Source organism: Hemiscyllium ocellatum, chromosome 20 (assembly GCF_020745735.1).
Source record: "Hemiscyllium ocellatum isolate sHemOce1 chromosome 20, sHemOce1.pat.X.cur, whole genome shotgun sequence".
NCBI classification, from domain to species: Eukaryota; Metazoa; Chordata; class Chondrichthyes; order Orectolobiformes; family Hemiscylliidae; genus Hemiscyllium; species Hemiscyllium ocellatum.
The window spans coordinates 75,497,431-75,569,519 of record NC_083420.1 but is presented as its reverse complement, the minus strand read 5'-3'; positions in this window follow the sequence as shown (position 1 = coordinate 75,569,519).

Below are 72,089 nucleotides of genomic sequence, written 5' to 3'. Positions count from 1 at the left end.
CCATGCCACTAGGATTTCACTGGCTGTTCTCTGTTCAGCTGGTCCTATCATAATCGTGATGTCCCAGTCGAACTCATGCTCCTTGTCATCTGTGTGTGTGGCTACTAAGGATAGCTGGTCATGTCGTTTCGTGGCTAGTTGGTATTCATGGATACGGATCGTTAGCTGTCTTCCTATTTGTCCTATGTAGTGTTTTGTGCAGTCCTTGCATGGGATTTTGTACTCTACATTGGTTTTGCTCATGCTGGGTATCCGATCCTTCGTTCTGGTGAGTTGTTGCCTGAGTGTGGCTGTTGGTTTGTGTGATGTTATGAGTTCTGTTGGTCACAGTAGTCTGGCTGTCAGTTCAGAAATGTTTTTGATGTATGGTAGTGTAGCTAGTCCTTTGGGTTGTGGCATGCCCTCATTCCCTTGTCTTTCCCTTAAGCATCTGTTGATGAAATTGCAAGGGTATCCGTTTTTGGCGAATACATTGTATAGGTGTTGTTCTTCCTCTTTTTGCAGATCTGGTGTCCTGCAGTGTGTTGTGGCCCTTTTGAACAGGTTCTTGATGCAACTTCTTTTGTGTGTTTTGGGGTGATTGCTTTCGTAGTTTAGGTCTCTGTGTGTGGCTTTCCTGAATGGTAGCGGAGGCTTGAAGGGCCCGATGACATCCTCCTGCTTCTAGTTTGTACGTTCTTATGTAATGAGTCAACATGAAATGAAAATCATATTTGAGAAACTGACTGATAGACGCATACAGAGAAGAAATAAATGCAATGCATTTAGATTTTCCGAAAGAGCTTGATAAAGACTATGGTCGAGCGTGCAAACTCAAATGTCACGGCATTGGAACTAAAATATGAACATGATTTTAGAATAGGAGAACTGACACGAAAGAGTGAACAGGAATAAAATAATCTGTTTTGAAGTTGAAGGATCATGGCGTGTCGTAGGAATTATTGATTGGGCTCCAGCTATTCTCAATACATGTCAAACATTTAGTTGAGGGAATCAAATGCAATATTTCTCAGTCTGCTGACAGCACTAAATGATGTCGGATTGTTAGTGGGCGAGGAGGGTATAAAAAAAAGCTCCAAAGTGATTGAGACAAGTGGAGTGAATGGGCAAATACATGGCAAATGAAGATCAATGGGGGTGGATGTGACGGTGTGTACTGTGATAAGTACAATAGAACAGCAACCTATCACTTGAGAAAGGATTCGATGTAACATGTTGGTCTTTAAAGGGATTTATGGTTTTTTTTCTTTTCCTGCTGCGCAGCCCTCCAAGTCCATGCAGGGCAGTGAGTTCTGAACCCAGGAGTCAATACAGGGAATGGCTTTGGCACGCTGACCAGTGTACACAAACCCACCAAGTGGGGAGCTGTAACATTGAAAAGGATCTGTACCTCCATGTACACCAGTCACTGAAAACAATATTGCAAGAGCAGAAAGCAGGCGGGAAGGTAAATGATGTGTTGACCTTTATTTCTAGGGGATTGATGACTAGAGTAAGGGTGTCTTACTGCAGCTGTACAGGGCCTAGGTGAGAGCCCATCTCGAACATTGTGCAATATTGTGTGCAGTATTGGTCTCCGTACCTAATAAGAGACAAACCTGACATTGAGGGAGTGCAGTGAAGGATGACCAGACTGATCTCTGGGATGACAGGCTTGTTGTGAGAGCAGAGTTTGGGGCGATTGGGCCTGTATTCCATGGGATTTAGGAAAATGAGTGGAGATCTCAGTGAACCATATAAAACTCTGACAGGGTGAGACAGATTGGAAGTAGGGATGATTATTCCCCTGATTGGGAGGTCTAAAACAAGGGGCCACAGTATTAGGTACAGACAGGCTACTCTGCATTGAGATGAGAATAAATGTCTGCACTCATTGACTAGTGACTCTGGGGATTTCTCTCCCACATAAGCTGTGGAACACAAGGCACTGAGTATGAGTAAGGATTTCACGACACGAGAGGGAGGGGAGGCATCTGGAGTATGGCTGCCACAAGCTCTCAGATGTTAGGAAGTAGGACTGTGTTTCCCATTCCCTTTTCCGATCCTGAGGCTGGTGCTGGAAGTCCTGTCAGTTTTATCCTTCCAAACCTCGGAGCAGTTTGAAACAATTTCGTGTCTTGCTCTACTGTTTTAGAGATCATTGAGAAGTTTATCACATGCGTGTGTGTGTAGAATATCGTTCAGGCCAGATTAGGAATTCATGGAATTCACCAGGCCAGAATTCCATTCCTGAAAGTACATTGATGAAGCAAATTGATGTTTGCAATCGATATTGATATCAGCATCACCTTACTGATACCAGATTTTAGATCTCAATATTTTAATAATTGTTATTAACTTCTACCAGCTGCCAGAGCATTAGCCTGGTCTGGATTAGTAATCCAGTGACATTTCCACAACAGCACCATCTCCACATGGGACCTATTGAAAACCACACTGAGCTGGTTATTTCTGTGCTGTTTGATAGATCTGTTAAAAAGAACTTCTACCAGTTTAACTGTCGTGATGGGACTGACGGGGTAAATGGTCAGATTGTAAATATTCTCCTTAGGGGATTGGACATAGTTGAGTAATTTGCCACATTGCCAAGAAGATGTCAGAGTTGGAACTGGAATGGAACAGCTTCCCCAGGGGCCTGGCTTGCTGTGCAGTACAGGTCTTCAGTCCTATTGCAGGAATGGTGAACGGGCCCAATGCCTTTGTCGTATCCACTTTGTTCACCTTTTTTCTCATGTCATTCGCAGCAAATCAAATTGATTGAAGACTGGCATCTGTGATTCTGTGGGCATCATGGCGAGGGTGAGGTGGATCATCCACTCAACACGTCTGGCGGAGTATCTTGCCAAAACTACATCCTTATCTTTTGCACGGATGTAGAGGACTGTTCCACTATTTATTATTGGGATAATAGTGGAGACCTCTCCTCCATGAAATTGTTTAACTGTCCATCACCATTTATGGCTGGATGAGACAGTACTGTTGGTTTGTTGGTATTATTACACCCTCTCTATCAGATGTCATTGCTGCTGTTTGGAATGCAGGCAGTCAATTATGGTAGATTTAACGGGTTGTCATCAGGTTTAGGTACACACGATTGGGACACTGGCACGTTCACCTATACATCACTGAACCATAGATCAACTTAGTTGGAATGGTAGATTGAGGGATTATCCAAGGAAAAACGTTACAGATTGTGCTTGATTTTAATTCTGATTCTGCTGCTGCTGTGGTCAGCTGAACAACATCAATGTCAGGAATACTCTATTTAAGAAAGTTTGGAGAATTAGATCATTTAAAGTATTTGCAGATGAGTTTTGACTTGGAAATGAATTGAGTGCAATGAAGGACGAGTGGAAGAGCCATAGACCTTTAGGAGCTTACAAAATTTCCAACAGATCTTTTTGTCCAACTTGTCCCTGCTCACCTGGTTTCCTAAACTGAACTATTACTATTTTTCTTCTTTTGGCACAGCCCCCTCCAAACATTTCATATTCATGTATACATCCAATTGTCTTTCAAATGTTGTAATTGTACTCCCCAATGCCACTTCCTCTGACAGCTCGCTACATTTACATACTACCCTCTGTGAGAAACAACGGTCCCTTAGATCTCTTTAAAATGTCTTCCCTCTCACCTCAAACCTATCCTCTCTGTTTCTGGACACACCCTCCCGGAGGACATGATCTTGTCTATTCATCCTATCCATGCCTCTCACGATGGAGTAAATTTGGTATCAGTAACGGTGATGCTGAAATCGATCTCAGCCTCCAACACAGAAGGAACAAAATCCCAGCCTATCATTATATTTCAAAACCTCCCTTCTCCGTCACATCATTTTAAACACTTTTTCCCCTTCCCAGTTTATAACATCCTTCCTATAGCAGGGTGACAAGAATTGCTCCAGATGTGGCCTTACCATTCTCTTGTAGAGCCACTACATGATGTGCCAATTCCTGTAATCAATGCTCTGACCGATGGAAGCCAGCTTGCCTTAAGCCTTATTCACTGCCCTGTCAATCTGCGACTCCACTTTCACGGAACTATGTACCTGGAATCTCTGTTTGGCAACCCTCCCCAGCGCGCAACCATTTTCTGAATAAATCCTACACTCGTTTATCTAACAAAATGCAACATCTCACATTTATCTGCATGAACCTCCATTTGCCAATCCTCAGCCCACTTGTCAAGTAGATCAAGATATCTTTGTTCGCTTAGATAGCCTTCTTCACTGTACACCATAACTCCAATTTTGGGCGTTTTATCTCCAAATTATTATCCACGGTTCCAAAGTTCTCATCCAAACTATTTACAAAAACAATGAACAACAGCAGCCTGGTCCTTGTGGCACAACGCTGGGGACAGGCCTCCAATTGGAACAGCAAATCTCTCCCGTACCCTCTGTCTCCTACGGTCAAACCAGTTTTGCATCTAATTGGATAGCTCTCCCTGATCTCCTGTGATCTAACCTTATTAAACAGACTACCATGTGGAACATTGTTGGGCCTCACTAAGGTCCACGTAGACAACGTATGCTGCTTTACATTCATCTATCTTCCCGATCACCTCTTCAAAAACTGCAACCTAGTTTGTGAGACATAGATTCCCAGACATAAAGCCGTGCTGAATATCCCTAATCAGTCCTTGCCTTTCCAAATGCATGTAAATCCTGCCTCTCAGAATCTCTTACAAACACTTATCCAACCTTGACATTAAACCCACTGGTCTGTAGTTCCCTGGGTTTTCCTTGCAGCTAAATTACAAATAATGTAACGATGTTAGCTGTCTTCCTGTCCTCCAGGATCTCAACTGTAGCTGTCAATGATACACATAAGAAAGTCAAGAGAACTGCAGATTTCGTAATCCAGAAACTAAGACAGTAATTTTCTGGAAAACCCTGCAGGTCTGGCAGCATCTGTGCAGAGAGATCCGAGTTAATATGTTACAACACGCGGGAAAAAAACCCACACCCCACTCTACGCTAATTTAAACTTACAACACAGAAAAGATTTAATCCGTGCTGTAATCTGTAAAAATTCAGAAGGCCAATAAACATCCTAAAGGTCACTATTTAAAATAAAAATTAACAACATTTTTAAAAAAAGTCTAACAGAGAATAATTAACTAACAGCTATTTGCAACTCCTTTTCCTGACCTATCTTTTACTTTCCCTTCTACAATACTGGTCCGATAATTAGCCCCATTAAGATATACCAAAACATACAAATTTCAGAACCAGGCAGCTGTCGAATCTTCTCTTTGTATCTTCCTCTGTCTTCTTTTGTTCTCCTTAGAGTTTCTGTTTCACAGGTCATTGATAAGTAAAGGTACATTTCGGAGAGCTATTCTCCGGGCAGTCTGCAGATGGTGGTGGCATGGCAGTTCTCCCCCAACTTTTCTTTTTTTTGTCTTTATTCCCCAAAGCATCGGGTCATTTCATTCTTTTTAATATTCTTTTAAAATGCAAAATTCAAACTCGTGTGTAGTTTAGTTTCTTGGGAGATAATTTAAACAGATTGATCAAATTTGATTTTTTTTTGTCTCATAGCATCCCAGGTACTGCCAGCTGCTGGATTACATGCTACATTGTAAAATTTCCAGAATTCACTGTGCTTGTAAATCCTTCAACTCTCTTAAAGGTACAGTACCCTTTACATGTTCATAACACCTTCTATCTCAAAAAGAACCATCATAATTAAAACACAATCTCATTTGTTTTTTACCTATTCTTTAAACACATTACCATAACATTCAGATGACTTAAATCTAAGTTCACTTAACTTCTTATCATATACCTACATTTAACATTGGATAAATACAAATCTCGTCTAAACTTTATCCGTTTAATCTGTGAGAACACATCTGCAATTACATTCTTACGACACGCTAGATGTACATTTTTTAAATTAAAATTCTGTAACATAAGGCTCCAATAAAATAGCCTTTAAAATGTTAAAAATAATATAATCAGATTGGGATTCATGCACATAACCGTCTCCAACACGCTGTTTGTGAGTACACATTAAAATGTTATAAGGCTAGTTCCAAACTCAATAGTTCTTTCTCAATCATGGAATATTTTCTCTGTTGGATGTTGAGTTTCTTTTAAAAGTACAATCCCATTTCATTATCTTGTAGCCGTATAGCTGCAACTCCTATGTCACTAGCGTCGATGGCAACTTTGAAAGGTTTTGAAACGTTTGGTGTATCAAAAACTGGTTTAGTGGTCAATATTTCTTTCTAATGGTCGAATGTCTACTGGCGTTGTTTTGTCCACCAAAACTTTGTGTTCTTCTTCAGCGAGTCAGTTAACGGTGTCACTACACTGCTGACGGTTGGAACAAACTTCTGATAGAATCCGCTGACTCCTAAGAAGCGAAGCACCTTTTTCTTCAAGGTTGGTCATGGAAATTCCTGGGTAAATTTTATCTCTGTGTTCCATGGGGTCAACTTTTCATGACCGATGTTATGTCCCAAGGAAATCACGTCTGCTTTCGCGATTTCAGTTTTGTTTAATTTTATCACCAGTTTTGTTTCTCGTATTCATTCAAAGAGTTCTGCCAACTGTACCAAGTGATCTTTCCAGGGCTTAGTAAAGACCACTACATCGACTAAACGGATTGCGCAGTTTATTGATTAGGCCACAACTCTGTTCATGCGTCTTTGGAATGTGTTGGGTGTGCTCTTCATTCCAAAGGACATCACTTTGAACTGATAAAGTCCATTTGGCGTTATAATCCAGAAATTTATTTTACCGTCTCTGAAAAATGTTCCTGCTAGAAACTTGACATTAAGTCCAACTTTGTGATGTAACTGACTTGGCCAACTTTCTCGATACTGTCTTCAAATGTCAGCATTGGATATAAGTCTGATTTTGTGACAGTGTTGACCTTCCAATACTACAACCAAAATCATTGAGTCCCATCGGTTTGGGAACTAAAATGATTGGCGAGCTCCACTCACCCTGGCATGGTTCGATGATGACCTCATTGAGCATGACCTCCACCTCCTTCAGGACCTGTCTGTCTTTGAGAGGATTAAGCTGATAGGGGTGTTGATTTATTAGAATAGTATTCCATACGTCTACTTCAGGTACAATGACATTAGTATCCCCAATATAATTCTTACATATGTCCTCATATTGCAATAACAAACTTTTCAACTGCGTTCTATGCTCCTGAGGCAGATTGTTTACGAACCAATCCCACTGCTCAAGAACTTTTACATTTTTAACATATTTTGAGGCATATCAAAATCCACAACATTTGGAATTGATTCCTCACTCTGGGGGGCAGAAACGAGCATCTGTTTCTCCAATTCTTTCTCTCCTCTACTTTTCCAGAGCACACACTCATTTATAAGCCACATGAAGGGGTTTCTGAATGTGGGAATTGGTGACAGAGGTGTTAATTTCATTACTGCCTGTGGCCTACCTATTATTTGGCATATATGACATGTATGCCAGAAGCTAACCATATCTTTGTGCATTCCAGTTCAAGAAAAATGTTTTTATCCCTTAGCCTGAGTCTTTCGTACCCTTCAGTGACCTCCCACAGGTAGTTCATGTGCTGCCCGTAACACTTCCTGTCTCTATGCTGCTGGCAACACAATCTGGTGCACTTCAGCACACTACTCCTTTGCACTAACCTACCATTCCATTTTAGGATTCTATATTTCTGATAATAATCCTCAGGAATACCTCTGCCTCAATTTCCGCGTCCGCATCGATATATATATCTTTTATCATCTTGCATGTCTGTTGCAAATGCCTTCGGGACTAAACACCTTTGTCTGACCCTCTGTTTGCTCATGTTTTCCCTGCACCATTACGTCAAACAGGATGTCAGCTAACTGAACCTTAACTCCTACTTCTTGTCTTTAGTTTGTGCTTCGTGCTGGGATCTGGTTCCTGTACAGTCTGGAAAAATACCAGTATATTTCTGTTTTAAAACCTCAGTTTTTTTGGTCTTCTTGGGGTTTCAGCACAACTAGGGGTATCGCTCCCAACTTGGACAATGCTAAATCATTCTCGAGAACAAACTGGATTCCTGGAACTCATACTCTGTCAGTCACTCCCACGGTTACTTCCCCAGACTTGAGTAGGCACTCCAACCTGATCTTATGAAGAGCAAAGGTAACTTTCTGTCCATCTATCCCACAAATTATGATACTTTCGGGTAACAGAACAGAAATACTGTAAATTTGCTCATCTCTTACGACGAGAAACTGGTTAGATCTTACATCTCTCCACATTATAACTTATTCTCCTTCTCCTCCTGTTGTTTCTGAGTAAATTTTCCTCACAGAGGCGAATTCTTTTTAGAGATCAGTTACTAAGTCCATACCCAGCCTGTACCTAGGCTGTGCACTTTCCTGCAGCTCTTCGGTTCTTGTTGATGTTTCCTTTACCTTCTTTTACCACATCTTTTCCCACAGTCCCTTTCTTAACGATCAGCACTGTGACCATACATACTCCTTCTTATGGCAGTGAAAGCATCTTTTCCCAATGCCCTTCTGAAAATATGGGCACTGTAGTTTTCAGTGTCCCAGTCTATTACAGTGAAATCACCTGAGGCCTTTCACCACGTTTATATACTCTGGGACATCTTCTTTAACCTGTGGTAAACTATTATTCTCTACTATTTCTTTTACAATGTAGCATCTCCACATCTCTCAAATGCGATCATTCACAGGACGAAATTCTGGTTGGAAACTTATGTTATGCAGCAATATGTATTTATCCGCTAATTCTACGACCCTTCTCAATTGCTAAACTTTGTTTCTCCACATTAATTCTTATCATCTCTGGAAGTGAGTTTTTTCAATTCCTTCAGCAGAGGCTCTCCATTCGAGCCTCATAGATCATATCTATCTTTGAAGCAAGCATCCATCTATCAAAATGCCTATGTTTAATTATTTCAAACTCAATATAAAGTCTGACTTGATTACTTGTTTATGTTTCTGTACCGCTGTCTATATGATTCTGATACCAATTCGTGAGCACTTAAAAGAGCTTGTTTGACGTCTTGAGAATCTCCTGACCCATCATCTGACAGCAGGTGAAATAGCTCCCTCGCCCTGCCTATCACTTTAGGCTGAACTAGCATTACCTGTAAATCCTTGACCCACTCCAAATGCCAAGCCAATTTTTCAAATGAGATAAAGAAGGCATCAACATCTTTCTCATCAAAATGTTGCAGAGTATTGACATAGTTGCATATAACACTACCATCTCTTTTAATCTCTATCTTTTTATTATGACTTTGCTGACTAAATCGCAACTTCTCAAGTTCAAATTCCCTCTCTTTTTGGTCAGCTAAGAACCTTCTCCTCTTTTTCTCTCTCTCCGTTCTGTCTTGCTTTCTGTTTCTTCTTCTGTCTCTCTTTTTCCCTCCCTTTGTTTATCTTTAAACTTCATTTTCCTTGATTTTTTTTCTCACTCTACTGCAGATTTCTGTGTTTCTGACACACTTTAGTATGTGAGAAATTCCCGGACAATTTCAGCTTTACTTTTGTCCTTGTTTAAATCCAAATTTAACTTCCTTGTTAATTCTAAAAGTTTGGCCTTTATCTTTCCTTCTAAGATTTCGTAGCAAATTTGAGAATCATCTTCAAACCCCTCAACTTTTTTAACAGCCATTTCTCTCACTTTTAATTTAAACAAACACAAGTCATCGGAATTAAGCACATTGTCTCACTAATGTTTTACTTAAAGGTCTCAGACATGAACATGCAAATATTTAAATATACTTTGTTTTCTTTTCATCCCTAAAATCTTCTCAAATTTGCTCGAATCTTAGACTGGATCTGTCTAAACCTGATCATATCGTGGATGAAAGACCCCAAGCTGTTACGACACAGGGTTAACCGCTCTCCTAATTTAAACCAGCCACACAGGAAAAGTTCACCTCATGCCATAAACTGTTAAATTTCGAGAGGCAAAGATCCATTTACAGAGGTCACTAGTTAAAGTAAAATTAACAATTTTGCTATTTAAGTATAGCAGAGAATAATAAAACACGCAGCTATTTAGAACTCCCTTCGGTTAAACGTATCTTTTATCTCCCACTCTACAATACTGATCTGATAAAACCAAAAAAATAAAGTTTACAAAAAATTATCACGCATCAAAACCAGTCCGCTTTGCCAATTCTCCTTTGTAGACTTTCCTCTGTAGATTTTTCTCTCAGTTGGCTTCGTAGTTCTGCTGTACAATCCTCTTATAGACAGGCACCTTTCAGAAAGTCCTTCAGCTCGCACTCTATCTTTCTGGATGCCCTTGGCAGTTCTCCCCCTAAATGTTCAAAATATCCAGTTTTACACCTCTAAACATCAGACCATTTCATTGATTTTGATGTCACCAAGTATTTCAAATTCAATTTGATTTCAGTGTGTTGGGGCAAATTTTAAACTGGCCGAGTTTGAATTGGTTTTTGTGTCGTGGCAACTCAGCTATTGATTTCACAGTCAAATGTTGCGTTTACCTTCTTTCAGAACACTTTGTGCCAGCTTCCAGTCTCTCTTAAATGTAACATATATCTCTACACCTTCATAACAATACCTTTTATCTGCCCTGCTTATCTTTCCATAAATTTGATCAACTTAGTAATTTCACATATTAGACTTCTTTGTTCCAAAAAGACCCATTTTCTCGCTTCCTTCCTTTACCTAAATCCTTCTTTCCAGATATCATTCCAATGACTTACAAGGTTACTAGTATTCTTTGACAAATAATTGCATTGTGTGTGTGTGTGCGTGTGTGCTTGCATGTGGTTGTCTATGTGTGTATGCATGTGCGTCCGCTTGTGTGTGTATGTGTGTATATGTGTGCATGTGTGTGTTTTTTGTGAATAATTCTCTGTAATTGGACTGACATGAAAGAATGAGATATTATCACATTCCCAAATGAAAGAGTAAATGTGCAACGTTTCCAAGCTTTCTCATATCAAAAAAGATGTAAAAACCTCCGTTATTCATGATTGGAAAAGTGAACAAATGATGTTCACGGACTAGCAGTAATGTAATGAACCTTTATTGGAATCATTAAACTACCAAATATTTAGTTTTCTCTTGAGAGTTTAAATTCAGCTATTATTTTTCAATTGTGTGATGCATGCATTTTTATCAATATGCAATCAACATCGGTGACAAAACCAGAGGTTTCTGGAAATGCTCAGTAGTTCTGTTAGTATCTCTTGTGAGAAAGCTGATTCAACATAACGTAGAGAATGGGTCTGGGTTGTTTGTGTTTTGCCAATAGTGTTCAGGGATGTGTCGCTTAGGTGTATTAGTCAGGGGTAGATGTAGAGTAATAGACTAGGGGAATGGTTCGGAATGAGTTACTCTTCAAAGGGTCAGCGTGGACGTGCTGTTTGAGCTGGCATGTCTTCCCACCATAGGCATTATATGATTCTATGATTTCTTCATAAAAAGGCCGGTTCGTGCCAGGATCAAGAATGTCTCCGAGCATGCTCAGGGCGTATTGAAGTGAGAAGGTAAACAGCCAGAGGTCATGGTTCACATTGACACCAATGACATCGGTAGGAAGAGTGAAAGGTTGAAAGGTCCTGCTAAGAAAGTTCAGGGAGTTAGGAGTTAGTTTAAAAGCAGGATCTCCAGGATTGTATTCTTGGGATTACTCCCCGGGCATCTGGAAGTGAGTCAAGGAAGAGGAAGATAATCGAGTTGAATATGTGGCCAAGAACTAGTTTGGAATGAGGTTTTCTGATTTTTGGATGATTCCAATTGCGTCCAGGGCAGGTGGGAACTGTACAAAAAGGAAAGTGTGCACTTTAATTTGATGGTCCCCAACATCCTGGAAGAGAGGTGTGATCACGCAGATTTAAGCTAATGATACAGGTGGATGGGAACCAAATCAGCAGGTCAGAAACTGAGCAGGAAGTAAAGGTTTGTCAAATAAACATGCAGAGCCATTTTAATGACAATGCTGAGGGAACTAATCACAACAATGTTAAAAATGTAGGTTGAAAGTTGGAGTAAGTGATAGGCTCACTTTTATCAGGGATCAATAAATAAGCATGGAGCGCCTGTGCACAAAAGTCTTAAAATAGAAAGATAAATCGAAAGAACTTACGTTAAAACGTTTTCTAACTAAATGTGTGCAGTATTTGGCATAAAATGAATGAGCAAATAGCACAAACAGGTATAAATAGGAACGGCATGTGGGCATGACTGAAATGTGGTTACATGAAGGTCAGGACTGGGGTGTTAAATGTCCAGGCTACTCAATATCAGACAAGAAGGAACAGTAGGTGGGGTGCCTGTATTCGTTAAGGATTATGCCAAGGCTGTTTTAAGAAATAATATTTGCACGTGGGGCAAAACTGATGAATCAATCTGGTTTGAAATAAAACACATTGAAACAAACACATTGGTCGGAGCATTTCCAGCCCACAAACTACTCCCACCCCACCCAGGCAAATTACTTTCAAAGTCGGGAATATCATGAACCAGGAAATAACGATGGCTTGAGACAAGAGCACAAGAGGGATTATGGGAATATGAGCATGCAAATTGATTGGATTAATCAATTTGGCAAGGGGAGCCTCAAAGAACGATTCATCGAATATATGATGGATTATTTCTTTGATTAACATGTAATGGAACCAGCCTGAGAATGGCTTTGGTATGAGGAAGGAGTGATAAATCATATTGTGTACAGGATCATCTTAGAAAGAGTGACCATAACATGCTGGAGTTTCACATTCAGACTGTAACAGTGAAGACACAGTCACACAGGAGAGGTTTAGTGTTGGACAATGATAATTTTACTGGCCTGAGGAAGGGCTTGGCCTGAGTGGACATGTCAAAAAGATTAAAGTGCAAGACATTTGAAGAACAGTGGCAACTACTTAGGGAGACAGTCAAAAGTCCCCAAATAAAGTGTAATCCTGAGTGGAAGAGGAATTGTAAAAAGGTGAAAAGCAATCCATGTATAACAAGGAAGTCAACAATAACATGAAGGTTCTGTGTCTGGTGGTATTATCGCTGACTGCTAATCCAGATAATGTTCTGGGGACATGGGTTCAAATGCCACCACAGCAGATGGTGGAATTTAAATCCAATATGAACCTGGAATTAAGAGTCTATTAGTGGTCATGAATCCATTGCTCATTGTTGGAAACACCAATATGTTTCATCAATGTCCTTTAGTACCTGAAAACACCGTTCTTACCTGGTCTGACCTACATGTGACTTCCAACCCATACAAATTTCGTTGACGCTTAACCGCACTCTGGAAATTTAGGGACCTTCAATGAGTGCTGTCCAATCAGCGACACGCTCATCCTTTAATGAATGACAGAAAAATACTTTACCCGTCAGCAAACGGCTACTAAAAACAAAATCAAAATGGCTTCGAAGGAAAAAAAATAGAAAACTTAAGAAATAATAAAGACCACTTCTCCAAGTTGCAAAAAAGTAACAGAATGCTGAAAGTAAATGTTGGCCTTTGAGAGGATGAAAATGGCGAGGTAATAATGGGAAACTCAGAAATGGTAGAGGTAAAACCAACACTTTCTGTTTTCACAGTGCAAGATAATTTATTCCCAAAATTTAAAGCAGCAAAGGATCATGTTGGAAGTTCGATGACGAGGAAGAAGATATTAAATACATTGATGGTATTATAGGCAGGTCCGACCCTCGGCCTGCAGTACATCATATTAAAGGAGGTAACAGCAGAGATAGTGGATGTGTTAGGATATTCAAAACATCCTTGGATTCTGGAACGGTATGAAGTATTGGAAAAGTAATAGACAAAATTTCACAAACTATAGACCAGTAAGTTTAACCTCTGTAGTGGGGAAGTTTCTTCAGTCAACCATAAAAGTAGGAAATAACTGAACACTTGGAAAAACAAAGATGAATTCACCATGTCAGCACGGTTTCCTGGTGGGCAGGTTGTGCCTGACATACCTGCTGGAGTTCTTTGAGAATGTAACCAACAAGCTGGATAATGGGGATGCAGCACCTGCTGTACATCTGAACTTCAGAAGGCATTTGATAAGGTGCTGCGTAAAGGACTGATCTAGCAGGTTAGATCGGAGGGATTAAGGGTAGAGTATTGAATTGGATGAAGGATTTGCTGACTAACAAAAAGCAGAGCATTAGGATAAATGGTGTTTCTCTGGCGAACAGAAACTAGTGAGGATTCAGTTCTCAAACCTCAATTATTTGCAATCTGCCCAAATGACCTGGAAGGAGAGACAAAGTGTAGTAACTAAATTCACGAATGGTATTCAACTTGGTTTTCAAACAGGCTGAAATGAGGAGCTAAAAAGCTTACAGATGAATACTGATCGGCTTAGAAAATGGGGCAGAATGCTATACGTGGCAGACGGTGTTTAATGTGGAAAATTGCACAGTAGAATTTCCTCCCACCACTCCTAATTTCTATTTTCTTGTTTGGTCCATCTACAATTCTTTGGATTTTATTCACCGTTGGTGGCTGGCGTAACAGCTGTCGAGGGGTTGGGTTGTGGGAGATGCAGTTTGCTCTGTGTGTCGGGAACATGACGTCAGTGTGGAGAAAATACCGCAGTCAGGCCTTGTTGATTACGACAGCAGGCCTGGCAACCAAATGGCCTATCCCTGTTCTTCCTGCCTGATGTTTAACTGCCTGGAATCAACTGCATCAAAATGTTGCAGTCAGGCAGACAGTCAGTAATTAACATGACCATTTTCGTAATAAAGGAACAGATGACCATTTAGATCAGAAGTAAAGGCTTGGCAATTCTTTTGAGATGTAATGACTATTTGGTGCAATTGCAGGCTGGAGCTGGGTGATGGACAACAAAACATGTCAGCATTGTTGCAACTTTATAGTTTAAGTATTGAGTAAAAATATTACATTATCAATTCTGTTTGAAAGTGTCCACAATCTATGTATTATGGAAAGTGTTTTGAATGTATCGTAGGAGAATGCAAACATTGAAAAGGTTAGAATATGAAAATGTGAAGCAGATATAAGTCCTTAAGAAGGTTTAGGAATCTCAAGGGAACGGTCAAATGTTGACTTGTGGATCATAGTTGGGAAAATGTGTCTGTGTTTGATCACAATGGCGAGTTGAATGGCAAGACAGTGTATTATTTCAATGAATCGATTGCAAAACTGAGGCACAAGGAAGAGGGAACCTAGATCTCAAAACAAAACCTCTGCTTCAACATCACATTTTTCAGGAGGAAATATAAATCTTGAAATGTTTTAAAACCAAATGCATTTAGAAATAGGAACGTTTTTCGACACTTCACAGATTAATGGTGAGGCCACTTTCACTTTAAAAGTGTGCCTCCTAATTATTGAGCCTTAGAGTAAGGGCAAGAGCTGCTCTTTGTTAACCCTGTCTCGACCCCTAATGCTGTTAAACATCTGTCGGGAGCACCTCTCAGCTTTCTTTGCTTAATAGTGAAATCAAATAAATCTGGCCTTCCTTCAGTTTGAGTACACTCTTGTTTGTTACTTCAGAAAGGTATCGCATTTATCAGGGTTAAATTTCATCAGCGATTGATCTGTGCACCTGAACAATCGGTTTATTCCCTCCTGTAGTATCATACGTTCCTCCTCACTGTGAACCACCAGCTCATCTTTGAGTCATCCACAACATTATTTATCATTTTCCCCAAACTCCATTCCTCCCATTCTCATTATCATCGTTTATGAAGTTCACAACTAAGCCTTAATTTTATCTAGTTCTTCAGATGTTATTCATAGGGAAAGCATTGAGAATTCCATTCTCTTGCTTTTGCTATTTTGGTGAATTTGCAGAATGATGCAGTCGGGTTTTATTTTACGAGGGAGCCACGATTTTTATTTTGGACATGGAGCTGAATTCTCCTTTTATACTATGCTCCTCTGAATGTTTTATTAATTAAGCTTGTACGCAATTAGTATTGAATTAGATTTTGGTAGGTTTCACTGCAAAATTTGTGTTCTACGTGGTCCTGGATAATTTGCATTGTGTCATTCCCTGCAATAGGCAGAGCTGAAGAAACTTTCCGTCTACTACAGGCACAAATTCATAATTTTGTTTGAAAGAGCTGGAGTGATGCGATTCAAACAAATTCTAAAAAAAAGACTCACAGCAGGAGTTCAAATCATAACAGCAAGTTCACCTTGAGTTGGAAAAACTTTATTAAAACATACGCCCAGTTTTCTTCATATTGTTAAAACAGTTTCAAAAAATGTTCTCAGAGCAGCATGGATCTTACAGTTGCTCCTGGGATTGCAGGCAGTTAAATATTTACTGTAGCCCTTTTTGCAGTAGATATTATAGTTTATTATTTTAACTTGTTTTTCTATTTTGTTTTATTTACATTCAAAACCAATCAAAAAAGCATAACAAACTCACAATTTTCTTTCAAACGAATATTTTTTAAAAATAGCTTTTAAGGCTGGTTTACAAAAAAAATGAAATAGTCGATCTATGTTTTAAATGGTTTCTTTTATTACACTGTGAACCTTTCTTTGTTTTGTAAAATTAATCAGTTTCTTTTTTTAAAAAAAAGGAGCTAAAACTTCCTTCCGAAAAGTCCTACACATTTTCAGCTCAGGAGAAGACTACTTTCTTCTCGGAGTTTATTGAAGAGGAATATTTTTACTCATTTAATTAGCTAAATGGTTGATTTTGTATTTTTTTTCTATGTTTGATACGTATATGCATATATTTTTTCAATTTTAACATTACTGTCCGTAGGTAATGAAAGTAAACATAAGGTGTCATAAAAAAGTCCTGCTTTCGGCGTAATATTATTGAGGTCAGAAATAAGGGACAGAGAAGATGGCTAGAAGATTTAGAAAAAAATCTTATCCAGCAAATCAGTCATTTAGATGTGTGTCTGCCAGGAAAGATAAGAAAGTAGTTCAAAATTCTCCGGTGGCTATCCCTCTAGCAAAATGTTTTCAACTTTTAGAACAGCAGAAGAGGGTTGTCTTTATGAGGAAAATTGAAGAGGAATCAATTATTAGACAGTTGTTATGTTTCGCAGCGTTTGAGAAGATTTTGTAGAATTGTTGCATCAGTGGATGTTTCTATTGTAGCATCAGCAGGAGATTCTGTGGCAGTGACCGTTAATTTAGGATGGTTTGTTGCTTTCCCTGTGCTAGGTTTAAGAACGTTTCAAAACATTCCAAGTACGTTGTTAAGAGGGGAGATTGAGTAGCCAAACATTACTGTAGATAATGACAGGAACGACATTTTTTAGGGAAAAATTAAAGCAGTACAGTGTGAACCTAAGAGGTAAGGTAGAATATTTAAAAAAAAACTTTAAAGCAATACTTTCTGATTTACTCCCAATGCCAAACTCAGCTGGGAAGGACAAAGGGCTAAAGGAGAAAAATTAACGGCTGAAGAGCTACTGAGTTGTTGAGGGATTTAGATTTTTTGGGAAATTGGAATCTATTTTAGAATAGAAATGAAATGTTGAGAATGGATTGGTCTAACCTAAACTGTAAAGCAACGAACATCTTAGCAGGGAGATTAGTTCATTCTATGTAGTGAGACATTATATTGATAAAGACGGCAAGGGGGATATTCCAAGTAGCTGTACAAATGGTAGGATGGTTAGAGAAGTTTATGAATATGAGAACAGCACGTCAATTAGAAAAGAAAAACGAGAGAGTCAAGAGTATATTGTAATTCTGAAGCACAAAATTGCATTTATTTCAATGTAAGGAAGGGTTGGATGATGAAGAATTTGTCAAATATGTTCATGGAAACATACTTCACCAATATGCGGATAATTTTAACAGAGAAGGAGCAAAACCATGCCTTCTTCTGTGCAAGAGGCAGGGCAAGTGACTGAAGTAAACGAGGGAATACTTTGGGTATTGCAATCATAACTCTATTAGTTTCATAACGGTTATGGAAAAGAATAAGGCTTTCATTATTTTTTTATTTAATTGGTGTACCATAAATGTTAATGGCATGGGACAAGGACTTATCAAGTTTGATTGGAGTAGACTGTTAGCAGGTAAAATGATGTTTGACAAGTGGGAGGCGTTCAACAGTCTGACGACTGGAGTTGAGAGGCACTGTGTTCCAGTTAGAGTGAAGGGTAATGCTTTAAACATTAAGGAGCAATGGTCAAGTATATTTATTGAACTTTTATTCCGGAATCAAAGAAAACCTTACTTTAGATATGGACAACTTAATTCAATTTAATCTCTTAGTCAATATAAAGAGTGTGGGGCATTATTTCGAGAGAAATCAAGAAAGTAAGAAGGAGATATGAGATAGTATGGGCAGATTAGGTTGAGGATAATCCGAAGACATTGTGCAACTACATTAACAGCAAAAGGGTAAGGTCTCTCAAAGATCATGAAGGATATCGATGTTTTGAACCCAGGAGATGGGGATTAAAATCATCCCATTCCTAGTGCACCAGACATCAACAAACACACACTATTGCCTGTGCCTCACATTCATCCAGCTTGAACTCTATCTGCTATCTGTCAGTCGTTTGACCCATTTCATCAAGATTCCTTTGTATTCTTAGAAACCCTTCTTCACTGTCCACTATGCCACCAGTTTTGGTGTCATCCACAAACTTACGAACCATGCCTTCGATATTCTCACACAAATCATTTACATAAATGGCAATGAAAATCTAGAACCAACCTCTGTGGAACACTGCTGGGCACAAGCATCCAGTCCAAAAAGCAAGTGCCCAACATTACTCTCTGTCTCCTGCCATTGCAACAATTGAAAGTGCTGGAGAGAAACCCAGCAGCTCAAGTAGTATCGGAACAAAGAAAAATGAAATTAACCCGTTCAGAACAGATTCATCTAAGACTTGATACGTTAACTCTGAGTCTCTGCCCAGATCCTACGTCATCTGTTGCATTTCCCCATCATTTTGTATTTGTGTTTCAGATTTCCACTATCTCTAATATTTTGCTTTTTCTTGATTGGTCTGGATGTTGACCCCGGTTATATTTGGACAATATGCTCCATTCCTGTTCCCATCACTTGTGCCAGTGACACATGTATTCGACTGGAGTCTGTTTCTTCTCTAAGTTCTGAAACTAAATGCTCAGATCTCACCAAAGTGATTTTGATGTAAAGGCCCTTTAGAGACAGCTACACTTGATGTAAAAATAGGAATAGTTTATTAATTATGACATTGTCTGTGCGTTTTATGTCTAAAATGTCTCAGAAGACTTGTCTCCTCAGTCTCTGAACATTTTCAATACATTTCTCTGAATAATTTCAGCAAAGATGGTTGCCATGCAGCCCATCATCTCTGTACCAGCTCGGTATGAGATGGATCATCATTGTTACTCTGCTGTAACTCACAGTAACACAACACATGCTGTTATCAGGGTCTGTTTTTATTTCTGAATATCCATCCATATCTAAACAATCTTAACAACCTCTATAACCGGAGATTAAACAGTCCGAATATATGATATAATTCTGCACATTATATTTAAAATTGTCCTCTTCTATTCACACTGTTGTTCAGCATTCCATGTAACAAAGTTCATCTGTTCGCTTGCTCAGCATTGCATTTCATTCCATTTGTCAGAAACAGTGATGGCTGAATACTCGTGCCTGGGAGATATTACTGTACTCCCCTCAGGTCTCCTCAGTCACTGGCCGCAGCCCTTTCTGTCTCACAGCCATTATCATATTCATTTGAAAACCTTCTTTCCCAGGCATTATCTGTGAGGTAAAAGAAAAAAAAACAAAGGACCCTAATGAAGCATTCAAAATTGAAACATGTTGGAGCCTTGGGTCGTTTAGAACCTCGCTGATAACAATTCAAGGAAAACATAAACCTGTAAAGAGACCGCCTGGGCGACAGCTCCCCAAATATATAATTGAATCATCAATATCCAAAGATGGCTTCGGTTTTCAAAACTCCCCAAAATCGTGGTTCGTACTTTAAAATGCGCATGTACATTCGTTTACTATAAATATGCAAATGTGCACAACTACATCCGAATTCAGTGTGTGGTACTCCCATTAGTGAGTGCCTCCATTTGTGACACAAATCTTAACAATGCATTGGCAATCATGTTTTCAAGACCTGCCCCGTGCACAATTTTCTAATTGAATGGCAGTAACAACAGGCTCCAGCTTAACAGTTCAGCATTTTTGTCCTTAAATTTCTCCAAAAAATTCTCAGATACGTTGCCAGGAATCGCCTTCTGAATCTGTGCCAACTTTAGAGAATTGTCCCTGTAAGAATGCTGCTTAAACGTAACTGCACCTCCTACAGCTACATTGTGCACAATTAGGTTAGTACTTTCAAGTTAATATCTGCATATATCCCCAACGTATACTAATAACTCTTTCTGGTCATTTCAATTTTTCTCAGGAAGATAACTCAATAATTTATCCCAATTTTAGACAAGAACCTCATTGTCCACTTTAATTTGAGGAATATATGATCCATAACCCTCTGAACTTGTTTCTTCCTTCTATGCCGTAATCATTGACACCTTGTCCTCTGGCTTTCTTGAATTGTCAAAGTACATTTTGAGCCTATTCACATGACATCCACTGTAATATTTCCTTCTGCCTGGAGTCCTGAACAAGTAGTTGCTCTCACTCAATATCCTTTGTATTTGGTAAGGTCCATGAAACCTTACTTTTCAAGGTTCACCTATCCCTGGAAGTAACAGTAAATGCCTTATCCCTGATAGTAAAATTGCAAAATTTCGAATTCCTGTCTGATTCCTGGTTTATTGCAGCGGCATTACTTTGAAATGCTGTCTAGCCAACTCCCAAGTGCTATTAATCGTTCCCTAAAATTTCAGACCGAGTCCATATGTGTGGCCTTTGAATTCTGATTCACTATTTTCTCATTAATCAATTATAATGGCCAGAAACTAATTCAAAATGGACTGAATTTGCTCTGTGTTAATTTGGTGCATCCGTGATCACATAAAGCACAAATGGGATTCCCTTATACTAATCATCAGGATAACCCTGACCATATACCCTGACCATGGTCTTTAAAGTTTAATGTCACCTTTGTAGCGATCCCTGCAATTTTGGATGGTACGCAGTCGATTTGAATTGCTTTAATCGTATGACATTATAATGAGTAATTTGGATGTAAAGTTTGAACCTTGATCTCACTGTATCTCTATTGGTGGTCTGTATCACTTTAAAAATACTAATTCTTCTGCAATTCGTTTATCTGTGATATTGCATCTCGGGATGGCCTCTGGAAATCTAGTTGATGCATCCATTATTGTTAACTAATACTGGCGCCCACTTTTTTCGTTTGAGGTCGGGGACCTAGTCAATCAATTAAGACTCTTGTAAAAGCTTCCTCAAATGCTGGAATAGTTAAGAAAGGTGCAGGTGTTATTATCGCTTGTGTTTTTCCAATTACCTGACATGTATGACACGTCTGGCAAAATTCAACGAGATTCTGTTGCAGTCCAGGCCAGTAAAAATGTCTTTGTATTTCAACCTGTGTTTTCCTCACTCCTGAGTGACCTCTAGGTGGTAGCTCATGTCCCATCCGCATCACCTCCTTTCTTTACCCTATGGGCAATACGATTTGACGAACCACTGCCCAATTATCATCTCTTTGAATATGTGATCGTCTCAATTTCCTCATTCTTTCATCATTTTTAAGCTAATAACTCTTGAGGATACATTCAAAATTCCTAACGTATGTGCTTTTTGATACAAGTGATTTAACATTTTATCTTTCTGCTGTAATCAATTAGCTTAGCTGAGCTAAAAACATTTGCATGATCATCTATTTGGTCCTGCTTTTCTCAAATATCTGATGGAACAGGTCTCTATTAATGCCACTTAAACTTCCTTAACTTTACATTTTTGATCTCTTCTGTTTGAACTGTTGACATTCTGACTTTGTTACCCAACAATCAGGAAACTTCCATGATAAGACTCCTGCATTGCTTCAGTTGCCTGTGTCTCCACAGGCTTTTCAACCAGAGTTGGCAGCACTCCTACCGGTGAATTAGCTGTATTTTGTCGCAAGGACAAATTGTATTCCCGGATTTGAAAGTTTGTCCAATTTTCCTACTACAATTTCTCCACACCTTTCTGGGCACTTTATCTTCGCTTTACATAATTTGCACTTTTTGTCACACAGTGAATTCCCTTTAGCAGTACCTTTTTTCTGGACATAGTCCTTCAGGAGTACATATCTCCTTATCCTTCATCATCGCAATCTGACAGGATACTGTGTCTCTTAATACTGCATCCTCTTTATCTGGCCTATGTGAATAAACTTTCCCTTTGCAGATATATTTTCAAAGTAGATCCGGCATTTCCAACTTAACAAACCTCCAATCAGCTTGTACACTCTGATGCAGCTTTCTAGCTTCCACTGTGCCTTCTGTTACCACTCCAACAAAACTCCTAGGCTTATCCTCTTTTCCTGCATCTGTGTTTTTTTCCCCTGAACCTACCAACACAGTGATTTCATATGACCTAATTTGCGGCAGTGAAAACACCAGAGTTTTTTTTAAACTTTTTTGTCTCCTTCAAGTATTTTCTTTTTAACCTGTGCTAAGTTATCATTATGACCTTCACTGAGATCTACCTTTCCCTTTCCACGTGAAGATTTTTCTTTGCCACAATTTCTATCCCTCAAGAACTGAAATTGATTCGGCAAGCTAAACCAAGTCTATAATGATTAATCACTAGACATACACACATTCATAAGCAACTTCATGTACATGCCTTGCCGTTTTAACTCTCTGATCTTCCAGTTGAGTTTGTACTATATCAGGCAGTGAAGTTTTGAACTCCTCCAAATTAATCGTCTCTCGAAGAGCATCATAAATTTGCTCTTTTTTTAAAGCTCTTATCCATCGATCAAAATTACATTTTTGATCCTTTCAAACTCAATAGGGGTTTGAACAGAATCGGCCTTAGATTCCTGAAACGTTGTCTGTCGGCTTCTGGCACAAGCACATATGCACTTTTCCCACTCCTCATACTCCCCAGATCTATCCTCCAATAGTGTTGCTAATACCTCACTAGCTCTGCCCACAAGTTCTGTTTGGATCAACACAGGCCCCGTGCTCAATGGCTACTGCAATTGTTTAGCTACGTTTTGCAAGTGAAATGAAAAAGATTTCCATGAATATACCCTGTATATCCTACATTTTGTATATCCTGCTCTGTCTCCAGCGGTGCTTTTCCGTGAATATACCTAAAACTTTTCTGACCAGGCTTTCGACCACCATGCTCATCCTCACGCTGTACCTCACTAAGCTTACCTTCAGCTGTCATCTCCATTCTTTTAAGCTAACTTTCCATTCTAAGTGTCCATCTCTGAAGGTCAAATGCTCCCTCTTTTTCTTTTTCTCCTGCTAAAGCTATTTGTTATTTTTTTCTCTTTCCTCTGCTAAATCTATTCATTCTCTTTCTTTCTCTTCTGATATTAGTCATTAAACAAACTGCTTCATTTGCGACGGAAGTTTAGTCATCTGTACAGATCCTGCTGGAGTTTCCAGCAAATTGGAATGGTGAGCCACTGCTGCAAGCATCTCAACTTTCCTCACGTTAGGAGGTAACTTCAACTTCAGCTCGTCCACTAATTACTGCAGCTTGGACTTCATGTGCATTTTGTAAAAAAACCCAAAGTTAATTCTTCCACCTCCAAAACATACTTGGTGACTGCAAGAGCCATTGCTATTCGAAGCTCTGTTTACTCGACCAAATCAACACCCAAAGTAAGAGACACGAACACCAGCCGCTCGCTGACTAAATCCCACAAATGGCCCCCAATCTGTTATGGACCAGGCCCGGCCCCCCAAAAAACATTTTTAAGCAGGTAGCTCAGACAGCAATTTTGCTATTTGTTGAAGTTCAGTGTATCATAGGTATTCCCGGAGTGAATTAACTGGTCAGAATGCTGAGTTTTAAACAAAGAGAATGCACTTACCAAATGAAACACAAGGAACGAAAATGGACTATCTGAATAACTTGTCCTATCCAAACTCAACAGGGTATCCCGACTTAAGGATGCTGTTCCAAATACTTGCAAAATTCCAATAAACAAGGCCCTTAGCACAAGGCGTAAATCTGATGCAAAAGCCTTACAAGTTATGCGTAGAGAAGGGCAGAAGAAGGGAGAGAATATCCAGTTTCAACAGTAACCCTGACTCAACTAATCCCCAAACTGAACCATTCTGACGAGCTAGAGAGCTGACCACATCCTCTTGATTATACAATATATTTTTTAAGACTTGAAAGCCTACTGCCTGAGGCATTACCTGCTTGGTATAAATAAAAGGGACCCAATGAACATTTTAAAATTCAGACATATTGGAATCTTGGACCGTTTAGACCCTCTCTGACAAAAAAAAATCAAAGACAACATAGCCTTGTAAAGGGACAGGCTTTGTGACAACATGCTATATTTAGCTTTGGACTGAATGTAAAAAAAGTTAGTCTTATTTACTTGAAGTCGATAAAGTGTATTAAAGTGTTTGTAAGTTTATCTAAAACAGTGCTGACGCACATTGTGTATTAAAGAAACAAAATTGCCTCATTGGAACAACGAGAGGAAAGTCCAGACAGATCCGCACTTCAAGCGCATGGTCACGGCAAATATGTCCAATGTAAGTATACTGGTAGGTACCTATTCTAGATTCTGGTTTTGGGGGTGGTGGTGGTGGGAGGTTCAGGCGGTTACAACATTGCAAACAAACAACACTGCCGAATCATCTTGCCTGCGATAAGAAAACATCCATCATTCTCCCTCACAACGAACTTCACGAAAGCAATTGGTAATGTTTGTTCAGTGACTGTAATTGATGACAGTCTCCATGGATCATAATTGTGTGACTGGATGGTTTCCCTCTTCTATTAGTAAAGGCCTTCTTGCAATGTTTTGTCCCATTGTAGCAGCAGATGCTTCACCTCCACATTAGCAGGTATCAACAGCTGCAGAGACCGGAAGAAGAGAGATAAACATCTGAGGATAGTCTGAAATGTTCCATTAATGGATCAGAGTCTGAGAATAATAGACTGGAATACTGCAACAATGGACAGGGGTTTATCTGATGTTCTTTTGTATCTTTTGTGGTGTTGGCTGACATTATCACATCGAATATACGGTTTACTGTTGATTATCCAGATAGTTTACCATCCCTTCCTCTCTATTGTTGGTGTTCCTGATAACTGTCCGCATCTCTATCCATTTATTAAACACATAAACCATGGTGAAACTCATTTCTATTTCTGTTATCTATTTCTGCCAAAGTTTCAAACGTAAATTCTATTCATTACTCATAAATTTCAGAACCACCCACACCTCCGGCCTCACAAACATCTTCGAACAAGACTGTTCATAATCCCGATGTACCGTTTTGTCCTGAATTCATTTATGTTGAAGTATTATGTCCATCACGAAACCTATTCACGACCATCTCGATTATATCCCCAATCCCCACGTTGGCATCAAAGCTGATGTTTCATAAACCATTATCTATGCTTTGGTAAAATACTGACTGTCTGTTTCCAACTCTCCTGTGAGCACTCTTTCAGTTGCACATATTTCGAAAACAACCTTGTTCATGTCTCTAACGTAACTTCATGACAGGGACACTGTGTCAGAGCAGTAATATTGAAAGAAATGTAATTCAGAGGCACAGGTTATTGCACATAAAGACAGTGTTTCACATGCTACCACCGATGATGTCAGAACATATATTCAAATGTATGAATTGAAAATAAAAGCGAGTTTCACTAATAACAACCATAACATCACCAACATTTTATCTATAATTTTATCTATTTCACTGATATTCTTTGGTAAACAAATCTAGCATTATTATCTGGTCTGACTCAGTCGCACAGCAATGTGCTTGGCTCTATACTGCCTGAAGTAATGACATCACAATAAAGGGCATTTGGTGATGTTCAACAAATGCTGCCCTTGAAAGTGATGCACGTATCCCATGTAATAACAACGTTAAATAAAACAAAGCAGGATGCTAGAAATCAGAAACAAAAACAACAAGAAATTGCCAGAGAAACTGAGCAGCATTGACTGCTGAGGGTCGAAAGAAAAACAGAATTGGCACTTCGAGTCCACTGACCATACATCAGAACTGAACGTCTCTGGCAAATAGTGTAATTGATGTTGGTGACAGGGACGTCTATTGTGAAGGGGAGAAGGAGTGAATTGAATAGATGTAGAAAGAGACACGTAGACAGAATGAAGCAAACAAAGGAATAGTTGATGATCAGCTGGAATGGAAATATAAATGAGATTAACCTTATCTATTTTTCTTCTGTTCCCGTATTACTGAAAATCATACCGATTTCGGGTATACATCAAAGTCCCTGTTTAAAGTGAGTTATGTCCCTTTGTCTCTCTTTGGTAAAATATGAGTATTTACGTTTATTCAATCAAGGAATGCGAGTCAGTATTAAATTCCCTTTCCTCATTGTCCTTGAGAAGGTGTTGGTGAGCTGCCTTTCTGATCCAATTTAGTCCGTGGTCTATAAGTAGTCAGTGCTGAGGTCCATCCAGTTTCATTTATTTGAGACTTTGCAGTGAGTGATAAAACTGAGTGCCTGGCTTGGCCAATTCAAACTTCAACTGTAGTTGCTCTAGGTCTGGGGTCACACGTCAGCCCGACCAGGTGGAAATGGTAGATTTCCATGAAGGGCATAAAGGTGCCAGGTAGGACAATCAACATTGGCTTCATCGTTTTATTTGATTCATAATTCCTCATAATTTATTGAATTCAAATTCTAACATTTGCTGAGGTGGAATTCAAATCCGTGGTCTGGGTCATTGCTTGGGTCCCTGAGATAATATTCCGGAGAAACTACAGCCTAGGCTTTTGCCTCCTCAGCATTTCCCACCATTTCCAATGGCAATAGTGATGTTGCTGTTGGTCTGGCTTTGCTTCATAAGGCAAAGATTTGATTTGTTGAAACATATCATCCTTCTCATTTTGTATTTATGCGAAAGTGAAATGGTCCTTGGTCATGAGTCACTGACAGAATTCATATGGAGCAGTAAATATCAGCATAGTAAATGAGTGGTGTCCTTCATTGCACAATGATTAAGTCTAAGAGTGAAGACACTATCCTGCAGTTGTAAAGTGTAGGGAACATTGTGAACAGACTTTATCTCCTTTATAATGAATGATCTACTTGCTACAGAGAGACAGTTTAATGGAGTTTCACCAGACTATCCCCTGCAGTGGTGGTACCATGAGGAGACTATGAAGGAGAAAACTGCTTAATCTGTATCGCTACAAAATAATAAAAACTGATTGCATTGAAACTTGAGTGTTATGAACTAACACTCGGTATTTCCAAAACAAAACGTTGATACCGTGAAATATAACGGGTTTCCTGCGATACACGTCTTCACGTTTGTACAAATGTATTGGTAGGAAAGGTTGAGAAGGATATTTGCCAAGTGCAGGAAACCTGGGAGAGCATGGTTGGACATTTTGGTTTGCATGAACTATTTAGGGCTAAAGGGTTGTCTCCGTTGTGTTGGACTCTATGATTCTATGACAGTTTACATTGTTCTGCGGACCCACATGTTGATTAGAAAGAGTTCCAGGTTCTGAATGAACTTTCACCGCCTCAATGTACAGTTAGTTTGTGACAGGTTCACAAACCTGTCAGCAGTCACACACTGATAGAGTTAGCCAATCCCACCAGCTTCTGACCTCCGGACAGAAAACTAGACCATCTTCTCTGTCTCAAACCTAGTCGCTTTTTTTATCTCAAAGCTTTTCCTTGGTTCAAGGAGATTCTGTCTTTGATTGTTTTCAGAGGGGAATTACAATGGGGCCTCATTCCGATTAGTCTGGCTTCGTACAGAGATGATATATGGAAGCAGATGAAACTCCAGGCCAAAGTGGTCATGCTCTAGAAGGGACCTGTATAATGAAAGGGTGTGGTCAGCTTTTTTTTTGGCTGAATGAGCTGAGTTGAGCTGACCTGAGCAGTTTTCAGTTGAATCTTGAACTGGGATGTTCAACAGGGAGCTGTGTGGAAACTCTCTCTCTTTTCTGTCATTCAACTTCAAACTGTAAACAGGTGTTCCATTTCTACTGGTTTTTAAAGGGAGTTTGCATATTGGGACTGTTGTGTATATTTGGAACAGCATAATTAAGTCGAGCTGGATAGGTTACGTTAGGTAGGGGGTCCTTATTCTGTTCTTCATGTTTCATTGTGTCATTTTGTGACTAAAGTTTTTGTCTGTTTCAAATTTTAGTGGACAACCTCCCAATCTTACTCCTGGTAATTTTCATTGTACACTTACTGAAACAAATTGCAAAGTTATGCCCTGGGCTGCTTGCTTAACAATATTTTAAGTGGTCTAGCCAAGTCCATTACAGATTGGGGGCTCTCTGCCGGATTTTAAACAGCAAGCGGGAGGTGCTCGTGTCTTTAATTCGGGTTTTGGTTTTGTTGGGTGGACAAAGCTTGGGGTAGCAATCGTTGTTTCAGTCGCCAAAAGTTTTCTGCATGTGGATGCAGTGACTGGAAGTTTTGAGGAAAATGAATAAGACCACGTTGCATGAATTAGCAGAGAAGTTGGAATCAGAACTGACTGCTTCTGTGAGGAAAGGATAGTTAGTTGTAGCAGTAAGTCATCAATTAAACTTGCTGGAGAAACCATCAGAATCTATGCAGAGGGCAAGAATTCAATTGGAAAGGAAGCAGCTTGACTTAGAGGGAGAGATAGGTAGCAGCCAAAGAGAGAGAAAAAAGAGAGAGCAACAGAGGAGAAAGAAAGAGACAGCTTTTGAACAGCTAAAACTGACACTTAAAAAGGAAAGTCAGCGCAGAAGGCGGGAGATAAAGGTTGGGGGTAGGGTTAGTGAGGAAGAGAGTGAGGATGAGCAACCCCCAGGTAGTCAGAAGCCTAGCTGATTACAAGCATTATCGAAATTTGATGAGAAGGATTTGGAAGTCTTTTTCAACTCATTTAAAAAAGTGGCTAAACAAATTCAGTAGCCAGAGGCAAGAAGAGTTTTGATGATCCAAAAGAAATTTGTAGGTAGGGCTAGTGAGGTATTCGCATCCCTATCAAAGGAAGTATCTGTGGAATATGAGGAGCTGGATAAAGCCATTTTAACTACATATGAGCTTGTACCAGAAGATTACAGAATACGTTTCAGGAATCTAACAGACCATGGTCAAACCTACATTGAGTTTGAAAGTATCAGAGTAATTTCGATCGAAGGATAAGAGCTTTAAAAACCCACCAACCTATGATGCCCTTAGAGAGGTAATTATTTTGGTGTAATTCATAAATTCACTACCTGAAGGTGTGCGAACTCATGTGGAAGAGCAGAGAGTGATAATATCAAGGTTAACAGTTGAAGGGGCTGATGATTATGAGCTGTTCCATAACCTTGGTTTGGCTTCCAGAATCAATTTCAGTCCACCAAAAATAGAAATTGGAGCAAAGAGATGTCCTCACGTGGAAAGGGCAAAGTAGATTTTAGTGAAGATCTAAGGCGAATTTACCACAGGGTCAAAAAAGAAACCCTTGAGGGGAAGAAATCACAAATTCGGAGTTTAGCAATTGGGAATAAGGTATTGGTGTTACTTCCAGTAACAGTTGAGCCTTTAACAGCAAGTTTTAGTGTACCTTATCAAGCTGGGAAGAAATTCAATGAGGTAAACTACTTGATACGGACTCCAGACAGGAAGAGCTCTCACAGAGTGTGACATGTGAATATGCTCAAAAGATATTTTGATAGGGAAGGAAAGCAAGACGATAAGGTGTTAATGATTACAGCACAGAAGGAAGAACCAAGTTCAGAGGATTCTGAATGGGACATTCCTCAAATCAAATTGAACAATGAGGAAGTTGTCAAAAATTAGGGTAAAATATGAAGTTACCTTCCACAAGAAAAGCAAAGCGACCTGTAAGAGTTATTACTATCTCATGGAGAAATTTCAGGAAATAAACTGGGAAGTACGAACGTAATTGTGCATGATTTAGACACAGAAGATGCTGTTCTGATTAAGCAACATCCTTTTAGGCATGACCCTCCAAACTTGGCTCAGAAGGAGTAGAGCGCATGCTCCAAGATGGCATAATTAATGTAACAATGACTGGACCTCACCTATAGTCATGGTGCCAAAGCCAGATGGCATCCAAAGGTCATGTGTGGATTATCATGAAGTCAACGCTGTTACCAAGACTGATGCATATCCAATTCCATGTTTGGAGAACTGTATCGAAAAAGTGGGAGAATCTATTATGTTTCTAAGTTGGACTTGCTCAGAGGCGACTGGCAAGGACGTCTGTCACAGAATGCAAAGGTAATTTCAGCTTTCGTAATGCCAAATGGACTACATCAGTTCAAAGTCGTGGCATTTGATATGAGAAACCTTCCAGCCACATTTCAGAGAATAATAATGAGGCCATTACCGGATTACCCAACTATGTGGTGTACATTGATGACCTGGTGATTTTTAGTCACTCATGGAAGGAACATCTACAGCATTTATCAGACTTTTTCCATTGACTTCAGAAGGCAGGTTTGGTGGTAAACCCAGCTACAAGTGAACTTGCGAAAGTCCAAGTCACAATCCTTTGTCACATTATTGGACTTGGACAAATGGCCCCATGAGATATGAAAAATAAAACGTAGTTGGGGAATGTTCCACACCATCGACAAAAAAAAACGCAGTACTATGGTTCCTGGGATTGACTGTATTCTACCGTACATTTGCGCCAAACGTTAAGCAGTGTAGCTGCTCCCCTCACTGAATTGCAAAGGGCAAAAACTCTCAGCAGACAGAGTACTGTCAAATGGCATTTGACAGCCTATACTGTGTTAACCACTGTCCACAGTATTAGCTGCACAGGATTACACTAAGCATTTCAAGGTGGTTATCGATGCCAGTGATGTGGGTGTCAGCCTGATGTTCCTGCAGGAGGGTGATGAGGGATAGAAAGATCCATCGGGTGTTTTTCTAAGAAATCGAACGTTTATCAACAGGAAAGAGACTTTAAACTTGGTGTTGTCATTAAAACATCACAATGTTTATATTACCAACAATACATCCGAGACAATCATAGACACTGATCACAACACATTGACGTTTGTGGAAAGATTCAAGGACAAAAATGCCTGATTGTTTAGCTGAAGATTGTTGTTACAGCCGTTCAATCTGACAATTGTGCATGTGGCAGGTCGCGAAAACGTGAATGCTGATGAGTTAGTCAGACTCCAATGAGATACAGAGGTGGGTATGCGGCAGCCTGAATTTGCATGGGTTTGTGCATGTTTGCATGTTTAGTTAGTATAGTGTATATGTCTGGGTTTGAAGGGATAAAAATGCAACCATCTTTTCGTATTCTGGTTATTTTTTTCAAGGGAGGAGGAGATGTTACAAAGCTAGTCCCTTTTTTGTCCAAAAGCTGTTCCTTGTCTCAAGGAGACTCTGTCCTTGATGTTTTTCAGAGGGAAAATAAAGTGGGGCCGGGCTCCGATCAGTCTGGTTTGTTACAGAGATGAAAAAGATTTTCAGAGGCCTTTTGTTTATATGGAAACAGATGAGACTTCTGGCCGAAGTGGCCATGATTTATTAGTGACCAGCATAATGAAAGGGGAGAGGTGAGCTCTTTCGCTGTCCTAGTTGAGCTGAGCGGAGTAGTTTCCAGTTGAGTCCGGAACTACGAAGTTCAACAGAGTGCTGTGTGGAAACTCTTTCTCTTTACTGACCTTCAATTTCAACCTGGAAGTATGTATTCCAATGATACTGATTTTAGTTGCGAGTTTGCTTATTGGGAGAGTTGTGTATATTCAGAAAAGTATAATTAAGTTGAGCTGAATGGGTTGAATACTGTCGGGATTCTTTATTCGGTTCTTTGTATTCCATCGTGCAATTTTATGCATAATGTTTTTGTCTGCTTTAAAATCTAGTAGTCAATCAGCTCAATTACACCAGGGAATTTTCATTATACACTTACCGCAACAAATTGCCAAGTTATGCTCTGGGCTGCATGCTTAAGGATGTTTTGAGTGTTCTAGCCTATCCATAATCTCGGAGATGGAAGATGCCTCTTGTCACTTGGTACAAACCAATCACTTTCTCTCCTCATGGTCAGCAAACCACGTTAACATAACACACATGTACCATTAGCAATGAAGCCGGAGGAACACCATGGAGAAGTCTGTCTGTGCAGTCTCTGCTTCATTGGTTTGTCGTGCTGCAGCATCAATGACAATCTCCTATTTCAGTGTAACAGTTTGGACGGGCTGAATGGCCTCTTCTGTTCATGCGTCAGTGTCTCGAGGGAATGAATATCTTCCTACTGCCCCGAGAGCAGAGGTTCAAGGACTTCAATGGGCAGCTCTACCTACCAGCATGTTGTGCTGACTAGACTCTATCTTCATGAGTTATAGGAGACAAACAGGAGGCGGGAAGAACAAAGCAAGCCAGGCAGCATCACGACCTGGGGAAGTCAACATTTCAGGTATAACCCTTCTTCAGGGTTGGGAGTGGGGGTAGGGAGCCCTGCAGGTAAAGAGGGAACGGAGTAGTTGGGGTGGGGAGAGCAGTGGGATGGTGAGGTACAGATACGTGGTTGGGTGATGGGAGGGATTAATCCAGTTGGGAGCTGGTATACAACGTCGTTCAGTGGAATAGAAGAGAGGGAGATAGGCTGGAAAGGGAGAAGGAGCATCGGTAGGAATGTCATTTCAAATTGGAGAAGACAACGTTGTGTCCTCCAGGATGGAAGGTTGACAGGCAGAAGATAAGGTCTAGATTAGAGTGAGGCCAGAAAAGCACAGCAGGTCAGGCAGCATCCGAGGGGCAGAAAATCGACGTTTCTGGCAAATGCCCTTCATCAGGAATAGAGGCAAGATGCCTGCAGAGTGGAGACATAAATGAGAGGGGTGGGCATGGATGAAAAGCAGCATAGAGTACAATAGGTGAATAGTTGTTGAGATGGAGGTGATAGGTTAGGGAGAAAGGTGGGGGAAAGGTAGCAAAGAGCACAACGGGTGAATGGGAATATGGAAGGCTTTTTTGGAGCTTTGGATGGACATGATGTGTGGGCGCACGTTTGGCCATTCCTGCAGTGGCAGGGGAGGGTTCAAGGAAGGGATGGTGGGTTGTTGGGGGGAGTGGACCTGACCATTTAGTCATGGAGGGAACGGTCTTTGCAGAAAGTGGAACTGGGTGGTGACGGAAATATATCTCTGTTGGTGGGATCCATTTGGAAGTGGCAAAAATGTCGGGGGATGATTTGGTTTATGCGAAGGTTGGTAGGTTGGAAGGTCAGCATAAGGCGGCTTCTGTCCTTGTTAAGATTGTAGGGGTGGGGTTTGAGGGCGGAGGGTGTGGATGAGATGCATTGGAGGCCATCTTTAGCCGCGTGCGAAGGAAAATTGCATTCTCCAAAGAAGGAGGTCATCTGGTGTGTTCGTTGGTAAAGTAGAACTCGTGGGAGCAGATACGGCGGAGGTGGAGGAATAGCGAATACGGGATGGAATTTTTGGAGGAAGAAGTGTAATCGAGTTAGCTGTGGGAGTCGATGGGTTTGTAAAAGATATCACCGTCAATTCGGTCTTCATTAATGGAGATGGAGAGGTCCAGGAACGGAAGGATGGTGTCAGAGATGGTCCAGATGAATTCAAGGTCGGGGTGGAAAGCGTTGGTGAAGTTGATGAATTGCTCAACCTCCTCACTTGAGCACGAGGTGATGCCAATACAGTCATCAATGTAGCGAAGGAAGAGGTGTGGAGTCGTGCTGGTGTAATTACAGGAGATGAAGTGTTCTACGAAGCCAACAAAGATACAGGTAGAGCTGGGATCCATAAGCGGTCCCATGTCTACCCCTTTGGTCTGGAGGAAGTGTGAGGATTTGAAGGAGAATTTGTTAAGGGTGAGCACTAATTCAGCCAAACTAATGAGAGAGTCAGTGAAAGGGTACTGCTGGGGTCGTCGCGAGATGAAGAAACGGAGGGCTTGGAGGCCCTGGTCTTGGCGGATGGACATGTAGAGGGATTGGATATCCATGCTGAGAGGAGGCGTTGGGGGCCGGGGAAGTCTTGGAGGAGGTGGAGGGCGTGGGTGTTGTCTCGAACGGAAGTGGGGAGTTCCTGGACTAGGGGGGATATGACAGTGTCAAAGTAGGTGGAGACGAGTTCGGTGGGGCAGGAGCATGCTGAGACAATGGGTCAGCCAGGGTGGTCAGGTTTGTAGATCTGGGGAATGAGGTAGAATCAGGCAGTGTGTGGTTCCCGGGCTATGAGGTTGGAAGCTGTGGGTGAGAGATCTCCTGAGATGATGAGGTCCAGTGTAGTCTGGGAAATGACAGTTTTGTGATAGGAGTTGGAGTCATGGTCAAGGGGGCGGTAGGAGGATGTAACTTCCAGTTGGCATCTGGCTTCAGCGCAGTAGAGGTCAGAGCACTAAACTACCACTGCACAACCTTTATCTGCTGGTTTGATGGTGAGGTTGGGATTGAAGCAGAGTGAGTGGAGGGCTGCACGTTGTGATGGAGATGTTGGGGTGGGGGAGGGGTTGAGACAGGTTGAAGAAGTTAATATCTCGGCAGCAATTGGGAATGAGATCACCTTCTACCCAACCAATCCTTGCATAAACCACATCATCTGAAGACATTTCTGTCACCTTCAAACGGACCCCACCACCAGGGATTTATTTCCCTCCCCACCCATTCCCGGTTTTCCACAAACTACCTGGTCAGGTCCACGCCGCCCAACAACCCACCTTCCCTTCCTGGAACCCTTCCCTGCCACCGCAGGAATGGCAAAACCTGCACCCACACCTCCTCCCCTCACCTCCAACCAAGCCCCCGAAGGAGCCTTCCACATCCATCAATGTTTTACCTGCACATCCATCAATAATCATTTCTTGTATCTGTTGCTCCCGATGCGGTCTACTCTACATTGGGAAGACTGGAGATCTCCTAGCAGAGCACTTTAGGGAACATCTCCGGAACACCTGCACCAAATCAACCCGAACGCCCTGTGGCCCAACATTTCAACTCCCCCACTCACTTTGCCGAGGGCATGCAGGTCCTGGGCCTCCTCCACAGACGCTCCCTCACCTCCCGACGCCTGAGGAAGAATGCCTCATCTTCCGCCTCAGAACACTTCAACCCCATGACATCAATGTGAATTTCACCAGTTGCCTCATTTCCCCTTCCTGCACCTCGCCCCATCTCCAACCTTCCAGTTCAGCACCGTCCTCATGACCTGTCCTACCTGCCTATCTTCCTTTCTACCTATGCACTCCACCCTCCACTCTGACCTATCACCTTCATCCCCACCCCCACTCACCTATTGTACTCTATGCTACTTTCTCCCAAACCCCACCCTCCTCTTATGTATCTGTCCACTGTGCAGCCACCCTGCCTTTATTTCTGATGAAGGGCTTTTGCCCAAAACGTCGATTTTCCTGTTCCTCAGATGCTGCCTGACCTGCTGTGATTTTCCAGCACCACTCTAATCTAGACTCTGGTTTCCAGCATCTGCAGTCCTTGTTTTTACCTAGAAGATAAGGTGTTGTTCCTCCAATTTGCAGTCTGCCTCACCATGGCAAAAGAGGAGGCCAAGGATGGTTATGTCGGAAAGGGAGTGGGAGGGGGAATTCAAATGGGCAGTGACTGGGAGGTCAGGTCGAACCCTTCAGGCCCGAGTGTGATGCTTGGTGAAATGCGCCCTTAGTTTATTTTCGGTCTCCCCAGTGTAGAGAAGACCACAGCAGAGCGCCTGATGCAGAAACGTAGGTTGGAAGAGCAGTAGGCGAACCTCTGTCTGAGCTGAAAGTACTGTTTAAAGCCCTATAACGATGTGGAGGAGATGGTGTGCCAGCAACTTTTGCATCTTTTGCAGTTGCAAGAGAAGGTACCTGGGGGTGATTGTAGTGATTGGTCGGAGATGGGCCCGGTGGTGGGATCCAGACCTAGTTTACTGTATGTGGTGCACCTGATTGCATTGGGAAGACCAAATGTAATTGAGGGGAATATTTTGCTGAGTATCTCAGTCGGGCTTGTCAGGGCTGACCTGACCTCCTAGTCACTTCCTATTTCAATGCTCTCTCCCAATCCCTTTCTGTTATGGCCATCCTTGGCCTCCTCCATTGCCACAATGAACCAAAACAAAAATTGGAGGAACAAGATCCCAACTGTCACCTGTGCAGCCTACATCCCAGGGACTCAACATTGAATTCGCCAATTCCAAATAACCTCCATTTCAATCCCCTGACTCCCTTCCCATGCCCTCCTCTCCATTCCATTCCTGTGAGCAACCCTTTGTCCAGCTACAAATTGGATTCAGCCCTCCCACCACCAACCCACTGATACCCTTTATCTGTGTTAACTTGCCACCACCTTATCACTCTACCTCCTCCTCTCTCACCCACCCCTTTATCTATAGACCCCTTACTCCCACTCACAGTCCTGATGAAGGGTTATATCCAAGGGGTTGATTTCTCAACGTCTTGATGCTGCCTTGCTTATTCTGTGCTTCCAGCCTCCTGCATGTCTATTTTGGATTCCAACAGCTGCTGTTTTTTCTTTAAATTATCTTCTTGTGAAGTAGGTAGGAGAGAGTGAATGCGTTGAGCCTCTTGTTAGCCAATGGGTCTGATGTTCTGAATGACTTTCTTATATTACTGTAAAACAAGATAGAGTTGCTGAAGAGATACCTCTTTTTATTCACAGTGGAAACGCTTCGTGTCCAGTCGTGCTTTTCACTAATGTTACCTATACATTAACAGCACAAGCTTGAATATTGTCCAAGTTTAATACTTTAATGCCTTCGGAGGTGACTCATTGTTCTGAACATTATATAATCTTCACAGAACATCCCCATCTCTGATCGCACGACAGAGGGAAAGACATTGATGAAGCAGCTGAAGATATTTGTGCCGAATAAGCTACCTTGAGAATTGCCCAAAGAGATTTCCAGGGACTGGGACGATTGATGTCCACCAGCCCCATCGTCTTCTGAATGATCCAACCAATGGGGAGTTTACAACTGACTCCCATCAAGTTTAGTTTTGTTCAGTCTCCTCGACACCTTATTCAGTCAAATATTGCCGTGATGTCAAGTTCAATCACTCTCACGTTGTGTTCGCATTTTTTTGTTCCTGTCAATCGGCCAAGGTATATTTGTGGGGAGTGTTTCCTTCTCTCAGAGGGTAATGACGGTTGGGACCAGACAGTTAGGAGAGGCTACATCACTGAAATGTCTGGGGGGTGCGAGTGGGTGCCAGTGGATTTTGAACCGTTAGCGAGTCGAGGGCTACAAAGAATTGGTCATGAAAGAGAAATTGCGGCGAAGTGCAGATCAGCCCCGATCTTACTGAATTGAAGGTCAGATCTGAGGGGCTATGTAGCCCGGTGTTATTCCAGTATACCCCACAGACCAGTCACTTTGTGGTCTCTTCCATTTCCTGTGTTACTGACTTCACGTAGCTGAATAGACTGATCATGTTGCTGTGTAACTGGACACTGGTGCTGCATGATCTAATCTAGGTACAGGTTCATAGACCCTGAGGGCTGATTGGCTTTCTCCTGTAACAGGTAAGGACCGCGACATTTATCCACTTTCAAACATTCTAGTCCAAAATCTCCTCTTGGCTGTTGTCCGAAGCCTCTCATGTCAAAGCCTTCCTGCTTACTCTGCTACAAACGGCATGTCTCCCTACCCCTCCACATTTAATTTTGGTCAGGGAAGGAAGGAGACACTACAGTGATGGAGTGTTTGGGCCGTCAGCACTCCTTGATACCTGCTTCCCAGTGCAGGTAGCTGCTTGGCCTTGGAGAGAGACTTGCTAAAGTCTTCCTTCTGGTAGTGGTGACTGTGTCGATGCAAATCCTCGATTAGGTTATATTTAATTTGATAATGGCCCATTCCACTTTCCTGCGATTTTCCCATAACACGTGTGCAAAACTCTGTCTGCCTCAGCCTTAAGATATTTAATGATCCAGCTTCAATAACCCTCTGAATGTTCTACAATTGTTTCCCTCTCCCTGATGTGAGACTTGGTGGTCTTTAATCTGGAGATTTGCCCAACCTTTATCTTGCATAAAATTCAATTCTTCCTCAGCTCCTGTATCAATTCGCTCAAGAATCACACTGTCAATCTCCCTGAATACAGAAACTGCTTCTCCAAACTGAGGACCGATTCGTTGGATGTATTTAACATATTCTCTAGCTCTGTGAACAGGCTGTCCCCTTGGTCCCTAGTACTCTCCATTCTTTCCCGCGTTAACCTCTTCCCCTTACAAAACAAAAAAAAAGGCTTCGGATTCTTCCAAATCTTACCCTCTAATGCTTTATCACTCCTACTTCTGCTCTTGCACTGACGTTTTAAGCTTAGCCCAGCACTTTCTATATTCTTTCAAGACCCCCATTGACTCGCTCACTTGGTACCTGCTTTAAGCTTCTCTTTCCTTTTTCATTTTGTTCAGAATTTGTATCAACATCTGAGGTTCTTTGGGCTTGTTTTTCTAAATTTTATCTGCGGTGTAACTTGCTGGGCCGACGCTGTCATCAATTCCATTTTGATCAAATGATCCCTCAACTCTCGCCCGACCTTGTTTTGCTACAATTTCACCCAGAAGCAACTGCACTTTGGCCAGATCCTGTCATTTTTTTTATAAAATCGGTCGATCCAATCCAAAAAGCTTTTATTGTTCAAACTTTCTTGGGGTCGTTTCCTGAGCAAACTCAAAATGTGTGATGTGACGGTCACTGGTCCTATAATGCTCTCGTACTTCTGCCTGGAACACCTGTCTGGCTTCATTCCGCAAGTGAGGCCCAGCATTGCACTGCCCATTGTAGTTTCAGCTCTATGTTGATATAAGAGGCTCTCTGGAATACATTTCAAAGCACCTGCCCCCTCTTTACAAATGTTATCACTGCACTAATGAATATTTGGAATTGAAATGCCTAAACATAATGATCCTATTATTGAATTTACACACCTCAATAACTTGGTTGTATACCTGCTCTTGTATTTTCCTTTATCTGGGGGTGTGTAATATGTCCCTAGCAGTGTTTCTGTACTGATTTTGATCCTGAGCTCTAACCACCAAGCCTCATTAGAAGATCCTTTCAAGATATTGTCCCTTCGTACGCCAGTAACTTACTCCATAATTAATACGGCAACACTACCTCCTTGTTTACCCTCTTTCCTGTCCTGACTATAGTTCTGGTACCACAGAATATTGAGTTGTCAGCCCCGAACTCCCTCAAACACATCTCTGTAATGGCAAAAATGTCACACTTGTACATGTCACCTCGTTTCCTTATCATATCTGTCTGTCTGATAATATCTCCAGCATTAAGGTAAAGCACATCCAACCTGGAATATATCACCTGGAATACTTTGTTTCTCGGAGTTCTTCAGTCATTCATTGTTGGTTATCAACCTGTCCAATTCATGAACCAAAACTGTAACACTGGGAATGAATAAATATTTGTTGAATTTTACTGTCATTCTTAGTAAATGTGTTCATCCAATGCAACTTCCCAGAAATGAACGTGTTTTGGCTGATTAATTCCCTGCTCAGCGTGCAGAGGGGACAGCCCTCAGTAATGGAGAAAGTGACGACTGCAGATCCTGGTGATCAGAGTCGAATATTGTGGCGATGGAAAAGCACAGCCAGTCAGGCAGCATCTGAGGAGCAGCAGAGTCAAAGGTTTGGGAATCTGTCCTTCCCATGTTTTCTATTCCGTAATACACAGGATATTGGGAACCATACTTGCTCAGGAAGGCAGCACTGTACAGACCCCTGAAATGGACAGCAGTCAATCAGTTGGTTGGACGGGGAGTAAACAAGTTGAGGTGAAATACAGGCTGATTGAACATAAGGATAGATAAATCCCTCGGCCAGAAGGGAAGCACCCTAGGTTACTACAGGAAGAGAGACAAGAGATGTCTGTGCTTTTGGCGATGGTCTTTGGGTCTTCATGCTCCTTTGGAGTAACTTCGGATGATTGGAGAGTGGCAAATGTTACTCCCTTGTTCAGGCAAGGGAACAGGGATTGTCCTGAGAATGACAGACCAGTCAGTCTTACATCAGTATTTAGCAAAGTATTGGAGAGGATTCTGAAAAATCATAGTTTGATTAGAAAGAGTCAGCATGGCATTATGAGGGGCAGGTCATACCTCACAAACCTCATTGGATTCGTTGAGGATGGGATTAAGCACACTGAAGAAGGTAGAGCAGTGAATGCCGAGTGCATGGATTTTAACAAGGAGTTTGATAAGCTTCCCCATAGTTTCATTCAGAAAATATGGAGGCATGGCATAAAGGGAGATCGATCTGTTTGGATACAGAATTAGCTAGTCCATCGAAGACAGAGCGTGGTGGTAAATGGGAAGTATTTCGTGTGGAACTATGTGAGCAGTGGTGTTGCGTAAGGATCGGTTCTGGGACTTCTGCTGTTTGTGATTTGGATAAAAGACTTGGATGATGAAGTGGAAGGGTAGGTTCGTAAGTTTGATGATGTAACACAGGTTGGTGGAAATGCGGGTAGTGTGGAGGTCTGTTGTAAGTTGCAACAGGACATTGACAGGATGCAGGACTCGGCTGCTAAGTGGCAAATGATGTTCAATATGGAAAAGTGGGATATGATTCATTTTGGAAGGCCGAATTTGAATGCATAATACAGGTTAAAGGCAGGATTCTTACATTGTGGAGGAACAGGGGGAATCGTATGGTCCATGGCATAGCTCACACGAAGTTGTTACCCAGGTTCACAGCGTTGTTTCGAAAGTGTTTGATGTGTTCATTAGCCAAGGGATTGAGTGTAAAAGCTGCGAGGTTATGCAGCTACTCTATGGAGCCCCGGTGAGACCACACTTAGAATATTGTGATCAGTTCGGTTGCCTCGTTATAGGAACGGTGTGGAAGCTTTAGTGATGGTGCTGAGGAGATTTATCACGATGCTGCCTGGACGAGCGGGCATGTCTTAAAAGAAAATTTGTGGGAGCTAAGGTGTTTTCTTCATTGGAACGAAGTAGAATGGAACGTGACTAGACAGGGGCGTACAAGATGATGAGGGGTATAGATAGAGTGGATAGCCAGAGACTTTCTCCCAGGGTGGAAATGACTATCTCGAGGGGTATGATTTTGAAGTAATTGGAGGAAGGTTTAGGGGAGATGTCAGAGGTACATTCTTTACACAGAGAGTGGTGGGTGTGTGCAATGAAAAGCCAGCAGTTGTAGTAAAGTCAGCTATATAAAGGATACTTAATTGGATAGGCATATGAATGATAGTTTAATGAGAGGTATGCAAGTTACTCTGAACTTAGATTAGGATAAACGGTCGACAGAACTTCAAGAGCCGAAGGGCCTGGACTGGAAGAAAATACATACTGTTAAAAAAAATTCAAAAAAATGTTCAGACACCATACCGGGAAGAGAAAAAAAAAACATGTCATCTGCATTTGATGGAGATACAGAAATACAGAGTGAATGTGCAATCTGATCAAGAATCAAGTGATAAAAAAGTACATCAAATCTTAAGTTTTCAAAGGCCAGATGCCAATTTCCCTGAACAGTCATGTTTTTCACCCAATCTCACTTTTGCAAAAGCAAGTTTTTCCCAGTCACAAAAACTTCATTAGCCATTCTTTCTCCGCCTTCCTGCACGTTTTTACACTCCTAAGTCCCTTGAACTACCCCTTCTGCTGCTACATACTCTTCCACTGATGATATCTCTTCACATCTTTCTTCTCCCACTCTCACTGTAAGTTACACCAGTTCCCTAGTTACTCCCACTTCACTGGCCATTCCTTTCATTTTTGCTTTCCAACAGGGGTGATGGGAACTGCTGCCTTCTGTGCTGCTATTGGTCATCTGTGAATGATGAGATTTGGATGATCAATGTCCAATAGGAACAGACAATAATGTGTGTCTGTCACTGTCCAATGCACCGTGAACAGGGTGGTTGTGTTCCCCATACAGAGTGGAACATTTTTCTTCTGTCTCTGTGTCACAGTGCTTAACCAAACAGCCTCATCACAAATAGGATGAACCTCTCCTCAGAATCAGAAGTTCATGCATCAGTTTTTCCTTAAATGTTATTAGGATATTGACCACATTGTTCAAATAACATGTGTTCTATCATTTTGCTCTTTACCATTTTAACTCATATTCCAATTTCATTTGAGGTGATATCAGAGTAACTTGCCTTGTATCAAAGTAAAATTTGACTCATGATGCATCAGTTACCCTCAGCAAACTGTGGTTAATGGAAATCAGTGGAAATTCTGTGCTGGCAATTTCCTCAACGAACAATGACACCTTCCCTAGAGCTATTGGGAATGACAAATAAACTACGGCCTTGCTCGTGACTTCCAAAATCATGGATGGATTTGTCTTATTAAAAACATCAAAATACATCTGTTTTCACAGTTTGGTCTAAAGTCTCAGAAAAATAAGACCTTGCTGGTTGAATGTCACTCCAATGAAATCAGAGCATTACGATAAGATAACGATTCCGATTATTTTCAATCAGTTACTTTCTGAGGACTGATCGTGTGATGTCAGTGCCACTGAGATCAACATTTTCTCTGTCCAACAGCATCACATCACATTGGCTTAAGGCTGCACCATTCCCCAATTCTACTTCAATCTCCAGCTCATTCGCCATGCTCACCAGATATACGAGGCCCACAAGATGGAATAACTCAGAGATGCCTGTGAGCCTCTGGAACCTGCCACCCCACCCATGCCCTGCAATCTGAGTCCATCCACTCGCCCAAGCCCACCTCCTGTCGTGTATTCACCATCCCTCCTAACCTTCCACGCTCTAATGCTGAATGTTCTGTACTCGGCAAAGGTCTCAGTTTTATCCCTCTGTGCCCCCACTTTAATAAATTTCAGGCACGACATAATGTTGAACTTCTCTTCCACCGTCTTCTCCTCGGTGTCCATTTCTTTGGCAAGAGTCCACTCCCCATCCCATAGCCCCTTCGCCCAGCTCCAACACTCTCCCTCCACCTGGACCCATTCCTCTGGCGTTTACTTGAACTCTATCTGTTCATGTGAGTTGGGTTGTCTTAAGTTCTCTGTATCCCCTCACCTTATCCAACCTGTCACCCTTTGACCAGACTGTACGCTGTATGCTTCGATCCAACCCTGACTATGTTATTCAGCCTGTGCCGATAATAGTGGTGCTGCTGTAGTCTGGTGGATACACCTCTACATTTCAGAGCCTGAGTGCCAGCTCTCAGGTACCTCCACATACCACCTGTTGGCCCATAACCCTACCACGGCACATCAGGCTATTTTATTAAATAAATCTGACAATATTTCATCTGGAGATTCCCACCCACTAGCCCTTCCCCTCCCCACACACCGCCACCTAACAGTCCCGAGACTGATGGTCCTCTGATAGCAGAGTTCGCTTTTATCTACTCCTGAAATTCCACAAACAGAACTGCCCATGCAGACCCATTGCTTCAACCTGCTCCTGCCAAACAGAGGAGGTGTATGGATACATACGTGGGCCCATGTTATACCTGCTCCTTCATCAGGTATGTAGACCATTCCTTGTTCCAGTTGTATTCCAGCCCCCATCCACAACTCTTTCTCTGATACATAGATGATATCATAGCTGCTGCTCCTCTCTCTTGTCCAGAAATGGAAAAGTTCATTGTTTCCAATTTGCACCTCTCCCTCACGTTCACCTGGTCTATCTCTGACTCTTCCCTTCCATTCCTCGACGTCTCTGCTGCTATTTCTGGGAATAGACCCGTCACTGATATCCAGTATTAACCCACTGACTCCGACAGATACCTAGAGTACACATCCTCACACCATGTTTCCTGCAAAGACTCCATTCCATTCCCCCAGTTCCTCCGTCTCCACCACATTGGTTCTGATGATGACAATTTCAAAAATGTGGCCTCTGAAATGTCCACCTTCTTCCTCAACCGAGAATTCCCTAGCACTGTTCTCGACAGGGCTCTCCACCAGTTCTGACCCACCTGATGCACTTCTACCTTCACCCTCTCTCCTCCCTCCTGCAACAGTGCAAGAGCTCTCGTTGTCCTTACCTACCATTCCACCAGCATTCACATGCAGAACATCATCAGTATGCATTCCCCCACGTCCAGCGAGATGCTACAACCAGACACAGATTTGCCTCCTCTCCCGTTTCCGCCTTCTGAAGTGACCATTTCCTCCAGGACACCCTGGTCCGCTCGTTATTCACTGCCCACACCACCCCCCACCTCCCCCAGCCCCCACCATTGGTACACTTCACTTTCCCCTGGCGGAGGTTTTACACTTTCTCACTTACCTCCTCCCTCGTCGCTATCCAAGGGTGAAACATACCTTCCAGGTGAAGCAGCATCCTACAAGCATTTCCCACAATCCGATCTACTACATTCACTGCTCACATTGTGGTCTGCTCTACATTGGGGAAACTAAAGGTAGACTGGGTGACGACTTCACAGATTATCCACGCAGTACCTTTCAAAACACCCTGAGTTTCCAGTTGCCTGCCAGTTTTATACCCCATCCTGTTCCCTGGCCAGTATCTCTGCGTCAGGCTTGCTGCAGTGTTCCTCGATATTTCACCGCAAGCTGGAAGAACAACACCTCATTTTCCGCGGGTGGACCCTGCAGCCATTCAGACTCAAAATAATGTCCAATAATTTTAGGAACTGAACTCCTCAATGCCCCATACCCATACACCAGGCCTAGTTCTCACATAGCCTTCCATTACTCACCCCCTATTGCTAACTACTAACAGTGTCCATGAACAGTTATTCAGCTTTTGCTGTATATTAATCAACATTTTCAGGGCTACCATTCATTCTGATGTAGAGCCACTGAACTAGAAACGTTAATTCTGATTTCTCTGCACAGATGCTGCAGATCTTTTGCAGCAACTTCGGATTTTGTTTCAACAATGTCTCACAATGGTTTTGTCCCACAATGCAATACGTCACGAATATTTAGAGCTCTGTCAAACATAGGAACTTTGTAATTTCTCATTTAATGTTCATAAACAAATATTCGAGATTCAACTGAGATAGCAGCTTTGTTTATATCGTTCAGATCAGTCAATTTGTCACAGTTCAGAAAGAAAAAGAAATCGATAGAGGGAAACTGAGCAGGTCTGGCACCCTCTGAGCAGAGATACACAGAATTAACCTTTGATTTCAATATGACTTTTTCAGAACAGTGTCACATCATGTTCGGTATATTAATTCTGTTTCTCTCTGCAGATACCTCCTCATCTGTTGCACTTCTACCATCATTTTCTGTTTGTATTTCATGTTTCTGAATCACTATATTTCATGTTTCTTGACAGGGTTACATGCTAGGTTTGATTATATGTGAACAATGTAGTCCTTTCCTGTTCCTATTATAGTAGGTGTATCTGGGACACCTGTGTTACGGCCGAAATCTGTTTCTTCTTTAAGATTCAAAGGAAAAAATAATATTTTTCGGATTATCCTGTAAATCTCAGGAACTCCACTTTGTTTGAAAAGACATTTTAGAGGCAGCTGAAATTTCATGTGATAATAGGAATAGATTGTTGATGGTGGAGCACTCTATGTTCTTCATTGAACGAGCTTGTCTACGCCTCTTCAAAGGCTTTGATTACATATCAGAGAATTATTTACAGCAAAAGTGGGGGAAACTCAGCTCATTGTCTCTTCCAGCTTGGAATTACTATATCTCTACTGTTAGTCTCCTGTATTGTCCCCATGCCCTTTACATTTTGTTATTAGTGTCTGCTTTCAATTGTAAGTATCCTCCCAGATATGAACAATATGATAAATCTCAAGCAAAAAGAAAAACAGAGCCTAGAGGGCAAGCTCAGCAGGTCTGGCAGGATCTGTGAAGAGAAATCAAAGTTAATGTTTCAGGTCCGGTGACCCTACTCAATCTGTATTTCCAATGATTAAATGTGAGTATATAAAATATAGTCCACTTTATCACATTTAATATTATCCTTATAGTTCACATTGTTATTCAGCATTGCCTCTCCCAAATGTTGGCTGTTTCCTTGTTTATGCGGTAGATTTAATTCTGTCTGTCAGAAAGAGGGAAGATGACTGGGGAATATCATTATACTCCCCATGCAGTCTCCACAGCCACTGCTCCCATTCCGCCCTATCTCCCAGCCAATATCATGTTCATTCAAACCTGACTCATTAATTCATAAGTTTAAATCTATTCATTCACTGTAATTATCACTTTTAGTGTTGGACTGAGGCCAAAATGCTTAAAAAAGTATGTTTTACAGCAAATGAAACTGCATTTAGAAATCTGTTAATTTATAAAAATAAATTACTGAAGCATATTACCTATGGAAGTTCCACAGTTGCCTTATTAGAGCAGTGAGAGGATCATTCAGAGAAGTCCACACTTCCTGTTTATGTTCAGTGCAACTGTGCCCAATGACAGTCTGTTCGCTGGCGTTTGTTCCCGTAGAGGAGAGATCAGCACAGTAACAACATCCTGACTGTGATTCTTTTGGGGGGTGGGGGGGGGGGGTTTGTGGAGGGATTTTTGAAGAGATGGTTACAGCATAGTAAACGGACAACATAGCAGAATTATGTAGCTTACGAAAAGAAAATATTTTTAGTCTCCCTCACAACTGACTTCACTAGAGCAATTAATGATGGAGATATGACCAATAGCCAGAAATGTCAACATGTAGTCCAGTCCAGATATATTGTGAACTGAATGTGCTGTATTGAAAGTTGTATTGCTCTGACTGTGGTTGATGTCAGCTCCATGCAATGCAACTGTGTCACTGGAGGGTTTCCCTCTCCTTTTGGTAAGAGGATTCATTCAGTGCACTATCCCACTGTAGTAACAGATGGATCAGCTCCAACAGTAACAGAGATCAACAGCTGCATAGATCTGAATCTGAGAATAGCGGACTGGAACACGAAAACAATGGAGAGGAGGTTTCCCTTGAGTCTTTTCGAGATTTCCCCCTCTTGGGGATTTCTAACATATCGGATATCAGCAGTGCTGATAATTATTCTGGGCGGGGTAGAGGGTGTGCTACTCACCTATTCTCGCTATTGTTGGTGTTCTCTACCTCTGTCCATTCATTAACCCCACAAACACGTTTGAACTTGGTTGTAATTCCTGTTATCTATATTTGTCAGAGAAAGAAACTATTGTCTTCAGTTTCAATTGCAGTCTCCATTCATTACCCATGAATTGCAGACCACTCCCTCACAAACATCTGCGAACAAAACTGTGCACAACCTCGAGATCCCTTTTTGCCCTGAACTGATTTATGTCTCCAGTTCTCTTTGTCACCAACCCTGTCCACTACCAGCTCCTAATATTCCTAATCTTTATCTCTGTGTCAGTGCTGTTGCTAAACAAGCCATTGACTGCACGTTGGTAAAATTCAGACTTAATGTTTCAAGCTCTCTTCTGACCACTTTTCCGATGACAAATATTTCAATCATAAAATTGTTCTTGTCGGAAGTTACTTCATGATTAGGACAATGTATGAATGTAGGAATGTCGCTGGATGTAATTCAGAAGCAAAGGTTATTAAATGAAAGATATTGTTTCAAGTGATTTGTTTCAAGTCCACCACAGCTGATGACAGAACTTAAATAAAAATGATAAGAATTGGAATAAAAGTGTATTCCACGAAAAACAAACATAAAAGTATCATTTTTGTCTGAAAACCATCTTTCACTGGTCACCTTCGGTAAAGCAATCTAATGTTATTACCCAGCCTGGGTTAATTGTGACTTGAGACCCATGACAATGTGCTTAACTTTATATGGGCTTGTGGAATGGCCTCATAATCAGGGCAATTAGTGATGATCACCAAATGCTGCCTTTGGCAGAGATGCCAACATCCCATGAATTAACAAAATTGAAGGTGAAATCAAATAAAGGAAGATTCTAAAAATGTGAAATTATGGAAAGAAATGCAAAGAAACGAACAGAAAGTGCTGGGAAACGTTCCTGAACTGAAAGCAGCTGGAAAGGAGTATGATTAGTACCGTTGACAGGGAAGTCTGCTTTGAAGGGGAGGAGGGATCAATAGAGAAAGAGAGATAAAGAAGAAAAAGTGCAAACAAAGAGAATGATGATCAGCTGGGCTGTAAATAAAATGTGAGATTCACCTCATTTATTTGTCGCCTTTCCCATCTTCCTGAATATCATGTGTTCAGACTCATCGTTGTTTGATATCCCTCCTGCTTTGGTGATGACATCAGCAAACATACAGTTGGCATTGTTTGGAATTTGGCAACACAGCCATGTGTGTACTGGAGTTAAGTCGGGGGCTGAGGACAGAGCCGTGTGTGTACAGGAAGTAGAGTAGGGAGCTGAGGACACAGCCATGGATGTACAAGGAGTACAGTTGGGAGCTGACGACACCGCCGTGTGTGTACTGGGAGTACAGTAGGGTGCCGTGGACAGAGACGTGCGTGTACAGGGAGTATAGTAGGGGGCTGAGGGACACAGCTGTATGTGTACAGGGGTACAGCAGCGAGCTAAGGGACACAGCCATACGTGTACAGGGAGTACAGGAGGGGGCTGAGGACACAGCCGTGTGTGTACAGGGAGTACAGCTGGGGGCTGTGGGCACAGCTGTGTGTGTACAGGGAGTACAGTTGGAAGCATAGGGTACATCTCTTGTGCACACGGAGTCCAGTCAGGGGTGAGGACACAGCCGTGCATGTACAGGGAATACAGTAGGAGGCTGAAAGTAGAGCCGTCAGTGTACAGAGAGGACAGAAGGGGGCTGAGGGACAAAACCGTGTGTGTACAGGGAGTACAGTAGGGAGCTGAGGACACAGCCATGTGCGTACAGGGAGTACAGTAGGGGATGAGGAAACATCCGTGTGTGTACAGGGAGTACAGTATGGGGCTGAGGACACAGCTCTGTGTTTACAGTGAGTACAGTAGATGGCTGAGGACAAAGTCCTGTGCATACAGGGAGTATGCAGGCAGCTGACGACACTGCCGTGTGTGTACATGGAGTACATTAGGGGGCTGAGGACACAGCCGGATGTGTGGGTGTGCAGGAAGTGTAGTAGGAGGCTGAGGAAACATCCGTATGTCTACAGGGAATACAGTAGGGGGCAGAGGACACAGCTGTGTGTGTGTGTACAGGGAGTACAGTATGGAGCTGAGGACAAAGCCGTGTGTGTACAGAGCTGTGTGTGTACAAGGAGAATAGTAGGGAGCAGAGGGACACAGCCGTATATCTACAGGGAGTACAGTAGGGGGCTGAGGACACAGCCATGAATATACTGGAGTACGGTAGGGGCATGAGGGCACAGCTGTGTGTGTACAGGTAGTACAGTAGGAGGCTGAGGACACAGCCTTGTGTGTACAGGGAGAACAACAGGGGGTTGGGGGACACAGCCGTGTTTGTACAGGGAGAACAGTAGGGGGGCTGAGAGACACAGCCGTGTGTGTACAGGGAGTACAGTAGGGGCCTGAGGTCACAGCTGTGTGCGTACAGGGAGTACAGTAGGGGGCTGAGGACACAACCGTGTGTGTACAGGGAATACAGCAGGGGGCTGGGGGACACAGCCGTGTGTGTACAGGGAGTACAGTAGGGCCCTGAGGGACACAGTCATGTATGTACAGGCAGTATGGTAGAGAGCTGAGGGACACAGCCGTGTGTGTACCGGGAGTACAATAGGTGGCTGAGGGACACCGCCGTGTAGGTACAGTGTGTACAGTAGGGGGCTGAGGGACACAGCTGTGTGTGTACAGGGAGTACAGTAGTGGCTGAGTACAATGCCATGTGTGTACAGGAAGTACAGTAGGGGGCTTAGGACACAGCCTGGTGCGTACAGGGAGTACAGTAGAGGGCTGAGGACACAGCCGTGTGTGTACAGGGAGTACAGTAGCGGGCCGAGTACACAGCTGTGTGTGTACAGGGAGTACAGTCGGGGCTGAGGACACAGCCATGTGCGTACAGGGTGTAGAGTAGGTGGCTGAGGGACACTGCCGTGTGTGTACAGGGAGTACAGTAGGAGGCTGAGGGCACAGATATCGGTGCACAGGGAATAAAGTAGTGGGCTGAGGACACCGCCATGTGTGTACAGGGAGTACAGTAGGATGCTGAGGGGCACAGCCGTGTATGTACAGGAAGTACAGTTGGGTGCTGAGGGACACAGCCATGTGTGTGCAGGGAGTACAGTAGGTGGCTGTGGGCACAGCCGCGTGTGTAAAGGGAATAGAGAAAGGGGGCTGAGGGCACAGCCGTGTGTGCACAGGGAGTACAGTATGGGGCTGAGGGACACTGCCGTGTATGTACAGGGAGAAAATTAGGGTGCTGTGGGACACAGCCGTTAGTGTACAGGGAGTATAGTAGAGGGATGACAGACACAGCCGTGGGTCTGCGGGGAGTACAGTAGGGGGCTGAGGGACACTGCCATGTGTGTGGAGAGAGTACAGTAGGGGGCTGAGCGACATAGCCGTGTGTGTACAGGGAGTACAGTAGGGGGCTGACAGATGCAGCCGTGTGTGTGCAGGGAGTACAGTAGGGGGCATAAAGACATAGCCGTGTGTGTACAGGGAGTACAGTAGGGGGCTGAGGAACACAGCTGTGTGTGTACAGGGAGTACAATTGGGGGTTGAGGGACACAGCCGTGTGTGTATAGGGAGTACAGTAGAGGGCTGGGGACACGGCCGTGTGTGTACAGGGAACACAGCAGGGGGCTGAGGACACTACCGTGTGTGTACAGGGAGCGCCGCAGTGGGCTGAGGGACATAGCCGTGTGTGTACAAGGAGTACAGTAGGGGATGACAGATGCAGCTGTGTGTGTACAGGGTGTACAGTAGGGGGCTGAGAACACAGCTGTGTATGTACATGGATTACAATAGAGGGCTGAGGACACAGCCGCATGTGTACGGGGAGTACAGTAGGGGGCTGAGGAAAATAGCCGTGTGTGTACAGGGAGTACATTGGGGGCTGAGGACACAGCTGTGTGTGTACAGGGAGTACAGTAGAGGGCTGAGGGACACAGCCGTGGGTCTACAGGGAGTACAGTAGGTGGCAGAGTGACACTGCCGTGTGTGTACAAGGAGTACAGCAGGAGGCTGAGGGCACAGCCGTCAGTGTACAGGGAGTACAGTACGGGGCTGAGGGACACAGCCGTGGGTCTGCAGGGAGTACAGTAGGGGTCTGAGGACACGGCCGTGTGTGTACAGGGAGCACAGTAGGGCGCTGAGGACACAGCCATGTGTGTATTGCGAGTACAGTAGGGGGCTGAGGACACAGCCATGTCTGTACAGGGAGTACAGTGGGGGCTGTGGAACACTGCTGTGTGTGTATAGGGAGTACAGCAGGAGGCTGAGGGCACAGCCGTCGGTGTACAGGGAGTACAGTAGGGGGCTGAGGACACAGCCGTGTGTGTACAGTGAGTACAGTAGGGGTCTGAGGACAGAGCTGTGTGTGTACAAGGAGAATAGTAGGGGGCTGAGGGACACAGCCGTGTGTGTACAGGCAGTACAGTAGGAGGCTGAGGGCCACAGACGTGTGTGTACAGGGAATAGAGTGGGGTCTGGGGGCACAGCCATGTGTGCACAGGGAGTGCAGTAGGTGGCTGAGGGGCACAGCTGTGTGTGTACAGGTAGTACAGTAGGGGGCTGAGGGACACAGCCGTGTGTGTACAGGCAGTACAGTAGGGGGCTGAGGGACACAGCCGTGGGTCTGCAGGGAGTATAGTAGGGGGCTGAGGAACATAGCCATTTGCGTACTGCGAGTACATTATGGTGTTGAGGACACAATCGTGTGTGTACAGTGAATACAATAGAGGGCTGAGGGCACAGCCATGTGTGTACAGGGAGTACAGTAGGGGGATGAGAGACATAGCCGTGTGTGTACAGGGGGTACAATAGGGGGCTGAGGACACAGCTGTGTGTGTTCAGTGTGTACAGTAGGGGGTTGAGGGACACAGCTGTGTGTGTACAGTGAATGCAGTAGGGGGCAGAGGACACAGCCGTGTTGTACAGGGAGTACAGTCGGGGCTGTGGAACACTGCTGTGTGTGTACAGGGAGTACAGCAGGAGGCTGAGGGCACAGCCGTCAGTGTACAGGGAGTACAGTAGGGGGCTGCGGGACACAGCCGTGGGTCTGCAGGGAGTACAGTAGGGGTCTGAGGACACGGCCGTGTGTGTACAGGGAGTACAGTAGGGGGCTGAGGGACACAGCGGTGGTCTCTAGGGTGTACAGTAGGGGCCTGAGGGACACAGTCATGTGTGTACAGGCAGTATGGTAGAGGGCTGAGGGACACAGGCGTGTGTGTACCGCAAGTACAATAGGTGGCTGAGGGACACAGCCGTGTGTGTACCGGGAGTACAATAGGTGGCAGAGGGACACCGCCGTGTAGGTACAGTGTGTACAGTAGGGGGCTGAGGGACACAGCTGTGTGTGTACAGAGTACAGTAGTGGCTGAGTACAATTGCATGTGTGTACAGGGAGTACAGTAGGGGGCTGAGGACACAGCCGTGTTTGTACAGGGAGTACAGTAGAGGGCTGAGGACACAGCCATGTGTGTACAGGGAGTACAGTCGGGGCTGTGGAACACTGCTGTGTGTGTACAGGGAGTACAGCAGGAGGCTGAGGGCACAGCTGTCAGTGTACAGGGAGTACAGTAGGGGGCTGAGGGACACAGCCTTGGGTCTGCAGGGAGTACAGTAGGGGTCTGAGGACACGGCTGTGTGTGTACAGGGAGTGTAGTAGGGGGCTGAGGACACAGCCGTGGCTGTACAGGGAACACAGTATGGGGCTGAAGACACTGATGTGTGTCTACAGGGAGTTCAGTAGGGGGCTGAGGAACATAGCCATTTGTGTACTGCTATGTATGTATAGGGAGTACAGCAGGAGGCTGAGGGCGCAGTAGTCGGTGTACAGGGAGTACAGTAGGGGGCTGAGGACACAGTCTTGTGTGTACAGTGAGTAGAGTAGGGGGCTGAGGACAGAGCTATGTGCGTACAGGAAGAATAGTAGGGAGCCGAGGGACCCAGCCGTGTGGGTGCAGGGAGTACAGTAGGGGGCTGACGACACAGCCATGTGTGTACAGGGTGTACAGTAGGGGGCTGTGGGACACAGCCGTGTGTGTACAGGGAGTACAGTAGAGGGCTGAGGGACACAGACGTGTGTGTACAGGGAATAGAGTAGGGGACTGAGGGCACAGCCTTGTGAGTACGGGAGTACAGTAGGGGGCTGAGAGACACTGTCGTGGATCTACAGGGAGTACAGTAGAGGCCTGAGGCTCACAGTCGTGTGTGTACAGGCAGTACAGTAGAGGGCTGAGGGACATAGATGTGTGTGTACAGGGAATAGAGTAGGGGGCTGACGGCACAGGTCAGAGGGAGTACAGTAGGAGGCTGAGTAACACAGCCGTGTGTGTACTGGGAGTACAGTAGGGGGCTGAGGGACACTGCTACGTGTGTACAGTGAGTACAGGGAATACAGTAGGGTCCTGAGGGACATTGCCATGTTTTTACTGCTAGTACAGTAGGTGTCTGAGGACACGTCTGTGTATGTACCGGGAGTGTAGTGGGGGCTGAGGACACAGCCGTGGGTGTACAGTGAACACAGTAGGGGGCTGAGGACACTGCCGTGTGTCTACAGGGAGTACAGTAGGGGGCTGAGGACACAGCCGTGTGTATACAGGGAGTGTAGTAGGGGGCTGGGGACACAGCCGTGAGTGTACAGGGAACACAGTAGGAGGCTGAGGACACTGCCGTGTATCTACAGGGAGTACAGTAGGGGGCTGAGAGACGCAGTCACGTGTGTACATGGAATACAGTAGGGGGCTGAGGGACAGAGCCGTGTGTGTACAGGGAGTACAGTAGGGGGCTGAGGGACACAGCCGTGTGTGTACAGGGAGTACAGTAGGGGGCTGAGGACACAGCCGTGTGTGTACAGGGAGTACAGTAGAGGACTGAGGGACAAAGCAGTGGGTCTACAGGGAGTACAGTAGGGGGCTGATGGACACTGTTTTGTGTATACAGGGAGTACAGTAGGGGGCTGATGGACACTGTTTTGTGTATACAGGGAGTACAGTCGGGGGCTGAGGACACAGCAGTGTGTGTACAGGGAGTACAGTAGGTGGCAGAGTGACACTACCGTGTGTGTACAGGGAGCACAGTAGGGGACTGACGACACAGCCGTGTGTGTACTGAAGTGCAGTAGGGGCCTGAGTGTACAGCTGTGTGTGTGCAGGGAGTACAATAGGGGGCAGAGGACACAGCCGTGCACATATAGGGAGTACAGTAGGGGGCTGAGGGACACAGCCGTGTGTGTACATGGTGTACAGTAGGGGCTGAGGACACAGCCAAATGTATACAGGGTGTACAGTAGGGGGCTTAGGGACACAGCAGTGTCTGTACAGGGAGTGCAGTAGGTGGCTGAGGGACACTGCTGTGTGTGTACAGGGAGTACAGTAGGAGGCAGAGGCCACAGCCGTCGGTGTACAGGGAGTACAGTAGGGGGATGAGGGCACAGTCGTGTGTGTACAGTGAGTACAGTAGGGGTCTGAGGACAGAGCTGTGTGTGTACAGGGATAATAGTAGGGGGCCGAGGGACACAGCCCTGTGTGTACAGGCAGTACAGTAGGGGGCTGAGGGCCACAGACGTGTGCGTACAGGGAATAGAGTGGGGGCTGAGGGCACAGCCGGGTCTGTACAGGCAGGACAGTAGGGGGCTGAGGGATACAGACGTGGGTCTGCAGGGAGTACAGTAGGGGGCTGAGGAACACAGCTGTGTGTGTACTGCTGGTACAGTAGGGGTCTGATGACACGGCCGTGTGTGTACAGGGAGTACAGTATGGGGCTGAGGACACAGCCGTGTGTGTACAGGGAGTGTAATAGGGTGCTGAGGACATAGATGTTTATGTATAGGGAGTGTAATAGGGGGCTGAGGACACAGCCATGGGTGTACAGGAAACATAGAAGGGGGCTGAGGACACTGGCGTGTGTCTACAGGGAGTACAGTAGGGGGCTGAGAGTCACTGCCGTGGATTCGACAGGGAGTACAGTAGGGGCCTGAGGGACACAGTCGTGTGTGTACAGGGAATAGAGTAGGGGGCTGAGGGCACAACCTTGTGTGTACAGGGAGTACAGTAGGGGGCTGAGGGACACAGCCGTGTGTTTACAGGGAGTATAGTAGTGGGCTGATAGACACAGCCGTGTGTGTACAGGGAGTACAGTAGGGGGCTGAGGGACACAGCCATGTTTCTAGAGGGCGTACAGTAGGGGGCTGATAGACACAACCGTGTGTGTACATGGAGAACAGTAGGGAGCTGAGGGACATAGCCATGTGTGTAAAGGGATTACAGTATGGAGCTGAGGACACAGCCATGTGTGTACAAGGAGTACAGTAGGGGGCTGAGGGACACAGCCGTGTGTCTACAGGGAGTACAGTAGGGGTCTGAGGGACACTGCCGTGTATGTACGGGGAGTATAATGTGGGGCTGAGGGACACAGTCGTTAGTGTACAGGGAGTGCACTAGGCGGCTGAGGGACACTGCCGTGTGTGTACTGCTAGTACAGTAGCGGTCTGAGGACATGGCCGTGTGTCTACAGGGAGTGTTGTAGGGGGCAGAGGACACAGCCGTGTGTGTACAGGGAGTGTAGTACGGGGCTGAGGACACTGCCGTGTGTACGGGGAGTACAGAAAGCGGCTGAGGGACATAGCTGTGTGTGTACAGGGAGAACAGTAGGGGGCTGAGAGACGCAGCCGTGTGTGTACAGGGAGTGTAGTCGGGGGCTGAGGACACTGCCGTGTGTGTACAGGGAGTACAGTATTGGGCTGAGGGACATAGCTGTGTATGTACAGGGAATTCAGTAGTGGGCTGAGGACACAGCTGTGTGTGTCCAGAGGGTACAATAGCGGGCTGAGGGCAGAGCCGTGTGTGTACAGGGAATACAGTAGGGGGCTGAGGGACATAGACATGTGTGTAAAGGGAGTACAGTATGGGGCTGAGGACTCAGATGTGTGTGTACAGGGAGTACAATAGGGGGCTGAGGGACACAGCCATGTGTGTACAGGAAATACAGGAGTGGGGTGAGGGACACTGCCGTGTGTGTACAGGGACTACAGTAGGAGGCTGAGGGTCACAGTCGTGTGTGTACAGGCAGTAGAGTAGAGGGATGAGGGACACAGCCATGTGTATACAGGGAGTACAGTAGGGGGCTGAGGGACACTGCCGCGTGTGTACAATGAGTAGAGTAGGGGGCTGAGGACACAGCCACGTGTGTACAGTGAGTACATTAAGGGGGTGAGGAGACAGTCGTGTGCATACAGGGAGTGCGGTAGGGGTCCAAGGGACACAGCCGTGTGTGTACAGGGAGTACAGTAGGGTCTGAGGACACAGCCATGTCTATACAGGGTGTACAGTAGGGGGCTGAGGGACACAGCTGTGTGTGTACAGGGAGTACAGTAGGTGTTTGAGGGACACTGCTGTGTGTGTAAAGGGAGTACAGTAGGAGGCAGAGGGAACAGCCATGTGTGTACAGTGAGTAGAGTAGGGGGCTGAGGACAGAGTTGTGTGTGTACAGCATGAATAGTAGGGGGCCGAGGGACACAGCCGTGTGGGTACAGGGAGTACAGTAGGGGCTGAGGACACTGCCATGTGTGTACAGGGTATACAGTAGGGGGCTGTGGGACACAGCCGTGTGTGTACAGGGAGCACAGTAGGGGGCTGAGAGACACTGCCGTGGGTCTGCAGGGAGTACAGTAGAGGCCTGAGTGACACAGCTGTGTGTGTACAGGGAATACAGTAGGGGACTGACGACACAGCCGTGTGTGTACAGAAGTGCACTAGGGGCCTGAGGGTACAGCTGTGTGTGTACAGGGAGTACAATAGGGGGCTGAGGTCACAGCCGTGTGCATATTGGGAGTACAGTAGGGGGCTGAGGGACACAGCCGTGTTTGTACAGGGAGTACAGTAGGGGCTGAGGACACAGCCAAATGTATACAGGGTGTACAGTAGCGGGCTTAGGGACACAGCCGTGTCTGTACAGGGAGTCCAGTTGGTGGCTGAGCGACACTGCTGTGTGTGTGCAGAGAGTACAGTAGGAGGCAGAGGGCACAGCCGTCGGTGTACAGGGAGTACAGTAGGGGGATGAGGGCACAGCCGTGTGTGTACAGTGAGTACAGTAGGGGTCTGAGGACAGAGCTGTGTGTGTACAGGGAGAATAGTAGGTGGCCGAGGGATACAGCCGTGTGTGTACAGGCAGTACAGTAGGGGGCTGAGGGTCACAACCACGTGTGTACAATGAGTAGAGTAGCGGGCTGAGGACACAGCCATGTGTGTACAGTGAGTACAGTAAGGGGCTGAGGACACAGCCATGTGCATACAGGGAGTGCAGTAGGGGGCCAAGGGACACAGCCGTGTGTGTACAGGGAGTACAGTAGGGGCTGAGGACACAGCCATGTGTATATAGGGTGTACAGTAGGGGGCTGAGGGACACAGCTGTGTGTGTAGAGGGAGTACAGTAGGAGGCAGAGGGAAAGCTATGTGTTTACAGTGAGTAGTGTAGGGGGCTGAGGACAGAGCTGTGTGCGTACACCATGAATAGTAGGGGCCCGAGGGACCCAGCCGTGTGTGCACAGGCAGTACAGTAGGGGGCTAAGGGACAGATACGTGGGTCTGCAGGGAGTACAGTAGGGGGCTGAGGGACACTGCCACGTGTGTACAATGAGTAGAGTAGCGGGCTGAGGACACAGCCATGTGTGTACAGTGAGTACAGTAAGGGGCTGAGGACACAGCCATGTGCATACAGGGAGTGCAGTAGGGGGCCAAGGGACACAGCCGTGTGTGTACAGGGAGTACAGTAGGGGCTGAGGACACAGCCATGTGTATATAGGGTGTACAGTAGGGGGCTGAGGGACACAGCTGTGTGTGTAGAGGGAGTACAGTAGGAGGCAGAGGGAAAGCTATGTGTTTACAGTGAGTAGTGTAGGGGGCTGAGGACAGAGCTGTGTGCGTACACCATGAATAGTAGGGGGCCGAGGGACCCAGCCGTGTGTGCACAGGCAGTACAGTAGGGGGCTAAGGGACAGATACGTGGGTCTGCAGGGAGTACAGTAGGGGGCTGAGGGACACTGCCACGTGTGTACAATGAGTAGAGTAGCGGGCTGAGGACACAGCCATGTGTGTACAGTGAGTACAGTAAGGGGCTGAGGACACAGCCATGTGCATACAGGGAGTGCAGTAGGGGTCCAAGGGACACAGCCGTGTGGGTACAGGGAGTACAGTAGGGGCTGAGGACACTGCCATGTGTGTACAGGGTGTACAGTAGGGGGCTGTGGAACACAGCCGTGTGTGTACAGGGAGCACAGTAGGGGGCTGAGAGACACTGCCGTGGGTCTACAGGGAGTACAATAGGGTGCTGAGGGACATAGCCGTATGTGTACAGGATGTACAGGAGGGGGCTGAGGGACACAGCCGTGTGTCTACAGGGAGTACAGTAGGGGCTGAGAACACTGCCATGTGTGTACAGGGTGTACAATAGGGGGCTGTGGGACACAGCCGTCTGTGTACAGGCAGTACAGTAGGGGGCTGAGGGACACTGCCGCGTGTGTACTGCTAGTACAGTATGGGTCTGAGGACACAGCCGTGTGTCTACAGGGAGTGCAGTAGGTGTTGAGGGACACTGCCGTGTGTACACCGCTTGTACAGTAGGGGTCTGAGGACACGGCCGTGTGTCTACATGATGTACAGTAGGGGTCTGAGGGACACTGCCGTGTGTGTACGTGGCGTAAAGTGTGGGGCTGAGGGACACAGTCGTTAGTGTACAGGGAGTATAGTAGGGGGCTGAGGGACACAGCCGTGAGTTTGCAGGGCGTACAGTACAGGGCTAAGGGACACTGCCGTGTGTGTATTGCTAGTACAGTAGGGGTCTGAGGACACGGCCGTGTGTCTACAGGGAGTGTTGTAGGGGGCTGAGGACACAGCCGTGTGTGTACAGGGAGTGTAGTACGGGGCTGAGGACACTGCCGTGTGTACGGGGAGTACAGAAAGCGGCTGAGGGACATAGCCATTTGTGCACAGGGAGAACAGTAGGGGGCTGAGAGACGCAGCCGTGTGTGTACAGGGAGTGTAGTCGGTGGCTGAGGACACGGCCGTGTGTGTACAGAGGGTACAATAGCGGGCTGAGGGCACAGCCGTGTGTGTACAGGGAGTACAGTAGGGGGCTGAGGGACATAGCCATGTATGTAAAGGGAGTACAGTAGGGGGCTGAGGACACAGCTGTGTGTGTACAGGGAGTACAGGAGTGGGCTGAGCGACACAGCTGTCTGTGTACAGGAAGTACAGGAGTGGGCTGAGGGACACTGCCATGTGTGTACAGGGACTACAGTAGGAGGCTGAGGGATACAGTCGTGTGTGTACAGGCAGTACAGTAGAGGGCTGAGGGACACAGCCATGTGTATACAGGGAGTACAGTAGGGGGCTGAGGGACACTGCCGCGTGTGCACAATGAGTAGAGTAGGGAGCTGAGGACACAGCCATGTGTGTACAGTGAGTACAGTAAGGGGGTGAGGAGACAGTCGTGTGCATACAGGGAGTGCAGTATTGGGCCAAGGGACACCGCCGTGTGTGTACAGGGAATACAGTAGGAGGCTGAGGGATACAGTCGTGTGTGTACAGGCAGTACAGTAGAGGGCTGAGGAACACAGCCATGTGCGTACAGGGAGTACAGTAGGTGGCTGAGGGACACTGCCGCGTGTGTACAATGAGTAGAGTAGGGGGCTGAGGACACAGCCACGTGTGTACAGTGAGTACAGTAAGGGGTTGAGGACACAGCCGTGTGCATACAGGAAGTGCAGTAGTGGGCCAAGGGACACAGCCGTGTGTGTACAGGGAATACAGTAGGGACTGAGGACACAGCCATGTGCATACAGAGTGTACAGTAGGGGGCTGAAGGACACAGCTGTGTGTGTACAGGGAGTACAGTAGGTGGCTGAGGGACACAGCTGTGTGTGTAGAGGGAGTACAGTAGGAGGCAGAGGGAACAGCCGTGTGTGTACAGTGAGTAGAGTAGGGGGCTGAGGACAAAGCCTTGTGCGTACAGCGTGAATAGTAGGGAGCCGAGGGACCCAGCCGTGTGGGTACAGGGAGTACAGTTGGGGCTGACGACACAGCCATGTGCGTACAGGGTGTACAGTAGGGGGCTGTGGGACACAGCCGTGTGTGTACAGGGAGCACAGTAGGGGGCTGAGAGGCACTGCTGTGGATCTACAGGGAGTACAGTAGGGGCCTGAGGGACACAGCCGTGTGTGTACAGGAAGTACAGTAGGGGGCTGAGGACGCAGCTGTGTGTGTACAGAGGGTACAATAGCGGGCTGAGGGCACAGCAGTGTGTGTACAGGGAGTACAATAGGGGGCTGAGGGACGCAGCCATGTGTGTACAGGAAGTAAAGGAGTGGGCTGAGGGACACTGCCGTGTGTGTACAGGGAGTACAGTAGGAGGCTGAGGGATACAGTCGTGTGTGTACAGGCAGTACAGTAGAGGGCTGAGGAACACAGCCATGTGCGTACAGGGAGTACAGTAGGTGGCTGAGGGACACTGCCGCGTGTGTACAATGAGTAGAGTAGGGGGCTGAGGACACAGCCACGTGTGTACAGTGAGTACAGTAAGGGGTTGAGGACACAGCCGTGTGCATACAGGAAGTGCAGTAGTGGGCCAAGGGACACAGCCGTGTGTGTACAGGGAGTACAGTAGGGGCTGAGGACACAGCCATGTGTATACAGGGTGTACAGTAGGGGGCTGAGGGACACAGCCATGTGTGTACAGGGAGTACAGTAGGTGGCTGAGGGACACAGCTGTGTGTGTAGAGGGAGTACAATAGAAGGCAGAAGGAACAGCCGTGTGTGTACAGTGAGTAGTGTAGGGGGCTGAGGACAGAGCTGTGTGCGTACAGCATGAATAGTAGGGGCCAGAGGGACCCAACCCTGTGGGTACAGGGAGTACAGTAGGGGCTGAGGACACAGCCATGTGTGTACAGGGTGTACAGTAGGGGGCTGTTGGACACAGCCGTGTGTGTACAGGGTGTACAGTAGGGGCCTGAGTGACACAGTCGTGAGTGTACAGGCAGTAAGGTAGAGGGCTGAGGGACACAGACGTTTGTGTACAGAGAATAGAGTAGGGGGATGAGTGCACAGTCTTGTGTGTACAGGGAGTAGAGAACGCGGCTGAGGGACACACCCATGGGTCTGCAGGGAGTACAGTAGGGGGCTGAGGGACACAGCCGTGTGTGTACAGTGAGTAGAGTAGGGGGCTGAGGACAGAGCTGTGTGCGTACAGCATGAATAGTAGGGGGTCAAGGGACCCAGCCGTGTTGGGACAGGGAATACAGTAGGGGGCTGAGGACACAGCTGTGTGTGTACAGAGGGTACAATAGCGGGCTGAGGGCACAGCCGTGTGTGTACAGGGAGTACAGTAGGGGGCTGAGGGACATAGCCATGTGTGTAAAGGGAGTACAGTATGGGGCTGAGGACACAGATGTGTGTGTACAGGGATTACAATAGGGGGCTGAGGGACACAGCCATGTGTGTACAGGAAGTACAGGAATGGGCTGAGGGACACTGCCGTGTGTGTACAGGGAGTACAGTAGGACGCTGAGGGACACAGTCGTGTGTGTACAGGCAGTAGAGTAGAGGGCTGAGGGACACAGCTATGTGTATACAGGGAGTACAGTAGGGAGCTGAGGGACACTGCCTCGTATGTACAATGAGTAGAGTAGGGGGCTGAGGACACAGCCATGTGTGTACAGTGAGTACAGTAACGGGGTGAGGAGACAGTCGTGTGCATACAGGGAGTGCAGTAGGGGGCCAAGGGACACAGCCGTGTGTGTACAGGGAGTACAGTAGGGTCTGAGGACACAGCCAAGTGTTTACAGAGTGTACAGTAGGGGGCTGAGGGAAACAGCTGTGTGTTTACAGGGATTACAGAAGGTTGGTTGAGGGACACAGCAGTGTGTGTAGAGGGAGTACAGTAGGAGGCAGAGGGAACAGCCGTGTGTGTACAGTGAGTATAGTAGGGGGCTTAGGACAGAGATGTGTGCGTACAGCATGAATAATAGGGGGCTGAGGGACCCAGCCGTGTGTGTACAGGGAGTACAGTAGGGGCTGAGGACACTGCCATGTGTGTACAGGGTGTACAGTAGGGGGCTTTCAGACACTGCCGTGGGTCTACATGGAGTACAGTAGGGGCCTGAGTGACACAGTCGTGTGTGTACAGGCAGTACAGTAGAGGGCTGAGGGACACAGACGTGTGTGTGCAGAGAATAGGGTAGGGGCATGAGTGCACAGTCTTGTCTGTACAGGGAGTACAGTAGGGGGCTGAGGGACACTGCCGTGTGTGTACTGCTGGTACAGTAGGTGTCTGAGTACACGACCTTGTGTACACAGCGAGTACAGTAGGGGGCTGCGGACACATCCGTGTGTGTACAGGGTGTGTTCTGGGGCTGAGGACACAGCCGTGGATGTACAGGTAACACAATAGGGGCTGAGGACACTGCCGTGTGTCTGCAGGGAGCACAGTAGGGGGCTGAGGAACATAGCCGTGTGTGTGCAGGGAGTACATTAGGGGGCTGAGAGACGGAGCCGCGTGTGTACAGGAAATACTGTAGAGGGCTGAGGGCCAGAGCCATGTGTGTACGGGGAGTACAGTAGGAGGCTGAGTACACAGCTGTGTGTGTACAGGGAGTACAATAGGGGGCTTAGGACACAGCCGTGTGTGTACAGGGAGTAGAGTAGGGGGCTGAGGGACATAGCCATCTGTGTAAAGGGATTAGAGGATGGGGCTGAGGACACAGCCATGTGTGTACAGGGTATACAGTAGGGGGCTGTGGGACACAGCCGTGTGTAGAGGGAGTACAGAAAGCGGCTGAGGGACATAGCCGTGTGTGTACAGGGAGTGTAGTCGGCGGCTGAGGACACTGCCGTGTGTGTACAGGGAGTACAGTATTGGGCTGAGGGACATAGCTGTCTATGTACAGGGAGTACAGTAGGGGGCTGATGACACAGCTGTGTGTGTACAGAGGGTACAATAGCGGGCTGAGGGCACAGCCATGTGTGTACAGGGACTACAGTAGAGGGCTGAGGTACATAGCCATGTGTGTTAAGGAAGTACAGTATGGGGCTGAGGACACAGATGTGTGTGTACAGGGAGTACAATAGGGCCTGAGGGATGCAGCCATGTGTGTACAGGAAGTACAAGAGTGGGCTGAGGGACAGTGCCGTGTGTGTACTGGTGGGACAGTAGGAGGCTGAAGGACACAGTCGTGTGTGTACAGGCAGTACAGTAGAGGGCTGAGGGACACAGACATGTGTATACAGGGAGTACAGTAGGTGGCTGAGGGACACTGCCTCGTGTGTACAATGAGAAGAGTAGGGGGCTGAGGACAGAGCTGTGTGCGTACAGCATGAATAGTAGGGGGTTGAGGGACCCAGCCGCGTGGGTACAGGGAGTACAGTAGTGGCTGAGGACACAGCCATGTGTGTACAGGGTGTACAGTAGGGGGCTGTGGGAAACGCCGTGTGTGTACAGGGAGCACAGTAGGGGGCTGAGAGACACCGCCGTGGGTCTACAGGGAGTACAGTAGTGGCCTGAGTGACACAGTCGTGTGTGTACAGGCAGTACCGTAGAGGGCTGAGGGACACAGACGTGTGTATACAGAGAATAGAGTAGGGGGATGAGTGCACAGTCTTGTGTGTACAGGGAGTACAGTAGGGGGCTGAGGGACACTGCCATGTGTGCACTGCGAGTACAGTAGGTGTCTGAGTACACGACCGTGTGTATTCAGGGAGTACAGTAGGGGTCTGAGGACACAGCCGTGTGTATACAGGGAGTGTTGTGGTGCTGAGGACACAGCTGTGGATGTACGGTTAACACAATAGGGGCTGAGGGCGCTGCTGTGTGTCTACAGGGAGTAGAGTAGGGGGCTGAGGAACATAACCGTGTGTGTACAGGGAGTACAGTAGGGGGCTGAGGACACAGCCGTGTGTGTACAGGGAGTAGAGTAGTGGTCTGAGGGACATAGCCATGTGTGTAAAGGGATTAGAGTATGGGGCTGAGAACACAGCCATGTGTGTACAGGGAGTACAATAGGGGGCAGTGGGACACAGCCGTATGTGTACAGCATGAACAGGAGGGTGCTGAGGGACACAGCCGTGTGTGTGCAGGGTGCATAGTATGGCGCTAAGGGACACAGTTGTTAGTGTACAGGGATTATAGTAGGCTTTTGAGGGACACAGACGTTTGTCTGCAAGGAGTACAGTAGGAGGCTGATGGAGACTGCCGTGTGTGTACTGCTAGTACAGTAGGGGTCTGAGAGCACAGCTGGTGTGTGTACAGGTAGTGTAGTAGGGGGCTGAGGACATTGCCGTGTGTGTACAGGGAGTACAGTAAGGGGCTGAGGGACATAGCCGTATGTGTACAGGGAGAACATTAGGGGGCTGAGAGACGAAGCCATGTGTGTACAGGGAGTACAGTAGGAGGCTGAGGGACACAGCCGTGTGTTTACAAGGAGTACAGTAGGGGGCTGAGGGACACTGCTGCGTGTGTACAGAGAGTATTGTAGGGGGCTGTGGACACAGCCATGTGTGTACAGTGAGTACAGTAAAGGGCTGAGGACACAGCCATGTGCATACAGGGAGTACAGTAGGGGGCCAAGGGACACAACCGTGTGTGTACAGGGGGTACAGTAAAGGGCTGAGGACACAGCCATGTGTATACAGAGTGTACAGTAGGGGCCTGAGGGACACAGCTGTCTGTGTACAGGGAGTACAGTAGGTGGCTGAGGGACACTGCTGAGTGTGTACAGGGAGTACAGCAGGAGGCTGAGGGACACAGCTGTGTGTGTAGAGGGAGTACAGTAGGAGGCAGATGGAACAGGCGTCGGTGTACAGGGAGTACAGTAGGGGGCTGTGGACACAGCCATATGTGTACAGTGAGTACAGCAGGGGGCTGAGGACAGAGCTGTGTGTGTACAGGAAGAATAGTAGGGGGCCGAGGGACAAAGCCGTATGTGTACAGACAGTACAGTAGGGGGCTGAGGGCCACATACGTGTATGTACAGGGAATGGAGTTGGGGCTGAGGGCACAGCCGTGTGTGTATAAGGAGTACAGTAGGGGGCTGAGGGACAGAGCCGTGTGTGTACAAGGAGTACAGTAGGGGGCTGAGGACACAGCCGTGTGTGTACAGGGAGTACAGTAGGGGGCTGAGGACACAGCCGTGTGTGTCCAGGGAGTACAGCAGGAGGCTGAGGGACACAGCTGTGTGTATACAGGGAGTACAATAGAAGGCTGAGGGCTCAGCCATCGCTGTACAGGGAGTACAGTCGGAGGTTGAGGACACAGCCGTTTATGTACAGGGAATACAGTAGGGGGCTGAGCACACTGCCGTGTGTGTACAGGGAGTACAGTAGGGGGCTGAGGACACAGCCATGTGTGTATAGGGATTACAATAAGATGTTGTGGACACAGCTGTGTATGTACAGGGAATACAGTAGGGGGCTGAGCACACTACCGTGTGTGTCCAGGGAGAACAGTAGGGGTCTGAGGACACAGCCGTGTGTGTACAGGGAGTACTATAGAGGACTGAGGACACAACTGTGTGTGCACAGGGAGTACAGTAGGAGGCCGAGGGACACAGCTGAGTTAGTACAGGGAGTACATTAGGGGCTGAGGACACAGCATGTGTGTGCAGGGTGTGCAGTAGGTGGCTGAGGGACATTGCCGTGTGTGTACAAGGAGTACAGTAGGGGGCTGAGCACACAGCCGTTTGTGTACTGCTAGTACAGTAGGTGTCTGAGGACACGAGCGTGTGTATACAGGGAGAACAGTAGGGGGCTGAGGACACAGCCGTGTGTGTACAGTGAGTACAGTAAAGGTTCTGAGGACACAGACGTGTGCATACAGGGAGTACAGTAGGGGGCTGAGGGGCACAGCCGTGTGTATACAGGGAGTACAATAGGGGGCTTAGGGACACAGCCGTGTGTGTACAGGAAGTACAGGAGTGGGCTGAGGGACACAGCCATGTGCGCACAGGGAGCAAAGTAGGGGGTTGAGGGACACAGGCGTGTGTGTACAGAGATACAGTAGGGGGCTGAGGGACACAGTCCTGGGTCTACAGGGAGTACAGTAGGAGGCTGAGGGACACAGCGGTGTGTGTACAGGGAGTACAGTGGGGGCTGAGGGACACTGATGTGTGTGTACAGGGAGTGCAGCAGGAGGCTGAGGGACACAGCTGTGTGTGTAGAGGGAGTACAGTAGGAGGCAGATGGAACAGGCGTCGGTGTACAGGGAGTACAGTAGGGGGCTGTGGACACAGCCATATGTGCAGGGAATACAGTAGGGGGCTGAGGACACAGCCATGTGTGTATAGGGATTACAATAGGATGTTGTGGACACAGCTGTGTATGTACAGGGAATACAGTAGGGGCTGTGGACACAGCTGTGTGTGTACGGGGAGTACAATAGGGGGCTAAGGGCACAGCCGTGTGTGTACCGGGAGAACAGTAGGGGGCTGAGGGACATAGCCATGTGTGTACACGGTGTACAGTATGGGGTGGAGGACACAGCTGCGTGTGTGCAGGGAGTCCAATAGCGGCTGAGGGAAACAGCCGTGTGTGTACATGAAGTACAGGAGGGGGCAGAGGGACACAGCCATGTGTGTACAGGGAGTACAGTAGGGGCTGAGCACCATGCCGTGTGTGTACAGGGAGTACAGTATGGGGCTGAGGACACAGGCGTGTGTGTACAGGGAGTACTATAGAGGACTGAGGACACAGCTGTGTGTGAACAGGGAGTACAGTAGGAGGCCGAAGGACACAGCTGAGTTAGTACAGGGAGTACATTAGGGGCTGAGGACACAGCATGTGTGTGCAGGGTGTGCAGTAGGTGGCTGAGGGACACTGCCGTGTGTGTACAGGGAGTACAGTAGAAGGCTGAGCACACAGCCGTTTGTGTACAGTGAGTACAGTAAGGATTCAGAGGACACAGACCTGTGTGTACAGTAAGAATATTAGGGGGCCGAGGGACCTGGCCGTGTGGGTACAGGGACTACAGTACGGGCTGAGGACACAACCATGTGTGTACAGCATGTACTGTAGGGGGCTGAGGGACACAGCCGTGTGTGTACTGCTAGTACAGTAGGGGTCTGAGGACACGGCCGTATGTGTACAGGGGGTACATTAGGGGGCTGTGGGACACAGCCGTGTGTGTACAGGGAGTACAGTAGGGGACTGAGATACACTGCCGTGGATCTACAGGGAGTAAAGTTGGGGGCTGAGGGACACAGTCGTGTGTGTACAGGCAGTACAGTAGAGGGCTGAAGGACACAGTCGTTAGTGTACAGGGAGTACAGTCGGGGGCTGAGGGACACTGCTGCGTGTGTACAGGGAGTATTGTAGGGGGCTGTGGACACAGCCATGTGCGTACAGTGAGTACAATAAAGGGCTGAGGACACAGCCATGTGCATACAGGGAGTACAGTAGGGGGCCAAGGGAGACAGCCGTTTGTGTACAGGGAGTATAGTAGGGGCTGAGGACACAGCCGTGTGTATACAGAGTGTACAGTAGGGGGCAGAGGGACACAGCTGTCTGTGTACAGGGAGTACAGTAGGTAGTGAGGGACACTGCTGTGTGTGTACAGGGAATACAGCAGGAGGCTGAGGGACACAGCTGTGTGTGTAGAGGGAGTACAGTAGGAGGCAGATGGAACAGGCGTCGGTGTACAGGGAGTACAGTAGGGGGCTGTGGACACAGCCATATGTGTACAGTGAGTACAGCAGGGGGCTGAGGACAGAGCTGTGTGTGTACAGGAAGAATAGTAGGGGGCCGAGGGACAAAGCCGTATGTGTACAGAAAGTACAGTAGGGGGCTGAGGGCCACATACGTGTATGTACAGGGAATGGAGTTGGGGCTGAGGGCACAGCCGTGTGTGTATAAGGAGTACAGTAGGGGGCTGAGGGACAGAGCCGTGTGTGTGCAAGGAGTACAGTAGGGGGCTGAGGACACAGCCGTGTGTGTACAGGGAGTACAGTAGGGGGCTGAGGACACAGCCGTGTGTATACAGGGAACACAGTAGGGGGCTGAGGACACTGCCATATGTCTATAGGGAGTACAGTAGGAGGCTGAGGAACATAACCATTTGCGTACTGTAAGTACATTAGTACATTATGGGGGCTGAGGACTCAGCCGTGTGTGTACAGTGAGTAGAGTAGGGGACTGAGGACAGAGCTGTGTGCGTACAGGAAGAATAGTATGGGGCCGAGGGACCCAGCCGTGTGGGTACAGGGAGTACAGTAGGGGCTGAGGACACAGCCATGTGTGTACAGGGAGCACAGTAGGGGGCTGAGAGACACTGCCGTGGGTCTACAGGGAGTACAGTAGGGGCCTGAGTGACACAGTCGTGTGTGTACAGGCAGTACAGTAGAGGGCTGAAGGACACAGTCGTTAGTGTACAGGGAGTACCGTCGGGGGCTGAGGGACACTGCCGCATGTGTACAGGGAGTATTGTAGGGGGCTGTGGACACAGCCATGTGCGTACAGTGAGTACAATAAAGGGCTGAGGACACAGCCATGTGCATACAGGGAGTACAGTAGGGGGCCAAGGGAGACAGCCGTTTGTGTACAGGGACTATAGTAGGGGCTGAGGACACAGCCGTGTGTATACAGAGTGTACAGTAGGGGGCAGAGGGACACAGCTGTCTGTGTACAGGGAGTACAGTAGGTAGTGAGGGACACTGCTGTGTGTGTACAGGGAATACAGCAGGAGGCTGAAGGACACTGCTGTGTGTGTAGAGGGAGTACAGTAGGAGGCAGAGGGAACTGGCGTCGGTGTACAGGGAGTACAGTAAGGGGCTGTGGACACAGCCATATGTGTACAGTGAGTACAGTTGGGGGCTGAGGACAGAGCTGTGTGTGTTCAGGGAGAATAGTAGGGGGCCGAGGGACACAGCCGTGTGTGTACAGACAGTACAGTAGGGGGCTGAGGGCCACATACGTGTATGTACAGGGAATAGAGTGGGGGCTGAGGGCACAGCCGTGTGTGTACAAGGAGTATAGTAGGTGGCTGAGGGACACAGCCGTGGGTCTGCAGGGAGTACAGTAGGGGGCTGAGGGATACAGCCGTGTGTGTACTGCTAGTACAGTAGGGGTCTGCGGACACGTCCGTGCGTTTACAGGGAGTACAGTAGGGGGCTGAGGGCACAGCCGTGTGTGTACAGGGAGTGTAGTAGGGGGCTGAGGACACAGCCGTGGGTGTACAGGGAACACAGTAGGGGGCTGAGGGCACTGTCATGTGTCTACAGTGAGTAAAGTAGGGGGCTGAGGAACATAGCCATTTGTGTACAGCGACAACATTATGAGGACTGAGGACACAGCCGTGTGTGTGCAGTAAGAATATTAGGGGGCCGAGGGACCTAGCCGTGTGGGTACAGGGAGTACAGAAGGGGCTGAGGACATAGATGTGTGTGTACAGGGAATGTAGTGGGGCTAAGGACACAGCCGTGGTTGCGCAGGTAACACAGTAGGGGGTTGAGGACACTGCCGTGTGTCTACAGGGAGTACAGTAGGGCGTTGAGGAACATAGCTGTGTGTGTACAGGGAGTACAGTACGGGGCTGAGAGATGGAGCTGCATGTGTACAGGGACTACAGTAGGGGGCTGAGGTACAGAGCCGTGTGTGTACAGGGAGTACAGTAGGGGTCAGAGGACACAGCTGTGTGTGTACAGGGAGTACATTAGGGGGCTGAGGACACAGCCATGTGTGTACAGTGAGTACAGTAGGGGGCTGAGTGACATAGCCATGTGTGTAAAGGGAGTACAGTATGTTGCTGAGGACAGAGCTGTGTGTGCACAGGGAATACAATAAGGGGCTGATGGACACAGCCGTATGTGTACAAGGAGTACAGTAGGGGGCTGAGGGTCACAGCCATGGGTCTGCAAGGACTACAGTAGGGGACTGAGGGACACGGCCGTGTGTGTACAGGAAGGACTGCAGGTGGCTGAGGAAACAGCCTTATGTGGACACGGAATACAGTAGGGGGCTGAGGACACAGCCGTGGGTGTACAGGAAGGCCATTAGGTGGCTGAGGAAACAGCCTTATGTGGACACGGAATACAATAGGGGGCTGAGGACACAGCCGTGTATGTGCAGGGAGCACAGTAGGGGGCTGAGGACACTGGCGCGTGTGTTCAGGGAGTTTAGTAGGGGGCAAGGACACTGCAATGTGTGTTCAGGGAATGTAGTAGGGGGCAAGGACACTGCTGTGTGTGTACAGGGAGTACAGTAAGGGGATAAGGACACAGCTGTGTGTGTACAGAGGGTACAATAGGGGGCTGAGGGCACAGCCGCGTGTGTACAGGGAGTACAGCAGGGGGCCGAGGGACATAGCCATGAGTGTAAAGGGAGTACAGAATGTGGCTGAGGACACAGCTGTGTGTGTACTGCTAGTACAGTAGGGGTCTGAGGACACGGCTGAATGTGTACAGGGGGTACAGTAGGGGGCTGTGGGACACAGCCGTGTGTGTACAGGGAGTAGAGTAGGGAGCTGAGGGACACAGCCGTGGGTCTACAGGAAGTACAGTAGGGGGCTGAGGGACATTGCTGTGTGTGTACAGGGAGTACAGCAGGAGACAGGGACACAGCTGTGTGTGTACTGGGAGTACAGTAGGAGGCAGAGGGAACAGCCGTCGGTGTACAATAGGAGGCTGAGGGGCACTGCTGTGTGTGTACAGGGAGTACAGCAGGAGGCTGAGGAACATAGCCGTGTGTGTACAGGGAATACAGTAGGGGGCTGAGGGACAGAGCCGTGTGTGTACAGGGAGTACAGTAGGGGGCTGAGGACACGGCCGTGTGTGCACAGAGAGTACAGTAGGGGGCTGAGGATGCACCTGTGTGTGCGCAGGGAGTACAATAGGGGGCTGAGGGACACAGCCGTGTGTCTACAGGGAGTACAGTAGGAGGCTGAGAGACGCAGCCGTGGATCTAGAGGGAGTGCAGTAGGAGGCTGAGGGACACAGCCGTGTATATACAGGGAGTACAGTAGGGGGCTGAGGGACACTGCCACGTGTGTACATAGAGTACAGTATGGGGCTGAGGACACAGCCGTGTGTGTACAGTAAGAACAGTAGGGGGCCGAGGGACCCAGCCGTGTGTGTAGAGGGAGTACAGTAGGAGGCTGAGGGACACATCCGTGTTTTTACAGGAGTACAGTTGGGGACTGAGGGGCACAGCCATAAGTGTGCAGGGATTACAGTAGGGGTCTGAGGACACGGACGTGTGTGGACAGGGAACACAGTAGGGGGCTGAGGACACTGCCATGTGTGTACAGTCAGTAAAGTAGGGGACTGAGGGACACAGCCGTGTATGTATAGGGAGTATAGTATGGGGCTGAGCGACACAGCTGTGGGTCTGCAAGGAGTACAGTAGGGGGCTGAGGGACAGTGCTGTGTGTGTGCTGCTAGCACAGTAGGGTTCTGAGGACACGGCCGTGTGTGTACAGGGAGTACAGTAGGGGGCTGAGGACACAGCTGTGTGTGCACAGGGAGTGTAGTAGGGGGCTGAGGACATTGCCGTTTGTGTGCAGGGAGTACAGTAAGGGACTGAGGGACACAGCCATGTGTGTACAGGGAGTACAGTAGGGTGCTGAGGGATGCAGCCGTGTGTGTACAGGGAGTACAGTAGGGTGCTGACAGACACAGCCGTGGGTCTACAGGGAGTACAGTAGGACGCTGAGGGACACCACCGTGTGTATACAGGGAGTACAGTAGGGGGCTGAGGGACACTGCAATTTGTGTACTGTGAGTACAGTAGGGGGCTGACAGACACAGCCGTGGGTCTACAGGGAGTACAGTAGGACGCTGAGGGACACCACCGTGTGTATACAGGGAGTACAGTAGGGGGCTGAGGGACACTGCAATTTGTGTACTGTGAGTACAGTAGGGGGCTGCGGACAAAGCTGTGTGTGCACAGAGAGTATAGTATGGGGTTGAGGACACAGCCGTGTGCAGAAAGGGAGTACAGTAGGGGGCTGAGGACAGAGAAATGTGTGTATAGGGTGTACAATAGGAGGTTGGGGGACACAGCCGTGTGTGTACAGGGAGTACAGTAGGGGGCTGAGGGACATAGCCG